The sequence below is a fragment of the Vigna umbellata genome, chromosome 9 (genome assembly GCF_029865625.1).
Source record: "Vigna umbellata cultivar VRB3 chromosome 9, Vumbellata_1.0, whole genome shotgun sequence".
NCBI classification, from domain to species: domain Eukaryota; kingdom Viridiplantae; phylum Streptophyta; class Magnoliopsida; order Fabales; family Fabaceae; genus Vigna; species Vigna umbellata.
The window spans coordinates 16,441,734-16,513,822 of NC_142173.1; the positions used below are offsets into that span (position 1 = coordinate 16,441,734).

The window sequence follows — 72,089 nt, forward strand, 5'->3', positions numbered from 1 at the left end:
ATGATTGAAAAGTCAAGAATATTATCACATTATACACTTAAGCTTTACTATTTTTTATGTTTAACAATGTTGGAGCGCCAATAAATCTACGCTTGCTAGTGAAAAAATTTGAAAAAATCTTAAAGAAGAGAAACAAAAACAATAATTCATTCCATGAGAAGTACAATGACAAAAATAATATTTTAATCTCTTAGTTTCACTTACTTTAGTTTTTGAAAAAAAAAATGGCATATACGGATTACGTATTTTTGCATGTAGAACACTCTGAGAATTATTCAGAGTTTCTTCTAGGGTCACCGTTACGTGTAGAAGTTATCTAGAACCACTAGAACAAAGGCTGGACAAAAATAACTGATCTATACTGTATTATAGTTAACTATACTATATTATACTTAAAAAAATTGATCCACTTTTACTAAAAGTTCAGGATACTTATTTTATGGTTTAGTTTTTAAAAACTGCACTCATAACAGTTTCGGTTCAGTTAACTCTGAGAACTGTATCTACTCTCTTCTCTTCTCTAGTTCTCGTTCAATTGCTCCGCTAAAAAAACGTTATTTAATAATAAAATATTAATAAAAAAACCGTTCAAATAAAAAATTAATAATGAATTTTTTAAGACAAAATTTTTTTATCACAAATTTTTATATTTTTTCATCAATAAACATATATTACTTTTTAAATAATATTATTTTAAGTAATAAAAGTAAAATATATTTTTTTTAATTTAATTTTATTAAATGATAAAGGAATATAAATCATAAAAAAAAGACTATATAAAAAAAATAATACTTTAAATATATTATATTCTTTAACATATTATTAAATATGTAAAAATATGTTAAAAAAACTTTTAATGATATTAAAATGTGTGTAAGCGCACACACTAAAATAACTATTTATTTTAAAAATCAAGTTACTTTAAAATAAATATCAATATTATTACTTTTAAATGATAGTATTTTACATACTAAAACTAAAATATATTTTTTAACGTTAAATTTTATTAAAGGTTTAAACCCTCCCTTGGTCCTCAAGTTTGTATGAAAATCTCATTTGGGTCCTCAAGTTTTTTTCTGTCTCAATTGGGTCATATTTTTTGTAAAAGTGAGTACATTGTACCATAACCGTTAAGTAGTGTGAGACGGCATTAAATTCATGTGAGCTGGATTTTTCCATTTACGGAGGTGGCATTGTGCACTAAAATTGACTGTTTGTTGTGTTTTATCCAAATGAAACTTGCGCATTCCCGTTTTACCCTTCAAACCAGGCTCAAATTTCAAATCCTACCCCTTTCTCTCATAGTATTCTTTTCTTCTTCTTCCTTGAGGTTACACCGAACCAGTCCATGGAGCCACCCGCAGCGAAACACGGCTCCTTGCGGAACATTCTGGTTCATCTATTCTCCTTCGCCGTTCTCATCCTCGCCACGCGATTCGCCATCATCGTCACCGTCCGCGGCGGCTCCTGCGAATCCGCCGATTTCTGCTTCTTCTCCGAAAACCTCACTCTGTCCTCCCCCTCCCCATCCTCTGACGCCGGAGATCCGTTTACCGGCAAGAACTGGCGTCGTTCCGTCGAGTACTACGCCGCCATTTTCCAGGACCTCATTGCAGACGGCTTCCTGTCCCCTAACTCCCGTGCCCTCTGCATCGACACGCCCGCGGGCGAGGACGTCCTCGCTCTAAAAGAGGTCGGCATCGTTGACTCCGTCGGAATCTTTAAGAAACCGTCGCCGCCGCTGATCCTCCACGGTGACGGTCGCTGGCATCCGTTCTCAGGTGACTCATTCGACTTCGAGTTCTCCGGCAACGGCGGCTTGGAACGTTCGCGCCCGGCGGAGTTTGCCGCGGAGATCTGCCGCACGCTCCGTCCCGGCGGTTTCACAGCAGTGCACGCGGCAGTGAGAGACGCTTACAGCTTCGATTCTTTGGTTGAATTGTTTAAATGCTGTGAATTGATCAGAACTCGAGAAATCAACGGTGTTGAATCCTCTCTGGTTCTTGAAATCTTGTTGAAGAAGAAAAAGGAAAACCTTAATTTCGAAATGGAAAGTGTAAATAGTAGCAATTTCGGGAATAAGTGCTCTGTTCCTGGGTATAAACGTGAAATGGTTAAAAATGCAAAGGCATTGATTGAGGAAGAGCCATTGAAACCTTGGACTTTATTAAAGAAAAATGTGAAGAACGTAAAGTACTTAACTTCTTTGTTGAAGGCATGCAACGATCCTCTCCAACACGAAAATATACTTTGGATGAGATGGGATGCCCTTAAATGTTAGGGCTTCGTAGCCTACGTGGATAAAACACAACAAACAGTCAATTTTAATGCACAATGCCACGTCCGTAAATGGAAAAATCCAGCTCACATCAATTTAACGCCGTCTCACACCACTTAACGGTTATGGTACAATGTGCTCACTTTTACAAAAAATATGACCCAATTGAGACAGAAAAAAACTTGAGGACCCAAATGAGATTTTCATACAAACTTGAGGACCAACGAAGGGTTTAAACCTTTATTAAATGAATATATAATGAAATATCATAAAAAAAATAGTAATGTAGCAAAAATAGTTAATATTATAGAAATATCAAATGAGAAAAAAATAAACAAACGTTTAAGAGTAATTTTTCTAGTATCATCTTTTATTATATTATAATAATTAATAAATATTAGTTTAATTTTTACATAATAAAATATAAATAATAAATAATTGATTAATAAAACAATTTTACGAGGAAACAAAATAAATATAAATAAAAAATTATTTTAAAATAAAATAAGTAGATAAAAAGATAAAATAAATTATATACACATATAAAACAAAAAAATATAAATAAAAAAATAAAAAAATAAATATAAAAGTAAAATAATATTCATGACAAAATAAATATAAATAAAAAATAAAAAATAAATAAAAAATAAAAAATAAAATAAAATAAAATAAATAATAAAATAATTTCCATACACATATAATAATAAAAGAAATATAAATAAAATAGAAAATAATAATATCAAAAAATTAAAAAGTTAATTTGTAAGACACTTATGAATAAAATAAAATAAATATTAAAATAAATTTCAATTAAAAAGAACATTTATTGTTATACTATTCAGTTTAAAAACTACTACAATTCAGTTTAAAAACTAGTACAATTCAGTTTAAAATTAGTATAGTTACTAGTTCAGTTTAGTTTATATTGTAGTTTAGTACAATTTAGTATAGTTCAGTTCAGTCCAGTTTGATAAAACAAAAAACAGTTCATCTGAACTGTTTTACAGCTCAGTTCAGTTTATACAAATTAGTTTTTAGTTCAGTACAGATTTTAGTAGTACAGTGCAGTTCAGTTCTATTTGCCCACCCCTAACTAGAACTTGTTGGTATTAACAAAACCGCCGAGATTGGAAATCATTTTTTTTATTACATAAATTATTTGATTACCATAAAAAATGCTTAATAAAAAACACAATCAAATAATTTCAAACTAAAATTAAATATTATTACATAAAATATGTTGTAAACATTGTCCAATAAAACTAATTGCTTAACATAAAAATAAGAGTATTCAACAATACAAATTAAAAAAAAAATCACGGCACCCAATAAAAAGAAGTTGTGAGAGAAGAAGAATATTCTGGAAATGTTTTCATGAAGCCATAGTCTTTGTCAAATCGTACAAGTTCAAATTTTATTTAAAGCTATGAGAAAAAACATTAGACCCTAATAAGTAAACTAAAGTCAAACATCACATCGAAAACCTATAAACTATTCAAAAGTTAACTTCTTGGTCTAATGGTCATTTTACAAGAGAAGCTATATATAGAAGAAAGCTTGAAGAGAAGATGTTATTGATGAGAAAGCGCATATTAACATAAGAAGAGTAGCAACAAGAAAAGAGAGAAAAGCTTAAAGTGTTCTTACACTGTCTAACGCTCAATATCTTTTGAGAGAAAAATCTTTATACAGAGATAAGCACTTTCAAATTTTGTATTGTATTTGAACACATATCCTCTCGCTAAGAATTGTTCATTTGTACCTTGTAGAAAATCCATTTGTGGATTTGTTGTAAGTTTTGGAGAGAACTCAAATACTTGATTGTTTAACTCAGGTTGAGTTGAATGTCTAGACAGTTGTTTTGTGTTAGATCCTAGAGAAACTAAACTCAGTCTAGTCAAGTTGACTAGGAAACCAGAAGTGGTGAGAATACTCGATGAGATCCTGGAGAGGAAAAACTCATGTAATCTTGGAAAAGATTAGTAGAACCCCTTAAGAGTTCTTAAGGGAGAATTGGGCGTAGCTTAGGTTGAGTGAATCAGTATAAAAATGTGATTTATTACTTCTTTGTTTAGAACGTTTTCAAATTACTCATAATATTAAAACCTGGTGTATAGTCATCTTAAAACTCTTACACATTATATTTACAAACTACTAGACACTGATTTACGAAAATATTTTTAAAAACACTATTCAACTCTCATCTCTTAAGAGTTTTTAAGAGAGAATTGGACCTAACTCGGGTTTTGTATAATTGTCATTACATGAAAAATTTATTAAAAAAATAAATAAAAAAGAAAAAAGAAAAAAAAGATCACATTAAACCTATGATAAAATTGCATCACACTTATACGAAACTATTTCGAACTCCATATATATATAAAAAAAAAGGTAAAATCTTCATCATTTTATCATTAGTCAATGCTCTAATAACTTTTAACTTTTAGAAGTTTTTATTTTAGTAGATTTAGTATTAACTTTTTTGTCTATTCCTATTATGATTTCTTATAATTTGAACTGACTCATTAAAATCTTCTTTCAAGACATATTAGCTCATTTAGAAGTTATTAAGAATTTTATAGGTGAAAAGATTAATAATTACCTTATAAGCTATTTAATGTAAATTGTCACTTTAAAAAAAAACTAACCAACTTAATTGAATTTAAAATTATACCTTAACTGTAATTGTTCTATTAATCAATTTGCTAAATTTATATATTTAGCCTTGACCATTAACTAAACATGTTAAAAACCATATACAGTAACCAAAATATCTGCATTCATCTACAGTTTTAATTTCAAGCAACATGAATGATAACAAAATTTAATCAATATATTAACAAATAATTATGTAAAAACACCTAAAAATTTGAAATTGAAAGAAAGATCTTTTTCGTTCACGTACTATTGGGAAGCATGTTAAAGTTTACCAGGTTTAAAATAATCTACAAATAACCTTCAATAAAATATTTTAATACCGACAAGAAAATCTCAACGTCAAACAAGTATATATATGAAAGAATAAAAATAACATATAAAGAGAGAAAAAATCACGAACACAAGCCAAAAGGCCTATCATATCCTTTAAAACATTTTGGATATTTTTGTAGCCAAAATTCTCTGTATAATCCCCTCATACAAATGTAAAATTAAAACACTTATTGTTTCTGTATAGGATCGAGTCACTTAAGTCCTATACAATTTCCTCCAAACATCGTCCGGTTCATGTTTCCTCCGGTCTCCGTCTGGTCAAGTTTCGTCCAATCTCCTGTGCACCAGCCGGAGGTGTACCTGCTAAAGATGCTCCGATGCCAAAGTTAGTGATAGTCCGATCGGTAAGTTAGTGCTATAATAAATGCGTAATTAATGAATCTACCTGTTTTTTACTTTGACTTGTATTTATAATTTTGGTTATGGACCTTGATTAACGAAGCCTTAATCACGACCCAAATAGGACTTAATGATCCTTAATCAGTGTTTTACCTTAATTATGTCGGAAAATATCTTCCTCGACCGGTCGGCCATTTGTGCCTCGGTCGTATGGGACGTCCAGTATTATCAGTTTTGGAGGCATCTTCCCGACCAGTCGACCTTGCCGCTTGTGCCTCGGTCGTCTGGGACGTCCGGTATCCCTAGTACACTTATGTATCAAATTACTTAGGAAACCTCACTCCAATATTTATTCCTAATTATGAAATCAAACAACTGAGCCTTAAATATTTCCATCACTTGCTGCATATCGCCAGAGGCTCTCCATTTATTAACATCACATTAAACACAATTAACTATGACAAAGTTATTTATGCTAACTTTTCACTTGAGCAATTAACCACTTTCACTTAAACAATTAACAAACACAACAAATCTACCTCTTAATAAAATAACTACTGCCAAAAATATAATTAAATACATGATAGATATAACCATATATCTTCTAAGACAAAAAGTAACAAGTAAAACTTAACCAAGAAAACTAACCACAATTTGTATAACTATTGATAGATATATTTGTTTTTAGTGATAAGCTTACTCAAGTGTCTATAATTCATATATAATCTCTAACTATCATTCTTCTTTAGTTAATAACTACAAATAAAAAAAAGTATATAATTCATAACTACCATAACTAAAGGGGCTTCCCCTACGCATCCATAAAAAGTAAATGCATGAACGAACGCTCCTACAAAAGAGTAGGCCAACAACTGACCGAACGTCCTAAGGTTCGACCTTCACGTTCGTCTCTTCCAATGCTTCTTCCAGCAACTCTTCTCCTTCTACTCCCACCCACAGGGTGATCATCGCAATGCAAGGACGAACGAACAGGAACACATGACAAGACAGAAATAGGGTAAGCTTATGTAATTTAATTCAAGTATCAAATATATTTCACACAATCAACTAAACAAGATAAATCATTAATTCTTTCATGCAAAGCCTAATACTAGACTCTGACTGTCCGGACTGTATGAATTCTGTGTAGCTACGACGTTCGTGCACCCGGGTGATGTAGTAACTGGGATACCCTCAACAGCTGTCACCCGAGGTTAGTCCTATCTGTCCAAATTAACCATAAGGACTAGGACCTCCTGTCATTCCCACACATGACTTACCCTTCTCTACGTGAGAAACGAGTAATCACGGAATATCAGGATGAACCGCCAGCTTAGCTTTATCCACATTCATACTTTACCAATTTCCAATATACATTCATGAGATATTCCTCCCCGGAATACTCTTTCATAATCAAAGTCATTTCATCCATATCATATTCCATCATCTTTCATCATTAAAACTTCAACTTAACCAATTTGAATAAAGATCCCGTAGGATACCAAACGTTAGTTTTTAACCCAAAACGAGACTGAAAACTTGGAGTGAGACCGAGATGTCTCCAACTCAAAACTAATCAAATCGAGAGAGTTACTCACTTGTTGTGAAAGGGACCGAATACAATAATACTTCTCAGAAACCAATAGAATTGAACGTTATTTTCCAAGTGAGCCAATTTAATGAACTGACTCTTGAGATTTCAAACCGAACACCGTAAAGCCTAGGCTGAGTACTAAGACTATAGGCCGAAACCAATTAAGACAGATACTGTAGGACATCAAATAATAGCACTTGACGGAATCATATGAAGAAACCAAATGCCAATAAATACTTAGCTTCTTAATGAGTTAAACATCAAGGAAACCGAATGTCAGTCGAAGACCGGGCACTGTAGAGAGCAAATGCTATTGAGTTTGGACGAACGCTCTTATTATAAAGATAGATTACGGAAATGAGAACTAGTGCCTGGTGTAAGACCGAGCACTTACTTAGTACGAGCGCTTGGTGTAAGACCGAGCACTACTTAGTACGAGCACTTGGTGTAAGAGCGAGCACTACTTAACTTATAGAATAAATGCTTGATAAATATAAGATATCATTTAACTAATGTTCAAGAACGAACGAAATATACAAATACATATAGATATACTGAAGTTTATAATCAAATACCAAGGAACGAATATCCTTGGTTGAATGCTTAAGTACAAATATTACAAAACGAAACGAAGACGCTAGTCTTCAACTAGAATTCTCTCCAAATGAAAGAATCCAGTTCCAACCGAATCCACAAGAAAACCGAACATTATATTGAACGAGCGCTGGTCTAATACCAAACACTTATTAAGAACGAACGCTATTGAGAACGAACGTTGGAATAATTGAATGATCAATACTGACTCTCGACAACATGGTCTAATACCAAACACTTATTAAGAACAAACGCTACTGAGAACGAACACTTGTATAATTGAATGGTCAATACTGACTCTCGACAACATGGTCTAATACCAAACACTTATTAAGAACGAACGCTACTGAGAACGAATGCTTGTATAATTGAATGGTCAATATTGTCTCTAGACAACATGGTCTAATACCAAACACTTATTAAGAACGAACGCTACTGAGAACGAACCCTTGTATAATTGAATGGTCAATACTGACTCTAGACAACATCCCTACCCATTTCATGGCTTTCATTAATCATCAATACTTTTAAACAACATACCATATTTCATCATCAACCAAATAATCAAACACAATATCATTCCAGTTTCTCATCGCTTAGATTCATATACTCATACAGCCAACAATGCAGTAACAACCATATTTCGTATTCATTCAGCAATCAACGAACATGCATCTATTCAAAGCAACAAAATAAATCAAATTATATAAGCTTCCCTTACCTCTAAGCTAGCCGAAATCAAATTATACCACACGGCTGAGGGAAGAGAGAACATACCAACTCAGAACCCAAAATCGATCGGCTCAAACGGAAGCCCTTGACACCGGAGGAGTAAAAGCGGTGCCTGAATGGTGATCGGAGGAAGAAAATGTGAGAATTTCTTAGAGAGAAGATGAAGGAGATGTAGAGAGAAGGAGGAGAAAATGGATTTTCAGTAGGTGGAAAACGATGGTTGCATGCAGAGGGAAGAGAGAACATACCAACTCAGAACCCAAAACTGATCGGCTCAAACAAAAGCCCTTGACACCGGAGGAGTAGAAACGATGCCTGAATGGTGATCGAAGGAAGAAAATGTGAGAATTTCTTAGAGAGAAGATGAAGGAGATGTAGAGAGAAGGAGGAGAAAATGGATTTTCAGTAGGTGGAAAACGATCGTTGCATGCAGAGAGTGGCGTAAATTTTGAAACTTTGAGTTTTACTTCTACCTTCCACACACCTATCTTCCACTATCTGATTTTCAGACATCCCTTCCTTGACATTTGTAATCCACTATGTAGGAGTTTTTAGTGGTTTTAAATGGATTCTGACAAACTCTAAAACTCACAGTAATTTTAAAATTCGATAAATTTAATTAAAAAATTCACCTAAGTTTCAAAATCTAATATTTGTTTATCTCAAATTTTGAAATCCAATATATATTACTCTTCAATTTTAAAATCCAATATTTATTTCCTTCCAATTTTGAAATCCAATATTTTAAAATCCAATATTTATTTCTCTCGATAAATCTACAATTTTTTATATATTCATTTAAATTAACATAAATTAAATATGTTGAATAATTTTAATTTAATAAAAATTCAAATAAAATTTATTAAACATTATAATTAGTTTAATTTAATAGTTTAATATAATTTATGTTAATATTTTAATATTTTAACATATAGTTTATTAAAAGAAGTAAAACACATTTAAAAAATAAATAAAAACAAAAATATTTTAAAATAAAAATAAACAAAAAATAATAAAATCAATACTAAATTTCAAAATTCAAAATGTTCATTAGATTATTTTGAAATTTAAGAAAGTAAAAAGAATGAAAGTAAATGTATGAAATCATTAAAAGAGAGAAAAAAAATATCCTTATCATAAAGAATAATTTAGATATTAAAAGGAAGTTTAGAAGTTTAAGGAGAAACTTAAAAGCACAATTATTGTTAAACAAGCTAAAACCCAATAAAAACACTTTGGGCGTTACTCCTTCCACCACCACATTTTCTCCCTCCACCTCCCCAATTTTATTACATATTTTTTGAATTACAAAACTAACCTTTTATAATTACAAAAATAACCTTTTTACTTTTTAATCCTAATTATTTATTTTAATCCTAAAATGTATCTTTCTACCCCTTCTCACCAACCTCCCAACCCTTTCAGATTCTCACCCAAACTCCATGACATCTGTTTCTCATCTTTCATCATTCCTCCATATCCATTATTCAAAAATAATATATCAAAAAATATAAATTATATTATTTAAATATCTTCAAAATTAATATAAAAAAAACTGTAAAATATAAACCATATAATCTTTAAACGGATGTGAGCATCCGTCAACGGATGTCAACATCCGTTTAAGGGAAAACGGATGTCGACATCCGTTTTCATTTTTTTACCTTCTCTACGTTACTTTTCACACCTACCATTTTTCCTCTCCACTTACAAAATACCACGTGTGATTTTCTCTCCCCTAACAAACTTTGTTTCTTTTCTCTAGCACTCAAATGGTTTCATCGTCTAATCTTCACATTCAAGCGTCACTGGAGCTCCATCACTGTTCCATTATCACTATCGTCTTCTTCTCCAAAATTCTTCCTGCCCACGCCCATGGTACTTTCAAATACACTCAGTGACTCCATCAAATCACACACACAGGGGCACTACTTCACCTTTGTGCTTCACCCTCCATTATCACTCCATAAGCATTTTACCCAGGAACAGGGACAATCACACGGCACCCGTTCAACCCTCAAACAGAGAAACCCAATCACGCGTGACCTTCTTCCATTTTCATCAACCAACGACATCCTTTCATCACCTGCAATTCCAACACAATAAACACAATCCATCAACATTTTCACCCAATTTCCAACAGCTTCCATCTTCCATATTCAACACAGGGGTCACACGGATCACAACCCAGGTCCACGTTCTTCGACTCTACCATTCAACTCCATCCTAAATCCTCTGCTCTTCCGCTCCTATCTCAAATATTCCAACAGTACAGGGTAATCAATTAATAAAAAAAACAAGTAACGAGAGGGGGCAATGTCTTGCGGTGGCTCGCCGGAGGAGGGGAATCAGTGTTGGCTCCGTTTTGGATGTCTTGGGTAAAAGATTGTGGGCTCTGTCGGCGCCGGTTTTGGCGGCGCGTCTCCGGTAGAGGGTATTGCAATGGCGGCCGCCGGCGGTGAATGAATAGACGGAGCGGTGGCTGGATCCGTGATTTCAAAATATAGAGGAGAGGAGTCCCTACGCGTTCGGAAAAGAGAGGGGAGGAAAGGTGCCGCCACACCGTCGCATACCACCCACCGCTGAAGGAGAAAGAAAACTTGTATAGAGGAAAAATGGAAGATGAGAATGATGGTGTTTGGGTGAGAATCTGATAAGGTTGGGATATAGATTTTAGGGTTAAAATAAATAATTAAAATTAAAAAGTATAGAGGTTATTTTTGTAATTATAAAAGGTTAGTTTTGTAATTCAAAAAATATATAACAGAATTAGAGAGGTGTAGGGAGAAAATGTGGTGGTGGAGGGAGTAACCCGAACACTTTCTTTTCGTTCTTCCCATTGTTTCTCTTTTCAAAAACTCCAAATTTCCCCTTTTTCTTCATTCTCATTTTATTGTCTTTTAGTGACTTATGACTCCACAAATATTAATAAAAAGGGTATTGCATTTTTTACCAGGTATTTAGTTTTCAATTTTATTTAAAAAATGACAAGAATTATACTAAAAATTTTTTTATGATTTTAACTAGAAATCATGGACTACTTGATTTAAAGCCGGAACATAATATTTCTCACTGACATCTCGAATTTTACATACTAAAATAGAATCACTCACCTTATTTTCTAAATAGTATTTTTAATATTCAATCTTTCACGCCTTCTCAACCAAAACTTTCTTCAATCAATTTAATATTTTTAATTCATCTACGCTTCAAATCCACGTATCTATCCTCTTTTACATTCCCCTCGAATACAAAATTAATTAATATTTGGAAAGTAAATTGGTAAAAAGAAAAAGTCGTATTTACGTTTGCACTTATAAATGCAAAGCTTTCTTAAGCAGCAATAACACTACAGAAATCCCAGTAGTAAAATTCTAGAGCAAGAAAAATTAAACCAGTTGTTTTAGATATTTAAAGGTGAAAACAAAGTAGTTTTGAAAAATCATTTAATTGCCAAGTATGTGTTAAAAATTCAAAAATTAAAATTACCCTTTTCAGATTGAAAACAAATATATCTGATTCATTTTCAAAGATTCACTTCATTAACCATTCAAACAAAGGCAACTTCAAACACATATCAGACATGTATCACATAGAACATCTACCATTTTCAAAGAACTACACTTAGATATTCCATAATTCAAACTTGAAAAATACGCATCTAACATAGCCAAATGAACAAAACCGGAGGATAAGAGAATTGCAAAATTCGGTGGTTCTTAATGTCATCCATTCTAACAATTAAGATATCATAACCAAAACAAGAGAAGGCATTTCTGAAACTCTCCACTCAAACAAGAAAAAAGATAACAGCTTTCAATCACCCTTCTTCCTAAAAGAGCATCCCTCAGTTAGTCTTGCCCGTCCACCAGTTGGCTGGCACAAGACAGTCTGGCAGTTCCCACATACAACAACAGTCTGAGAGTGGCTAAACACAGTCGTTCTGCAGTAAAAATTCCATACCAATCAAAAAACACAATCAAACTGACCTAGTTCCCAATTAAAATCAATCAAAAATACACAACCCAAACGACCTAGTTCCTAATTAAAATTAATCAAAACTATACAATCCAAATGACATAGTTCCCAATTAAAATAAATACAATAAATACAATCCAACTGACATAGTCCCAATTAAATCAAATAAAAAAGAATACAACTAACCTACCTCAGTTCCCAAATAAATTCAATAAAAGCAAAGAAACAACTTACATGTTAAAGCAACCCTGACACTTAACATCCTGCAAAAGAAGAAAAAGATCAACAAACCCAGTTGGACAATAACTAAAAATTCATCAGAGCAATATCCCTTTCAAGAACAGCAAACATTAATTTGGGCAAAATTTTCGTTTCAATCAAAGGAAAATTAAAACAGAGTTGGAGCATATATGTGACAATACCATGAAGAAAGAGTTTGGGGACTGAACAAGACGCTTAAGTTTGTGCTTCCTCTTCTCAATCTCAGCGGGAGGATTCAGCAAATCAATATCATTTTGAAGAACCTATTTAACACACAAAGAAACAGTTATTCATCAAGACCAAAAAATTAAAACACAGTTCAGAAAATCCGCCAACAACACATAACGTGAAAAGGGAAAACGGAAGAATGAATAAATGTTAACATATTCCGCTATCTTTCAAGCATATCTTCTCCAGCTAATATGAAAACAAGGGCAAAACAAAGTTAGATCTAATGCGATGAAAAGGGTACTCACCATGTTGGGCAAAGAATTTGGAGGAATTAAAAACCCTAGAGAATGTGTGAGTTGCGGCTGAAGAAGAACAAGGTTTAGGGTTAATATCAAATGGTTCTTATATAAAGAAGGATGTGTCCAATATATCTTTCTCAACAGGCCCGGCCCAAAAGTATGGTTTCTTCTTACCAAAGAAAAGCAAATTACTTCTAAAACAAATTATAAAAGAAATAAAATTATTTATATCAAAGCTGTTATTTTAAATTAAAAGATATAATTTTAATTTAGGCATAATTTAAATATGAAATTAACATTAAAATATTTAAAAAATGTATTTTTCATATTTGTTTCCTATAAATACTATTTCAATAGATATTTTATCATCACGGTCATTTTTTTTTATTATAAAAATTAAATATTTTAACTTTAATTATAATATTTTTAACAATAATATATATTTTGTTTACACCATAGCTATTTTTTAAAATGAAATTATATTAATATTAATATTTAAATTTTCTAATACTCTGTTGATTACAATTTGATGAGATCTACATTCGTTTTTTCAAAAACCTTATCTTTGTATAAACAATGTAATTAATTTTTTATATGCATTGTAATACATAATACCATACATCATAATACAGAGGACTTGTAATAGTATCACAATAATACAAGACATAAAAATATTAAGTTATTTATAATATGTGTAATAATTTTTAAATTAAATAATATATAGATATATAAAAGATTTTTTATTTTTCAAGTAAAGCTATATATATATATATATATATATATATATATGGAAAAATAATTTATCTATAAATGAGACTTTTGTACCAAACTAGGCAAATTTTCCTGTCATATTACGAAAATAGGCAAATTTTGACCGAAAGAGAAGTCGTGGGGGCTGAACGACTTCTAATGAAGAAGTTGTGCCCCCTACACGACTTCACACTGTTCATTTGACCAGTGTTGAAGTCGTGCATCCCAAAAACGACTTCATGGTGTTGTAATCGATTACCGAGCACTGTAATTGATTACAACGTGTTGAAGTTGTGCCCCCTGCACGACTTCACCTTTGTAGGCAAAATTGACAGTGGTAATCGATTACACCTTTCTTGTAATCGATTACCAGGAGGTTCAGTGTGGATAAACTTCTTGGTAATCGATTACAACAAGAGTGTTCAGTGGGCAAAAACTCTCTGGTAAGCGATTACAACCTTGTTGTAATCGATTACCAGAGTGTTTGGGTGTTGAATGACATTTTTATTTTGTTGTAAAGCATCATTAGAGGTTATTTATGTCTAATTATTTTAATATTTGCAAGCACACATGGTTCTTGATGACATTGTGATGTATTGTTATGTGTAGGAAGAGTAATGTTTTTAATGTAAATACAACAAAGTAAAAGCATAAGGAAAACTCATAAATGAAATTTGAACTATTTTATTGAATTCAAAATGCATTACAAAAGCAAAAAGCTAAAAATAAAAAAAATGAAAGTACAATAAAATTGAAATGTATCTAGGAAGATGATTCACCATGTGGACCAAAATGACAACGCAGATAGTCAATGTCGTGCTCTACATGCTCAACTCGAGCATCAATTGTATCAAAGCGATCACCCATGTTCAGCTCCAGTTGTTGAAATCTTGCATTCATGCTTTCATTCATAGTATTGAAGTTGTCCCCAACAAATGTTCGGAGATCATTGATCCCCCTCATGACGTCATCAAATGAAGTAGCTTGTTGTTGAAGAAGGGGTGGTGGTGGTTGTTGTTAAGGACGAGCTTGATTATGGCGTTGAGGAGGAGGAGGAGAATATTTGTGAACCCATTTGTTGTCAGCATTTTGGGTCAATCCAAAGGAGTCTATCACTTGCCCTGATATTGTGATATGCCTATTACGTGGGGCAGATATTTCATCATTCAATTCAATTTGAAAATGTTGTAGGATCCGGGTGACCAAAAATGGATATGGTAAAGGAGCATCTGGCCTCAAAGCCTTCTTCTTCCTATGTCGGATGAGATGGCTCCAGTTTATCTGCTTTGTCGTCATTATAATCCACATTAAGAGTATATCTTCCTCGGTAGCCTGTGCAAAGTTAGAAACACATGGAAACAAAACACGGCATATAACATAATGTAATATTCTAGCCTCAGCTGTCATAGAGCTGGCTAGAATTCTACTCATACGAGGTTTGTATGGCAAACAAATCAAGTCTCTTGCTACGTCCATATTGTATTGATCCTCCCATACCTAAACTAATTTACCTTCAAATTTCAAGCCAACAGAGGGCAGGTTGGCTATGGTAGCTAATAAGCTGGGTTTGCTAATCATTTTCACATTTTTTACCTTAGTCTTCATGGTTCCATTATCAGAAAATTTGAGGTTGCTATAAAAGACACGTACTAAATCAGGATAATAGGGTGTAACATCACAGACAAAAGTCATTCAAACCCAGATTTTTCAGTATGTCAAAAAATTCAAAACCGTGACTGTTGAAATATTCTTCATCTAGCTGTTTTGGGTCAATGACTTGACGGTCACTAAAAAGTGAGAAATACCTTTCCGATAGTGCAAGGGTCGAAAACTGAAGATTTTGGTGTGCTGAAGTTGGTGATGGTGGTGGTGAGGGTGAGGGTGAGCTTTCAATCGGTGAAGGTTGACGGCGGCGACGTCCCGCAACTGTAGAAGATGAGCCCCTAACCCTTTGCCTCTTTGAAGATTTCGCCATTTGAGATTGCAATCGGTGGAAATTAAAGAGAATTGAAAGGAGAGTGGGAAAATGTTGTTTAGAAGTGAAAAGAGTAGAAGAATGTGTGATTTTTGAGGTTCGAGAGGTGCTGTAATGGTGGAGAGGCGTTGCAGATCGTAGGGGAAAGAGTGAGTGTTCGTGAGGAGAGAGAAAAAGTTGAATTTATAGGGTAAGGTTTCGCTGGTAATCGATTACAGGGTTTCTGTAATCGATTACTAGAAGATCTGGTAATGGATTACGGAAAAACTTGTAATCGTTTACCAGAGGCACTAACTAGAAATATATTAAAGGGGAACTTCATTACAAACTTAAAAATTATTACAAAACATAACATATTATTATTACAATCATCCAAGTTGTAGTCTTAAAGAGTTGTAAAGAGTTGTAAACAATTTAAAACAATATAAAGAGGGTTAAACAATACAAATTATTATGACATTGGAAATATGAATCTTCTTCTTGTTTGTCCGTGTTCGTCTTTGTAAGTCCAATCTTTGAGATCCTCGTAGTGCTCAACGTCAGTTGGAGGACAGATATTTATTGTTTGGACGAAGAGTTCAATATACTGAGATGTGTTTGGACGTTTAACAGATCTGTCAATAGTTTGTGCATTTTGCCAATGTCCAATCATCTGTGCAATGTCATTATCACATTGAATGGAAGTTGTATCATGAATAAGGTGGTTGTTACGTACCTTTATTGGACAACGATAATCAATATACGTGACAACTTTTTTGTCTCCACACTGGACAATTTCACTTATTTGAGTTAGGAGTTCATTGAATGTTGAATTTGATTGATTGAGGTGTTGACTTTTGCATCTGATCGAAATTCTAACCCGTACCCAGACCGACTTTCTATGATTCCAGCACCTTTTAGTTGACCTCCGAAATAGATTATTGTAGGTGAGTTCAGAGTGTCAGTTGTGGGTGTCACAGATGAACATGATGCATTTGTTGGATTCATAAGACTCATGATTTGGTCCGGAGATCTTACCCATGTAACATAAATTTCTATGACTGCGTTAATGGGAAATTGAGACTTACATGTTATCATTTGTCTGACATCTTCGTCTGATCGTAGCTTAAATGCTTCATATGAGATATTTTGATCAGCATTAATTGTGGGTCGGCGGAAGTACAACTTGTTGATGGTTGTGTTAGTTGGTTTGTCAGACGTTATGCAAACTTTTTCCTTAAGGAGTTTGTGGGTGCAATCGTATGGGATGCGAAACAATTTTGGATGCTGACATATAAATTCGACCCCATGATCGAAATTCCTAATTTCGTCGTCTTGAAATAAGGCAACAAGGTATGAATTATATAGGTTTTCTCTGTCAGTGGCATCCATGCCAAAAATTCCATTCTCGTACGAGTTCATTTTTTGTAGGGGATGAACTTTGGAATGAGTTGAACTTGAATGGGAATTTGGATATGACTACAGAGGAAATAAGAAGTAGGAGAAAGTTATGTTTTAAGGTTGTGTGCAAAACTACAAGATGTTTGCATGTATTTATAGTGGCAAAATGTCAAGTGTTGTCCAATCACAAAAAATGAGTTGAAAAGGACAAAACAATTTTATGACATAATTTTTTTTTCATAATTAAAAAAAAATATACAAAGTACATAATTATACAGAAATTAAGTTCATATCTATCTATGTCCTCTAGTCCCACAAGTGGGTCTTCTTCGTTGTTGTTGTCATCGCCTTTGTTATTATGGTGCGGGAGTCTGCGTGTCTTCGTATTCAACACTGTGTTGAGTTTCAATCGACTGTTCTTGGTATTGGAAATCTATGGTCGGTCGATAAACGTTTTCTGATGAAGAAGCGTGTTGATATGAAGACGACGAAGTCATTGTCGAGGTTCCAAAATAATTCGAAGGACCTGCACTAAAAGTTGAAGGACCTGCAGTGAAGGTTGAAGGACCTGCACTACACGGTGTTGATGGTGGAAAATATCTGTAAGAGCTTCCAATCTGAGGATATGATGATGTCGGTGGGATGTGTTGTTGGAAGGTTGGATACGGAGATGAATATGGATAGTACAGGTGGTCAGAAGAAGACCTTTGTGGTTGAAAATGTTGTTCAGGATCCATGTCATACTGTTGAATACAATGTTTAGGTTAGGTTGGCAGCAAAAAGAAAGCCTTGAATAAATTAAAATATGAAGATATTGTTGTACCTCTTCGTCTGTTGACTCTTCAATAGGAGAAACATAGCGGATTGTATGACTTATATACCATTGCATGTACTCGAATTCATCGCGCAAGTGACCATTTCTGTTGAATGGAATACCGTTAAATACACGATTGTGACGGTCATTCCATAATGCAATCCACTGTTGATGGTGTTCTTGCCAATTCCAATTTGCGCGTCCTCTCATATCATGTTTATGTTCGTCATCTAGATTCATTGGTGTTTGCGGGACAGTCTATTGAAATCCAAATTGACGCATGACACACTCTGATTGTTGGTATTCTACAACAGAGAAGCATATCAGAGGCACAACTACTCGACAAGTGGGGGGCAGTTCCACTGGAATGATCTGACGAATATCATCACGTTTGTACGGTGTCCATATGAGCTGAAATATTGAAATTATTGTTTAGAATACAATTTATACATTTATTGCAAAAGACAACACGTACATATGTAAGAGGTGTTAAATACCTATTTAGGTGAGAGGTCGTCCAATTTTTGACAAAATTGTTGTACAGTTGTGGTGTCGTGGAATATTGACTACGTTGTTCGACACCATCTTTTCGCCAACGGAAAAACAACACCGGTAGAAATGTCTTCCTGAGTGACTTCATGTATTTGTGGAGAGATACATGTTATTCTTTCCCATGCCCAGCATTGCAACAATATCATGCAGCCTCCGATATTGTTTTGATCCACCCTTGTACCATGATCGAGGGCACGGTACAAGCAGGAAAGCATTGCAAATGCCCAACTATAGTTTGAGACGTTCTGCAAGTCAGCTAAAAGGGGCAGATACATCAAATGAACCATACTTGCAGATGTATCTGAAATGATTATGCTGTTAATTATCATCAACATATACGCTCTAGCGTATTGTTGAATAACCTCTTGTGTGGCATCATGAGGCAATTAGCGAAATGTATTATTCAGCCAAGACAATTTAATTATGTTGCCTCTGACATTGTTCTCCAAAGGAAAATCTCCTAGTAGTTGTTGACAAAAAAATGTTAGAGGACCACTACTGATGCCAGTGACAACATGACCTTCAATCGGAAGCCCAAGTTGCAATGCAACGTCTTCCAATGTTATAGTAATTTCCCCAAGAAGCAAGTGGAAAGTATGAGTCTCCATTCTTCACCTCTCAACCAAAGCAGTCACTAGCAAGTGATTTATTTCCATATTTGAAACTTTCAAAATAAGGTTAAACCCTCCTACTTCTAGTATATTCATGACTCTTTGATCGAGTTGGTCGACATGTTTTGATATCTATATTGCATGCCTTCTTGGTCGAAGTACTCTTTCAGTGTCTTCCCAAATTGCCTTCACAATATGTTTGTCTTGAAGACGTAGAAGGAACATATCGACGGGAAGTTGACGTGCGAAAGTCATTACGAATATTTTTTTCCCACTTCGATTGAAAACAAATGAATATAACTAAGCATTGATGCCCATACCTACTTTCACGTCTTGTGATGGCACAAAGAAAACAGAATGTGAATACAATGCTTCTGAGGTTCCCTTCACCAATTTATTAACGAAGCATTAATGCTCATACCTACTTTCACGTGGTTGAAAAGATGGGATGCACAACAGGAATCAAAAATAAGTGGTGCAGGTTGAAGGAATCAATAATGGTGGCTACCACGAAGAGAGACATGCAGAGTGAATAGGAAGGCATGCATAGTGAATAGGAAACGTAAAAAGAAAAGTCAATGCCTATTTTGAAGTACATATAGAATACTTTAATTAATATTGGAAGTAGTATATTATTTTTATTAAAATGTTTATAATAGGTTATACATGTTCTAATAAATTTTTTTATTGAAATGAAATTTTTATAATTTTTTGATATTTTTTTGGATTTTTTTCGAATTATATTAAATAAAAAAATAATTTATGTAAATAAAAATAATTTAAATAAAATAAAAGATGAAAAAAGTGAAATTGTGGGGTAGACGACTTTAATTAGTGAAGTCGTACACCCCTGCAACTTCACTTTTTTCATTTTTTTATTTTATTTAAATCATTTTAAATTACTAAAATTAGTTTTTAAATTCTAAAAAAATTCAATAAATTAAGTTTATAAATAGGAAATAAATATAAAATATATACAACTATTTACATACATCTAAATATACATAAATAATTTTTTTACATATTTTTTACAAAGAAATCAACCAAAATTATATTTTTAATATTTTTATACATCAAATAAGGTTGTTAAAAAAACACATAAGTTAGTTCACATTTTTTACATATTTTTTACAAAGAAATCAACCAAAATTATATTTTTAATATTTTTATACATCAAATAAGGTTGTTAAAAAAAACACATAAATTACTTCACATATGTCATTTAAAAATGGTATTTAATTTTTTTTATTCAAATGATTTTTTTATAATTTTTTTTGATCTTTTTTGGTATTTTTTTCGAATTATATTAAATAAAAATCTAATTTATGTAAATAAAAATGATTTAAATAAAATAAAAAATGGAAAAAAGTGAAATTGTAGGGGTAGACGACTTTAATTGGTGAAGTCGTGCACCCCTACAATTTCACTTTTTCCATTTTTTATTTTATTTAAATCATTTTAAATTACTAAAATTAGTTTTTAAATTCTAAAAAAATTCAATAAATTAAGTTTATAAATAGGAAATAAATATAAAAATATATACAACTATTTACATACATCTAAATATACATTGTCAACACCCAATTTCGTCCAGGTGACTAAATAATATAGATTTTTTATTTATTTTTATTTTGTTCTCTTTTATGTTAGTTTATGTTACTGTATTTTATTTAGTTATTTTTAAGGAAAAAAAAGAAAATAAAAGAAAAATGAAAAAAAAGCAGGTTTGAGATAGTTAACTAAGCCTTTTGATATGTCATGCGACAATGCTTCAACACACAGTAAACACCTCTACACGAAATCAACTTCTTTCCGTTTTCTGGAAAGAGCCCTTTGTGCACCATGGGTTCTGCTATTAATTATACACCAAAGGGGAATGACGTTTGGACAAGAGTGGCGGCTTTGGCAGATGGCTCTTGATTCTCAATTGATCCTTATGGGCTAAATGACAAGGGAGCGGATCCCTTCATCAGGATTCAATTTTGATTCTTCCATCGAACATACCCCCACTAGCAGAGCCTAGCCACACAACGTTTGACCCTTCCTCACCTCCACCTTCAACCATAATCCACTCTCGTTACCACAACCTAACCAGAAACTCTTGACTCCCCTCACCTCCAATACCATTCATCACTCATCAGCTAACTTCACCTACAACAAAGAAATAATATAGGCCATGTTCAGAAAGGAGGATAAGTAAGGAGATTGACCGACGACTACAAGCCATAGCACAAATGCGAAATCAGTCCATAGAGTCAACATGAATCACACCATCACCACCTTCAACAATTAAAGAGTAGCGCTCCCTTTGCATAACCCAAACCTGCAAACTGATATCCCACATCGTAGCCCAAATTCCAGAAGTCCACCTTTGTTGATCCATCATCTTCCTATCTTTTCTGTTAGAGAAAATCCTAGTAACCTCTACCTAAGCCGAATTTCACTGGTGGTGAGGAAGTTACAGCACCGCAAACGGAGGAATCCATGAATGTGGAGATAGGCGAGCCCAAATCGAAAGAAAGAAAAATGGGGTAGTGTCAATGGTGGCATGCTAGGCTGTTGGTGGTGGAGCCGAGGTGGTTGCCGACGTTAGTTGCGTGTATCAGCGGTGAGTCTGGGCCGTGTGTGAAGAAGAGAAGGAGAGAAAGGGGAAACCCCTGCCTTCGGGCTGTGCCAAATGGAGGGTGACAAAGGAGATCGTTCTCCCTTATGTTGTTTATGGAGTAGAAGATGGAGTGGCTGGATGCGGAAGAAGGCATGTCTCCTGTGGTTATAGCAAGCGGCAGTCGGCGATGAATGGGAGCGCTTCTCTCTCACGCGCGAAGAGAAGAAGAAGAAGGGGAGCCTAGTGTTGTGGCCAGTGATAGCTCCGGTGGCGAGTGTCGTCGCTAATGCGCCGCGAACCGCGGCAAGTGGTGGTCGGTTGTGTGAAGGTTGAGTCGTGACCGTCGTGTGGCAGAGGTGAGTGTCCATGGGTTCTTTTGTTCAGAGGAGAAGACCCTGGGTCTTGACGCTGCTTACGCAAATGAAATGAGGCTGGTAGAACCCCTAATGGGTTTCTGGTTGGGAATGAGAGGCTTTGGGCTGAAACTCATTCCGTTTCTGCAAACAAAAAAAAAGAGGACCGGGCATTGGGCCCATTTCGGGATGCACCTCCAATTTCATCTTTACACTCCCAGCCAGATATAAAGTTGGAGAAAAAGGGCTTTGGCCCAAACTAAAGAGCCTCAATTTTACTCCGCACCTTTGGTTTTCATCTCTACATCCCTATTCTTATTGGAATTTTATGTTGCTTTTATTTTGTTTTTTTGCTTTTACTATTTGTTTGATTATTAGGTTTTATTGTATGTAACCCCTTGTATGATGACCCCATCCCTTTGTCTTATTTTTGTCTTATTTTTATCTATTGAACTTGTTTGTTTTACATAAAAATTATAAAGTAAAACAAAAAGATGCAATTTTAAAACTACAAAAAAATGATTTTCTAATTTTTTTTTTAAAAAAGAGAAGGATATGAGTGCTCGTGCGATCGTCTGCATCAGCCTAGTACTCGATACTTTCAAGTCTTTCTAAATAATCAAATAACGGTATGAGCAATCGTGTGATCGGTCACATCGTCCTAGTGCTTAATATCGTTCTTTCTCCTTTTAAAAAAATAATCAAAAAATATTTAAATATCGTTTTAAAGTTTAAGCACATGTGTGATCGTTCGCATCGTCCTTGTGCTAAAAACCTTTTCTCTTTCTTTTATAAAAAATACCAAAAAAATATTTTAAAGGTTAAACACATGTGTGATCGCTCACATTGTCCTTGTGCTAAAAACTTTTTCTCTTTCTTTCATAAAAAAATAACAAAAAATATTTTAAAGGTTAAGCACACGTGTGATCGCTCGCATCGTCCTTGTGCTGAAAATCTTTTCTCTTTCTTTCATAAAAAATAACAAAATCTCATTTTCGTAGACCATGCCTTATCATTTTATGGTTTTTCCGTAGTTTTTCAGAATAAACTATGGTGGCAACTCCAAGTCTCTTTTTTTCAAACCCATTCTTTTTTGGATCGTCGTCCCGTCGCGATTCCGGTTGCGACATACATAAATAATTTTTTTACATCTATTAAAACATCTCTCAACATCTTTAACTCTTACAAAAAAAGATTACTCAATAAAAAAGAAAATCATGACAGTGTATCCTGTATCCGTAATACTTTATACTAATCAATCAAATGTACTAACTCACTGCATGCATCCAATCCTATACATAGCTGATAACTCATGCATGCATGCAATCCTATACATAGCTCATGCTGGCAATGAAAAGTAGTACTTGCCTACTTCAAACCGTAACAACTTCCATGTCCAAACTGAACTTCAAACTTCAAATTTCATTATATATATCATTCCTTCACCAATCCATCTTCACAGCCAAATTTGACACTCAAGAAATCTCATCTTACTCCAATCTTTCTTTTTCTCGTGAACATTTTCGTGGAACTTTGGAACATCTTCATCATCGCAAATCATCGACGAACAGCCTTTGATATTAGATAATGTTGATGAATTCATCAAAGATGATGAATTGGATAACATACTTGACGATGAACACAATGACGACGACCACATGACACAATCATCTCAACATGTCATCCCAGAGCTGCATGACAATATGCAATTGCAGTTAAAGGAGGAAACTATTGCGCAATCAAACAATATCACATCACCAACGGTTACAAATACAACATTGTTGAATCGAAGCCTAACATTTATGTTATTCGATGTCTGGAATACCACAACGACTGTCAATGGTGTTTGAGGGCAACCTATAGCAAAGTTCGTAAATATTGAGAAATCAAGAATATCGACGGACAACATACGTGTTTCTCAAACATACTATCTCAAGATCATACAAATCTTGATAGTACTCACATTGTCGCAATCGTATCAAATTTTGTCTGCACAAACCCCTCCATTCCCATCAAGAGTTTGATTGCAGATATTAAAGCTCGATTCAGATATTATGTGTCATACAGAAAAGCTTGGATCGCAAAACAGAAGGCTCTTGCTATGGAGTTTGGGGACTGGGAAGAGTCTTATAACCATCTGCCGAGGTGGTTGCATGCCGTGAAGGATGCAAATCCTGGTACAATTTTACAATGCACTACTTCTCTTGTGGAGATTGATGGAGAAACTGACCATAATTGCTACATTATGGAAAGAGTTTTCTGGTCTTTCGGTCCTTGCATAGAAGGATTCAAATATTGTAAACACATTCTCCAAGTTTATGGAACATTTCTATCAGGCAAATATCATGGAACTTTGCTCACTGCCATAACTCAGGATGGCAATATAAATCTTTTTCCATTGACATTTGCCATTGTAGAAGGTGAGACAAAGGAGGCCATGATATGGTTCTTTCAACTACTGCGAGAACATGTTTGCCCTCAACAAAATATTTGCATCATCACTAACAGAGGAAAGGGTATCCTATCGGCCTTAAGATCAGAAGAAGTTGGTTGGGAAGAAGATGGTTTCAACTCTGTTTATTGCATACGTCATCTAGCCTCCAACTTCAACAATAAATTCAAAAATCAGGACCTCAAAAAACAATTCATCAATTTAGGTACTACTACAAACTTTTTTACTACCAATTTACTGTTTATATTTTGATAACATAATTGTACAAATTTTTTATTTATTACGTCCTTAGAGCTTACGAGGTCAAGCAACCCATTGTCACGACAAAGTTTACTGCACTAAGAGACCAATACCCACAACAAGTTGATTGGATAGATAAAATTCTATGAAAAAAATGGTCGTAATTTTGTTATTAATAAATAACTATTACTATTTCTTATTAATATTTCATATAAATTTTGTTTTATTCTTTTATTAAGTTTTTCTCCATTCATTAAATTATAATGACAATTTCTTTCTTTTCTCTAACACAAACAACAAAAGAAAAATGTATACAAAATAAAAATTTCATTCAACACCCAAACACTCTGGTAATCGATTACAACAATGTTGCAATCGCTTACCAGGGAGTTTTTGCTCGCTGAACACTCTGGTAATCGATTACAACCCAGGAAGTTTATCCACACTGAAAAGTGTAATCGATTACCACTATCAATTTTGCCTACAAAGGTGAAGTCGTGCAAGGGACACGACTTTAGCACGTTGTAATCGATTACAGTACTCGGTAATCGATTACAACACTATGAAGTCATTTTTGGGATGCACGACTTCAACACTGGTCAAATAAACAATATGAAGTCGTGCAGGGGGACACGACTTCTTCATTAGAAGTCGTTCAGGCCCCCTACGACTCCTCATTTTCGTATTTTGAAAAGAATTTGCCTATTTTCGTATAGGATGCAAATTTGTCTAGTTTGATACATTTACCTATAAATGACAATTTTAATAACAAATAAGTGTATATTTAATACTTAATAATATTTACAATATAAAAAAAAATTATAATTACTTTTTATTTATAAGCACAAATTATATAAACTTATATATCTAAATAAATATGAAAATGAATGTTTTTTCTTTAAGAAATGGTTCAGATTTCCTATTAAATACTAATTTCTAAAGGTGATAAACTAGTATAACTATAATCTCCCATATTTAATAAGATTATTTCAGTCAAGAAAAAACTTAAACAATACGAAAATTAAATAATATTAGGAAGATATTTTTAAATAATCATTTTATTCAACTATATCAAAAAATATCAAATTATAATATTTATTAATTTGTTTTAATAAAAAAATTAAATACTTTTAGATTTCGACAACAATTAATAACAAATATTCAATTTTAAAATACAAATATTATCTATATTTAGTAGTATGTAAAAACTAAATTGAAAATACTCAATTTTGTAAAGAATTTATAATTTAATGAAGTTATTTTTATTTTTCATATAAAAAAATAAGTAATTACAATGCAAAAATATAAATTATGTCATCCAATTTAACAATAGTACAAATTTAATTGAAAAATATAAATTTTCTAAATATATAATTAAAAATACCCAAATTTATATACATTTTAAATCTTAATTAAACAAACTCACGTTGGGTCTTTCTAATAAAATATCTTATTACTTATAGGTACACTTTCTATATCTAAAACATTCCGTTGCCTTCCACTGCAGACCTGTTAAGGATTATAGATTAGTAAAAATATGGTTTAATTGCTTCCTTTGTCCCCAGTTTGGTTGAATTGTGTCAAATTCATCCTCATTTTTAAAAAAGTTTCATTGTCGTCCTCACGTGGTATAAAAGTGTCAATTGAATCCAAACATAGAAAAAATTTGTGTCAAAGTAGTCATTTTTCCTATATTTCTGTGTCTTCCTTTCATATGTCACTTCTCTGGAGTTATGAAAAGCCTTAAATTGGATAAGGTAAAATGAATATCTGTACTTGATTGTATGAAAGGAAGACACAGATATATAGGAAAAATGACTACTTTGACACAAATTTTTTCTATCTTTGGATTCAATTGACACTTTTACACCACGTGAGGACGACAATGAAACTTTTACACCACGTGAGGATGACAATGAAACTTTTTTAAAAATGAGGATGAATTTGACACAATTCAACCAAACTGGGGACAAAGGAAGCAATTAAACCTAAAAATATTAACCCTAGCCTTTAGATGTCCAAAGTAACATTACAAAATTATTAACCGAAACGATACAAAGACAAAAGTTTATAAGAACTTCTTAATGTTGAATTCAAATTTTCAGTACTCCCCATAACACCCTCAAGACCACAAAACCTCAGGAACAGAATAACACTAAACCTTTAAAATAGAAACCAAGCAGATTTAAAATAACGTTATAGAATGCAGAACAGAAGTGACACACAAATAGGTACGATATTGATATATATAAACCCTAAAAAATCGAACAAATAAAGGGGACACGACAAGTTTAACAAATGGAACAATCAATATGATCAATATGAGCCACTAAATAATTACAATTACAAAATTACAATTACAAAATTGGATCCTAACTGAGTACAGTGTGCTTCTCTATCATACAAAAATGAGCTAATAGATATATGAAACTTCATTTTAGTTTAATGAAGAACCAAGCCGGACAAACCAATTTTGTCCTCCTAAGAATTTTGAAGGATTTACTGCTATTTAAAAAATAATGGATATAGACAATTGTCACAATAAGCAATTGTTGATTTTATTCTTGTAATCAATATCTTCACTGCAAAACCATTCCTAATGTATAGTTGCCAACGGTCAGCCATGTCAATAAGATTAATTACCATGCAAGAAATTTCTTCACTCCAAATGCAAACTTTTTTTCGTACTCTCATAAACCAAGTAGGTGAAACTTGCTGAGGGTACAACCTTGAGTAAGGTAGGAAATATTCCTTTGTAGAATCCCTTAAAGCCTTCATTTTTATAGGTTTTCCTGAATACATCACCCATTCCCTTATAAGAGCGTTGAGCCTGCATTCTGAAATCGACATGGGTTTCATTTTTAATTTCCGTAGAAAGCAATAAGTGTTGAAGTCACTACATATTTAAGCAACAATTTACATAGAAAGCAACAACACATAACCGCCAAGATTACCTTGTTCTAACCACCTGTAGTGGGTAAACGCACGTTGCTCCAACAGCCCCGGATACAGTCCCACATCCCAATTGCACTAGAGGGCCAGGTTCTACAGAATGCCATAAAATCTAAATACAAAAATTGAAGGCAATAACTGATACGGAACATCACAGGTGAATCAGTTTTTTATTTTACCTCCATCACGAATAATATACTGCTTGGACATATCCTTCAAGGTTTCATACGCAGCGAGATCTATACCAGCATAAGGGATAATCCCAAGAAGAGAAGGAACCAATCCCCTGTAAAATGCTCGGGGTCCCTCCTGAAGCCAAATTTCTTTTGAAAGGGTTCCAAGACTAGGAATTCGTCTGCTTTCACAAGCATAGGTTTGCAGTCGCGTTTTAACAAGATCCATGGGATATATTACAGTTTGAGCTATAGCACCAGCAATACCACCAGCTAATAGCCGCCCCATAGGTCCAATATTAGCCTGTGTCTCTTCCCCTTTGGCCCTTACAATAAAGGTCTTCAACATCTCATAGCTATAAAATCTAATGGCACTCTCAGGGGCAACCTTTAGAACATTTAAGCCATTCCCTCGAAAAAATCCTAATAAACCACCTTCTCTCCATATAGCTTTTATCGCAGGCATTATCTGAGCTCGTGTTGTTTGGACTTGCATTACAACCTTTAGACGATCAAGTGGTGCAGTTGCTGTGCGTGATGTAGCACCTGCTACTCCTCCTGCAATCAGATACCTACTGGCATGAATGTGCTTACTAATGCCTGCTGGAATAACAGACTGTTCCCCAATATCAACCATACATAGCCGCTCCAAATAATGGTAAATGTTCTCGATAGTTGCCTCGTGAGGGTAAAGCAGCAGAAAATCCCTCCATTCTTCAAATGTTATAACACCATTATTATCCTTATCAACATGCTCAACAAAACGGGCAAGTTCCTCATCATCAATCTTTATCCCTACAATAGAATGACCAGCGTAACTTATTGAATGAAATACATCACAGAATTAATAACATCTTAGTCACACAACAATAGTGCACTAAATAATTACAGACCAGCAATCCAAATTCAACTTACGCAATCAGATACCGAGGGCTTATATTGTGTTAATTTGTCGGTAAAATAACAAGGGAAAATTTAGTTTGGAATGAAGTTGAACTTCGATTTATGTTACTGTACTCAGTTATAACTATCGATCAAAACAACCTAAAATCAGATAAATCAGTAGTCAATAAGGCTACATGCAAGGGAAAGGTTGTTTTAATAGGTGATTTTCATTTTCCTTTTCCATTCAACTTTCTACAAGGCAACCAAAGCCTAGGCGAGCAAACCTTGCAGTTAAATTGCATTCATTACGAAGAGATGTTCCAAAATGTTCAACAATCTCCTCACTACAATAAAAATGTAATTAGGGTCTGGTAAAGACTGAGACTTGAGATTAACAATACTTGTGACCACTAATTTAAACCGTCAAACAAGTCAAACCATGGCAATCAAACTTTTCATAAGGAGCACGTAATATCCTCTATCAGATTTTTATTATTATTTTAATGTCACTATTCTTTTAAGGTATCAGATTTTTATTTATTTAAAAAATAACAAATATTAGATTTTTCTTTTTGTTTTCAATATAATGAATGTTTTCCCCTTCAGTAAATACCATACCTTTGTTAAAATCCTCCTTCGTTTGATAAACTTATAAATCATTATACTGACCTCCACTAAAGTATACTAATTTGATCATATTACTAATTAATAAGGAATCTCCAACGCAAGACCCTCGTACTTCGAACAAATCACTAATAAACTCTGGTATTATCTTAGTATTTGAGTTTAAGTCCAACTAAAACTCAAGCTAGCACGTAAACTAGTGAGAATAACCTGTACTTTTTACATTATTTTTTTTTTGGTCATGTCAGTGGTGGACATGGATTTCAACAAAAAATTACACAACACAATTCTATGTCAAACTAACCTACAAACAAAATCAAACACAAGACAACCGAAACACTCAAACATCAACAAAATCACGAGTTAATTTGCAATAAAATGAAACAAAGAAACATGCCTGCTTTTACGAGAGCCTCCCAGAGCTCCTCCGGCAAAATGCAGCCATTGTGTGCTACATCGATGGCCTGAAAAATGCTGTAAATCTCCAACTCCTTGTCGTCCATGTACCTCCTGAACTCTTGGAAATCCACTCTCCCATCATTGTTCGCATCGCAAGCGTTCAACAAATCCTTCGCGTACTTGTACTCCGACGGAATCTGAAGCGCCGAGAGACCCGCCTCGATGAGCGCGTAGTCCAAGAACCCGCGATTCTCTCTGTCGAAGAATTCGAAGAGGTTCCGAATCCGCACCTCACGCGCCTCCTTCGTCTCCTGCGACGCCAGAAGCACGTGATCCAACGTCACAGGTGACGCCTTCTTCATCCCAATTCTGAAGTGAGAAAGAGAAAAAACACGACAATGAGTGATTTTGAATGTGGAAAACGGAAAGGAGGGAATTTGATTTAATAGGGATCGAATGAACGAGAGAATAAGAGCATGCGTGCGTTTTGCTTTAACCTTGGAAAGGGATTAACGCGGAAACGACCGTGGAGGACGTAAACGACGGACAGAGACTCTTCTCGTTTCAGAAATTACGTTTTCATGAGTGATATTGCAACCGGCGGCAATGAGTCGGGTCGCCGGCGATGTTGCCCGATACGTGGAAAAACACGCGCATCGTCATCGCCAAAAGTGCTTATGCTTCTTCGTGAATAGTTATTAAACACAAATAAAAAACAATAAATAAGTTAATAGTTTTTAGGATGTGATTCCGGAATCGGACAGGGTGAGATGCAGAAAAATTTGGAGTGCGGAGGGTTTCTTTTTTTATTATTATTATTATTATTATTGTTATTTTTCTATGTTTCCAGATTTTTCTTATTTACATTTTAATTTTATTTAACTTTGTCTTTGGTTTTGGCACGTTTGGTGGTTGCGCGTTGTACACATGGTCGGTGGCGATTTTTGCAGCCTAACATAATCATGGTACTTTTTGTTATGTATTTAAAATTTTGAGTTAAACATATTTTATGAAAATTTGATATAAGTTGAATTTAAATTTTAAAAATAATTTTTTTAATTAAATTGCGTCACGTTTTCGTGTGTGTCAAATATTACATTTTTTATAAGTTTCCCTTTTAGTATTAATTGAAAAACATGTTTAATACAAATAAAAATTAATATAATTAAAGTAAAAATATTATATTCATCTATTTTTAAAATTTTGAAAATTAAAATATATTAAAATTTTGAATAAAAAATAAATTCTAATTGTGTACCAAAATTTATAAACTAAAAACATACACTTGTAAAAAGTATTTAAAAATAACCTATTATTTATTTTAATTTCTCATCCGTGTCATTGTAATTTTAGAAGTTAAAAGTAAAAATATAAATTACACTTGTTTCTTTTTATTTGTTTTATTTATTTCCATATTCCTGCCAAAAAAAAACTCTTTAACTGTTTTAAAATATTAAATTCACATTTTTTTACTTATTTAGAAAACATTAGATCATATAACCGTGTAATAAAAAGATCATAATGTCTGTAGTTAACTAAAATACCGATAAATAATTATTTTAAAATTTTCATTTTCAAAGACATATCATTCTTTATTTTGAAGATTAAAATGGGGTTTCCTTATGAAAAGAACTATCATGCGATTTTTTCTGTAATAGTACTGTTCCGCATTTTATTTACCCGGATAGGAGGCTTATATTTACAAAGTAGCACGGTTTTCAAAATAAGTAAGAATTTAATCTATAAAAAGATGAATTCTTTAAGGTAGTTTTTAAGATGAATTCTTTAAGGTAGTTTTGCCATGCGTTGGAATATCGAGAGTTACTTACCATCACATACTTCTACCCGTAATTTTTCATTCATCTTTTTGTTATGTAAAATATTTAATTCTTGATAGTTAAAATATATTTACTTTAAATGGATATGATATCCATTGAACACTTAAACGTATATCAAAATTAGTCAACAAATATCTTATGGAATTTTTCACATTCGTGAAGCCTTTCAACATTTTATTTTATTTTTTAACAAATTTGTTATACATCAATAATAATACAAAAATTATTAAATTGCAAACAATCTACAGAAATTAACATTTACGATGTTCAAATAATAAAATCTATAAAAAAATAAATTAATAAACTAAAAACCAAACAAAAAAAAATTAAAATAGTTGATATGCGAAGGCTTCAACGGATGTGAGAAATTCGTTCAGCCTTCAACAGATCTCAACATCCATCGACGGATCTCGAGATCCGTTGAAGACTGAACGGATTTCCAACATTCGTTCAAGGGTTCGCGATTCTCTTCTTCCTCTTACACAACACAACACACACATCCATTAAATTTATACACAACATAGAGAGTATATATATTCAAATCAACAACCAATCAACCAAAATTCCAAACGAACCACTAACTTGGATAGAAGACCAAATGAAACCAAGCACCAAAAAAATGAAGCTTTAATAACAAAAATGTGGAACGGAAGAAGAAAGGAAGAGAGACAGGGAGGGGGTGGGGCTGTAGATGAATGCATTAAGGTTTTAAAAAAGGTAAATGGTAAAGGTTAAAAAATTAACCTAGGATATTTTTTGAATAAAAAAAATTGGGGAGAAGTTAGGGTGGTGGAGGAAGTAACCATTTGGAATATTAGTCAAAAATGGGTTGGGCTTCACATATACATCATACCATACATGTTTCAAGTAAAGGTAAATTATGTACATAACAAGAATCAAACACATGAACATCAGTTTATAATAAAGAGCTCTAACCATTTGTAATACATTTTGCTTCTATAATACTTATCTTTTATTACTTTAAATAACAAAATTGATAACTATCACTTTTTCTAGATATTTATTGTTCCTCTTTATGAGTTGTGGTGTAAGTCATTTATTCCATTGCTCTTTGTATGGATGTGTAGGATATGTGCATATTTATTTTGTATGGGATGCAGGTTTTTTCCTTCATTAATGGTGTATATTTTTCCTTGTTATATGAGGTACAAATTTCAGTTTATTTATCTCTCATCATGTCTTTATTATGTGCAGTGCAACCATTGATTTCCTTTAAACTGTCCATGTGGTGTAGTGATTTCGTAATGTTTGCTTCCATTCCACGGTATCCACTGCTTTTCTTTTAGGCAACTAGCAATTATCTAGGTTGTGCGGTGCATGTCTTTTGTCTCACGTTAGGGCCTCTCTTAATTCATCATGATGTGTGCTTTTCTTTTTTTTAAGACACGTACGTATTAACATCTATGATGCTGAAGTCGAACGTTGTTTGCCATGTAGGATAAAATTTAACGTCATTGAAAAAAAAGACCAAAACCAATGCTTTTGAAAGTACAACGACCAAATGTTATCAAATTTTGCCTAGGGACCATTTCCAATTTTATGTATTACTTTAGGGACCAAAAACATATTCACTAATGCAAAAAATACTTTTTATAACGACTGTTTATACTAGTTATAATTCATCAGGTATAAAAAGTGTCACAGTGGCATAATTATAAAAATGATAACATTTTTTATATCGATTGTAGTTATAACAGTTATAGAAAGTGAAAACACATGAAAACACTAGAGACTGTGAATAATATTCTTGAAATTATTTCACAAAGCAACGTCTAATGGTTTGTAAAGGAGATATATAATTTATTAAGATGTTTAGGTGTTGGTTTTTATAAGATGAATAGATGAAAAACGTTTTAAATAGAAAAGCAATAAACCACAAATTTTATACTAGTTCACTTAAGCTAAACTACATCTAGTTCTCCCTTAAGAATTCTTAAGGGGTTTCATTAATCTTTAACAAGATTACACAAGTTTTACCTCTCCAGGTTTGTAACGATTATTCTCACCACTCCTGGTTCACTTAGTCAACAAGACTAGTCTGAGAGTTTAACCACTCATAGTTTATAAGTATTTTAACCACTTCTGGTCTTAATCCTAGACAACTCGTTTAGATAAGTGTTTTAATTATCTTCAGAATTTATAGCAAAAACAATGTTATGAGCAAAGGTACAAATGATAACTCTCAAAGAGAAGATATAAACAATATAAATAATTTTGTGATTTGCTAAGGTTTTTCTCTTTAAAGAAATATATCTTTAGACGATATATGAGCACAGTAAGCTTGTCTTAGCGTTCATGAGTTCACTATCTTATTCTTCTTATACTCTTCTTCTTGTGTTATCATTCTTGTCTTCTCTTCAAGCTTTTGTCTACATATAGCTTTTCTTGAAAGATGACCGTTAGATAAGGAAGTTGACTTCAGGAAAGCAGGTGGCTTTTAGATAGGAAGTCAGACTTTAGTCTACTTTGTAGCGGTTTAGATCTTTATCATAGCCTTTAGCAAAAATGAGCTTGTACGATGTGAAAAAGTAAAAGGCTTCAAGAGAAACATTCCAAGAATGTTCTTCATCTCTCACAACGTCTTTTTCTCAAGTGTAGTGATTTTGATCATACCTTTTTACTTTAGTGATCTGTACAAATATCAAGAACAAAGTATACAAGCATCAAAACACTTTATCGTACATGCATTAAATATTTTGAATGATGATAAGTGTTAAACTATATTACGTGTTCAAAACATTTTATCATTTGTCATGTCATTCATAAATTCATTGTTTGGTAAAAGCATATAACATGTATAATCATTAGATGATATATATATATATGCTTCTACAAAGGATATAGTGTTTAGTGCCATACATTAAACGATGTAAATCATAAGACGCTTTGCTTTAGTTAACACTATATTTAATAAAAAAAAGTTAGCCTTAGTGTTATAAAGGAGATAAACTTTCTCTTTCATAAGACGCTAGATTGTTACTCATATAATCTATTAGATGATTTCAGAAAGAGATGTTTTCTTTTTCTTAGATGTTGTTCATAATATAAGTTCATCAAACAGTTCTTTCTAGAAAACGTTATTCATAAGTTTCATTTCATTTAGAACAGATGTTACAAAATATTTTTTCTTAGACATTATTTCTTTTAAACAACTGTTCATACATAACAATATTTCATTTGATGCTTTTTGTTAAACTTCAAAACCTGAGTTGTTTAAACAGTCTATTCTCTAGAGGATTTTGTCTTAACAAAAAGTGGGTGCGGAGACATTTTTGAAATAAAGAAGAAAACATTTTATCCAATTCTAGTTATAACCAGTATAGAAAGTGGATATAGTGACATTTTTGTAATACATGAAAAAACATTCTATACAGGTTCTAATTATAACCAATATAGAAAGTGGAAGCGGTGATATTTTTGTAATAAATAAGAAAATTTTTTATACTAGTTCTAATTATAACCGGTATAAAAGATGGTGACTGATTCACATGGCTTCTATTGGTGTTGTGTCAACTTGTGATGGTGGATTTAGGGTTTTGCGTTTTGAATTGTGACTGCGGTGTTGTATGTAGCTTTAATGTAGTGGTTGTGGTTTTTGTTCTTGCAGGTTGCAAAGGCAAATTTGCGGTGGTTCTGTAATTTTGTGCAACAAATTTTGCGTTATTAATGACTTGGATCTAATTCATGGTGGTGGGTTTGATTTTTCGCGATTAGTGTTTTTCATGGATCTTTGTTTTGCTATTGCATGTAAGACAACCATAGTTTGTGAGGTTACTAGTGCTTGGTTACGCCCTCTGGTTGTTTGTGGCACGCGTGATGGTTGTCGTCTCTATAGTGTAGATTTTGTGGTGCTATTTCTAGTGGTAATATTGAGATTTTTGTAGGGAGGAACTTGCGATGTGCAAATTTGTGAAAGGATGAAGCATCTTAGTTTTGTTTCGATTTGTGCTAGGTAGTTGCGATGGTGCGAGGTGATGAAAGAAAGAAGTTGCTTTGGTGGTGATGACATACCCCTAACCATGGCTAAACACATTAAAGAAGAGTTGGAGTCATCTATGGAAGATGGGCCTAGACTCTCTCTCTCTCTTGGGTCATCTTGAGCCATCATGCAGCTTCTAGTAGAAGAATAATTTTGAACCAAGTAGTCTAGGATTTAATTGAACTTTGTATTATGGACATAGTAGTGTAGAATTTAATTTGAGCCTTGTATTTTGGATCAAGTAGAATAGGGTTTTGACCACCCAAGTCAATAAAGGGCCAATGCCCAATGTTGACCAAGGTGGGATGTCCATCACATGTGTTGACCAAAGGAGTCAACATTTTTAGCTAGCTTAGTGGACAAGATAGAGTGGACGACCTTGACAAGTGTCCCTCTCCTATTGATTTCCTCCTAGTTAGTGGTCACTTTAGGAATGGAGAGGTTTTTCCATAGGTAGTGACCACATGTCACCCTCTCACCACTTGTTTCCCTCCTATTAGAGGATTTCTCCTTACTTTCCAAGCTAACCAAGGTGGCTTTTTAGGTTAAAGTTTCTGCCTATTTTGAGATACCTTAGCCATAGAGAGGTGTCTTTCCTTCATATAATTACCTTTGATTTAGAGTATTGTTATGCTTTCCTTCATATAATTACCTTTGATTTAGAGTATTCTTATGCTGCCAATTTTATGTCATAATATTCTTATTAGGTCACCCTAGGCTAGGGCAGCTCAAGTGGTCTCCTCTAGTCACCTTCCTCTAAGAATTGGCTCAATCTCTCTTAGAACATCACTAAACACCACCTCCATCACCCATAAACCATACAAAATCATGAGCTTAACTCTCATTTCCACTAACTTCCACAAACACTCACCCTTCATGCTTCACCGTGACTTTCTCTTCTAACTTTGGCCTAATCTAGTTAAGGAGATTGTCATTAAGTGGTTTGACTCACAATAGAGAGGTGTTTGAGTAGTGGTGGGGTGTTAAATATTAGTGTCATGAAGTGGTTGAATGATGGATTTGATGTTTTAAATATTTTTTTATATCGATTGTACATTTAACTGGTATAAAAGTAATATTTTTTATACCAATTCCAGAACTAATATAGAAAGTAGAAACTTTCTATATCCTTTGATATAATTCTAGAATCGATATAAATTTAACCCATAACAATTTTTTTCTTCATTAATAATTTATGCCAAATAATAATAATGTTTACTAATTTAGTTATATTAGATCATGACTATATATAATTAGTCTTCTCCAATACGATCTTGACAACTACGGATTTATGAGATATATAATAACACTACTTGTGATATATATTTTATAAATAGTAACGTAATTAAAAAAATATAAAATCTTACTAGCATCACGTTTTAAGTTTGTACCTTTACATACTAAATTTAAACTTCAAATTTGTAACAATAACTTATATTCACTTTATCACTGTTTTATTATTTATATTTCTTATAATAAACGCATTCTTCATTATAACAACTATACAGATAATTATACTCATGATAGTTATTTCATTTCAAAAACATTTAATTTCTAATTACAAGAAATATTCATTTCAGTTATTCCTTTATCTATCCATTACCTAAAACAATTCCTTAAACATATAATCATACACCAATTTAGTTATTATTATATATTTTAATATTTAAAAGATCTACATATAAAGATATTTTAATATATGTTATGATATAATAGTATAATTATTTAATTATTTTTTTAAAATTATTAAACTTTTCATTTCAATATTATATCTAATTATTATGTACATCTATAACAATTAAATATACATATTTAAAATTTAATTATTTAAATATGATAATAAGTATACTATTTTGTTACAAAAGAGAGAGAGAGATCTGTGCGTATACTACGACAATATCTACATTGATCCAACAGGGACAGTGACCGATTGATCGACAAATTGATCCATATTGAGTATTAACAAAAATTTATTTATAAATATATATAAATTTGAAGAAGTAAATCTATTAAAATTAAAAAACTATTTTATTAATAAATTTGAAGCATGAAGATTCTTCAAGTGTTAATAAAGTATCGTTAATCATATTGGAATTAAACCAAAGAATTGCCATGAAATCTTAACACAAGTTTTCTAAGTGTATCGAAATTCTCCTTACAGCTCTTCTAAAACTACTCCTTATATGACGTGATGCACTCTTGTTCATCAAAATTAATTAGCAATTTGTAAGAATAACAAGGCAAGTGAAGTATTGACTAAACAAATTGAAATTTGATGTTGAATGAATTAAATAATTTTAATGAAGATAGAATTATTGCTTTAAAAAATATTATTGAAAAGAAAAACATATTACTCAAATTTATTATTAAAAATAAAATCGTTTGATGAGTGTGACTTAGTATAGAAAGTTAGACTGCCATAAAACACCTAAGAGATTTAGAAAGCATCTCGTAATTACCTTATGAATCATGCAAGAACAAGTTACAAGTATAAAAGACATAACAAATTAAGAAAAAATAAGCCTAATCATACACTTCAATTCTGAGTTAGGAATTTTCCAATTCAAGTTTTGCCTTCTGCAGCGCTTCCTGAGCTGCAATTTGCTTTTCCTGCCTTTCTTCACATGGTTTCTTTTCCACTTTTGTTTGCTCAGCTCTTTTCTTCAGCGTTATGTCAGTCTCCAATATATTTCTTTCCAAATCACCAAGGCGTGTTTCAATCTTTAAGGTCTCTAATTCACAAAACTTTAATTGATTTTGTTTTTTATTGAGCATGGCCTCGAGATCAGAGACCTCTTCACATAGCAATTGCCTATCTCTTTTTGATGCTTCAAGCAAAGCTTTGGTCTTGACATGGTCATCTTGGAGTTGAGCTAATCTCTTTTTCTCCTCCTCAAAGAGTTTGTTGAGATCTTCCATAGTATGGAAATTTTCCATGGATTTATCTATTTCTGCAATAGATGACGAAAAATTGATATAGTCCAAGACATGATCAGAGAACTTTTTGTAGTCAACCTGTAAAACATTTAATATTGCAAAAGTGGTTTCTGCTGCCTCTTTCATGGACTCATGCTCATGAGGAGCCAAGGTTTCAAGACCAGCTAGAAGTTGTTGCTGTGTGAACAAGATCATTTCTCTATGCCATGATGCCTTTGACTTTCTTTCACCATATTGTAATTTGCTGGGACTAATTAAACCAGTTGAAAGTTGGGTATGTTGTTGACTAACATTTGTTATAGCAAGCTTGTTGCAAGGACCATCAGAAACATTCCTCTGTTTAGGGACAATTATTGGATTAAAGGATGGGAAAGTGCCTGTAATGATGAGACACAATCAATCACAATTCTAAATCAAAGTGGACACAAACATATAAAACTAATGAAGTCATACAACAGAAAAAAGGCTTAGGTGTGGGGGGATTTAAACTTTGAGCTGGATGGAAGAAAAGAAGACGGCCAAGCCAACCCATTCTACAAGAACCTGCAATATATCAAGATAGTTTCAAAGGTTTTCTCTCTCAAATATAGTTTCAAGACTAAATATGATCAAACTACTTTCAAATAATGACACAATCCAATTTTTTTAAGTTCAAACTTAAACTGATAGTAACAACAGTGACCTGTGGTTAAATTTGTAAAGAATCAAGTACAAATAATCAAAATAACGTAACGTTGCTCCAAAAGTGGCAGCAGAAACATAAAGGAAACATGAAAGAAAGAAACAGATTTCCGAGAACAAAGAAAAAAAATATTACCAAATGAATCATCAGAGGAAATGCGCCTCTCATACATAATTTGTCGCCAACGGAACCTTGAAGGTGTTGATAGTTGAGATAATGATAGAAATGCTTCTTCCTCAACAGTCTCCCACGATAACGAGTTTATAAACTCGAAATCATCACCATCAACCATAAAATCTTCTTTGTCTGCAATGTCAGCCACAGCCGAGGGATCCTCAGAACAGTGTCCAACTCTCATCCTTTTACTGCGTTCACTACCCAGCTCATCATCAGTTTCATCATTTTTGCATCCCTCCCAAAAATCATGAAGAGTCCTTTGCCTGCTTCGCTGGGTAGGAACAATGCTTTTTCCATCAAGCAGTTGAATCTCATCCTCCCACACACGGTATCCACAAGATCCATGACCCTATTGAACAATAATTACTTCAATGATATAACCCAAAAGGATACTTGCCATATACATCAAGCAGCTTATAGGCACCAAAAATCCAATCTCATCCCTCTACTGGTACAAAACATAAATATTTCCCCAAAACCCAATAACACACGTACACAAAAGAGAACCATAACATCAATCAGAAAATAAAGGTCATGAGCCATACCTTCTTAACAGGACAAGTAAAACAGTACTTAAAAACCCCATCTGCCTCTTTACTCTTAACCCTTCTACAAACTCCAGCCTTACACGCACACTCAGGATACTTGATCGCTGGAGGCTGCAAATTACTCTCAGCAACAGGTTCATCGCACCACTTAACAAAGTCCTTACATTTTACCCCCTTAAACAGTACAACCAGCAACATCGTCTTTAAAATCATAATCACAAAAGAAAGATACAAAATTGCAAGTGTTAGAAGCTTACACTTTTGATGGGGCAGGTATAGAAGTTCCTCCCACTGCGTGCGGTTTTGATTTCGCATGCGCCATGGCCACAGCGGCACTGTACAGCGTTGGAGGAAAGTGGGGAAGCTTGATTGGGTGAGGGCGAAACGGATTTAGAATTGGGGGATTTGGAAGGACAGTACCGACACCAATGTCCAATTTGGCCACAAGTGAAGCAGTTTCCTTGCTGCATTAGTTTGACAAGATGTGGAGGACAGTCTGAAGGAATTACTACATCAGTGCCTTGAGAACTCTGAGCTTGAGACTTTGAAGGTGAACCCAAGAAATACATGGCTTTATTGCTCATGGTGAAACACGACCAAATGAAAGTCACGATAGGAACAGAGAAAAAAGAGATTCTGAAGAGTGAAGATGCAGTGTAGTGGTGGAGAGTGTTCCTTCATGCACCAGAACACCAACGTCAACGTTTTAAAGATTCTCACGCGACTACAATTCATTTTACATTACTTTTCATTATTTTCTTTTCTAGTTTTTTACAAATAAAAAAATTATTTTTTTATAATCATTTTATTTAAAAATACAAGCATAAAAACATCATAACTAAAATAGACATCAATTATTATATAATATCTCACTTAAATCTTACATAATCATATATATTAAGATGATAACGGGTCGGGTTAGACACGAAAAGTGTCTATCCACAATCTGACCTACATGTAAAAAATTGTACCCGTTATTCGTCCCGTTACCCGCTATTGCATAAAAAACTTCGCAGATTTTTTCTAATCTGCGAATACCCGTTTTCCAACAATTTGTGCATTACCAAGCCAAAATTCTGACTCAAACTTTATTCTCCTTTCTTATTCAGAACTCATAAACCCTAGGGTTTTTAGTTCAAAGAGAGCAGTCGTCTCTTCCTCCACTCGCGGGCTGTCCTCCATCCACCTAGAAGCGTCGCGTTCTCCTCCATCCACCTAGAAGCGTCGCGTTCTCCTCCAACCGGCCCAGAACATCGCTAATATCGCCATCTGCGCCGGTCGTAGCAGGTCACTCCTTCATTTGCGCGTGTGAGAGAAGCTTCGCTGCTCATGGGATGTCCTTCCACCGGCACGATCCATGGCTAACGCATTTAATTTTAAGTTTTCTTTTGACCGAGAGAAGCATGCGAGAGTTAAGGGGAGGAAAACAAACCCTAGTCATTTTTCTTTTCATTTTATTTTTTTCTTCATTTCGAAAATCGCAAACCCTAAGATGTTGGGAGGGTTGTGCGACGTGAGTAAGAGAATGGAAGGAGGAGATGTTGACTTGTTCGCGAGGGTGAGAGAGGACGAATCCTAGAGGATTTTAAAGCGAAACTTTGGGGGTTTTATGGTTTTGGGAAGAAGAAAGACAACATCTTTGAGAGCGAGACAGATTTCTTGCATTTTTGGGAAAACATGGGGGAAAATCTAATTAGTGAGGAAGACGAAGAAGAAAGAACGGGCAGTTCCTTAGAGTTTGATAGCAACCTGCGGCTGAGAAGGAATGGAGACAACACATTTTCCTTATTTTGATTTGAAGAGAAAACCCTAAAAAAGGATTTGAGCTTTGGCCCATTTTTACAGAAAATTAAACACTTAGAGAAAAAAATTAATGAATAAAATTGTAATTTCATTATTCAAACGGGTGGCGGGTACGCCCCGAGTACGAATAGTGTGATATCCGAACCCGACCCGTTAACAAGTGAGTATTAAAATACTTGCTACTCGCGGATACCTCTTACCCGCGAGTACTAAATACTTGTAGTGAATTTTACCTACGGATATCCACGAGTACAGATTTTTTTGTCATCTCTAATCATAATGTCATACAATTATACCGATTATTTCACATAATCACATAAGACATGTTATCACTGTAAATAATACAACCAACCGTGAACTTAGTGTCAAAAGCCAATTTATAATTCTCACTCACAACTTAGTGTGTGTTAGGACCAAGGAAAGAACTAAAGACAATATTTTTTATGATGAATTCAACATATTATAATTCATGTTAGAAGAATCTATTGTTTACTTTGAAACTTTTATGATAAGGCATTTATAGTTGTACATTGAACTTACTTTAAAAATATACACAATAGGTTATATAGAGCACTCAGGAAAAAAACTTATATTTCAGAAACATTATAGAATAATTAATGATAATTGATTGTCCTAGTTAATTCGAGATTTTTCAAAAAAGTCTTTGAATAATCGATTATTAGTTGCGATAATCGATTATCATAAAGTGAAATTATTTTCTGAAAAATCTTTAAAAAAATTTATTATCACTTATTATAATTATTATACGAAGCAATTGTGATATGATTATTTAGTTTTCTAACTTAACTTTCCTATTTTGAACTTATATGTGCTTTGCCCCACAAAATTCTATCAGAAAAGTTTAGTGTTGTTGCAAAGAAACTCTCCATACTTTAAGAAAAGTGCTTCTAAGATGTTGGTAAAAGTAAGTGTTTTTACTATATGTTATTTATCTTTTGTATTTTTAAGAAAAGTATTTTCTAACATTTATTCTTTGTTGTTATAGTAGTTGGTTAATTTTTTTTAAAATATTAAAGACTAGACTTATAATATTTTTGACCTAAACCAATGCAAAATTTTCTATATAATTTTTTTTTCTTATACTTTTTATCTTTAAAGTTTCTGTTTAAAGTAATCTTTACACTCTTTATTTTTAAATTATTAAAATTGTTTAAAAGGAAATCCTTCACACAACAAAAGTAATATATTTCTTAGTACCTAAGTAACTTCTTCAATAGCCATCTCTGATATTAAATTTGTTAATATATATGTTAATATAACGAAAGATGTTAATATAATAATAGTTTATCGTTCATAACATATAATTAAAAATGTTATTATATTTTTATTTAACTTGGTTTCTTTAGTGCGAATATTACTAACCAAACGAAAATCTTTAAAGTTCAAATTAGTTTCCTGTAATAAAATACAAAATAAATTAAACAAAAATATATTAATATTTAAAAGTATGCTGGTGAGATAATAATTTCCAATCACTATATTAAATATTTCAATTTAATTTATTCATCCCATCGTCATTTTTTAATATTTTATTTGTTGGCTTCATCGTACCATTAATATATAACTTAATAAAAAATAAGATGTATATAATTTTAAAATTAGATGATAATTCGAAAAATTGAAAGTTTATTGTTAAAATTTGTGAAATAAAAAATTTAATGATAAAACTCACAAAATTAAGATTTTAATAATAAAATTTACAGAATAAAAAAATAATTTAAAATATATTACATATTTCATTTTGGATTTAACGTCATTTCATTATTTAATAATCACGTTGTTTGTAATTTGAGAAACCATACTTTAGAAAAGTAAAATATGTATGATTTTGGCATTCAAATAATAAAATTCACAAAGTTAAAAAATTAATGATAAAATTAATAAAAATGTAAAATATTATTGATAAAATATGTCATTAAGCATAGAAAGTTTAAAGGATTTAAAACGAGGATTAAAATATGAGCAGTCTGATTTTGGCCCAATGATTTCAATTTGGTGATTGAATAAACGGTGATCTGTGAAACAGTAGGAGACATGTGACAATTCCATTTTTCTATTACATTTAGCTTCCAATTTCATAAATTATCATTTTATTATAATATTTTATTTATATTTATTATTATTATGTTAATATAGCGTTTTATTGTAAAACGCAATTCTGGAATGAACCTAAAAATAAAAGATGTGTCAAATTATACTTTTCTAAAAAGAAAGACAGCAACAAGTGGCTGACTACTTTACGTCTTTAACAGCTTTATAATAACAATAATTACATTATACTTTATAATTATTTTAATTATAAGGATAAATTTCTAATCTAACAATTTCATCTATTAAAGAATTTTTATTTATTACATTTTTTACATATTTTACCTTTAAATATTTTTACTTTTACCTCTCCATCTCTTAAAACAAACAATATCACAATCTCCAAATTCATCCATTAACTTTCTCTCATATTCATCCTTTGAAGCAAACACATCGAATAGATCCTTACATATTGTTTCATAATTATCATCTTAAGAGAGAATAAAATTGAGTTACTAAGCATACCCATATGATGGGGTGCTACATTATGTTTTGACAACAAAGTGGAATATTGTTTTGAGTAACAAATCTTGACCAATAATTTCACACGAGTGAAATTAATACATTTAACTTAAGCATGTTTTTAATGTTTAATTTTCATACAAATTACTAAAATTCATTTTCTACAAATCACAAGGTATGTCATCAAGTTTCTCAATTATTTTTTTTTATTGAAATGGTGTTTTTTAAACAAATTATCACAATGAACAAGTTTTAAAAAAATTGCATAGTCTAGAATAAGTGGTTCTTAGGCACACAACTTCATCATTCACTTTGTAGAAATTGTGGACTAGTAAGATGACTTTAAATTTTAATTCTCAAAATCAAATGTGCAGAGAACACTCCATCACCAACTATAGTCATGAGCTGCGAATACGACTTTTAATTTTTTTTTTTCAATACAAAAATTGCTTACCTATACTAACAAATATTATTTAATTCATTTAACATCATTCTTATTATATTTTTTGTATTATCACAACTTACCAGCAGAAGCAATCCCTTTTGAAAGCAAAGTTAACCGTTATGAGATCTAAATTTCTCCAAGTGGTTTCTTTGATAAAAAAAATTTCCTTGCAAAAGTGGACTCAAACTTATGATAGAAAAAAATTGAGTAATTTCATTGTGGTTTTTTTCCTATATTTACATTTGGATAAAAAAATGAACAACACTATATATAAATCAAGTTATCTTGCATACATAAATGGAGACATGTTTTAAAAGAGTTTATATCAGGATTACATTGAAATAGATTTAATTAAATACACAAATAATATAATAATATAATTGATTGGATGTTAATAGTAAATCAAAACATGTAAAAGTATGATCATTATAAAATTATAATTAACTTAGCTTGAAAACAGTACTTAATTGATTACATAATCAGTATAATCGGTTAAGTCCTACTGATCGACAACATCTTGAGAGATTCCACACGTAAAGAAGCCAGTAGCTGAATTTTCAAATGAAGAAGTATGGACATGCACATGCGGATAGCAGACAAAGCTTCAAAGGAGTGGCAGCACCCACGTGAAAGGAAGGAATGATTCATTTCTTTATTTTTGGGAGGCTTACGGACATGAAAATTTCAGCAAAGAATAGGCACATGTTGGGTCCCAACCGCCACCCACAATGACACCTTTTGCTTTACAAGATGGGTTATCACATGGACATTTGAAACGGCAAGAAGAAGAGGTAGGGTGCACCAAGCATGAGAGGTGCAACGTGAATGGAGGTGCAGCTGGTCCAGAAAAGCAAGAGGAGGTGCAGCTGGTCCAGAAAAACGAGAGCTTCACTCCAATGAATCCAGCCGTGAGCTTCACTTCTGCTTGTGCACCTCCTCTTGCTTTTCTGGACAGCATCAGTGTGTGCCGCTTCTGTTCTTTTCCGTCCAGGCCGTGTGCTGGTTGTGGGTTGCTGGACGGTGAGGAATTTCACTGCTGGAACGTGATGTGTTGGTTGTGGCAGCTGGTGTGTTTCGTTCCAGACCAATGAAGTCAGCGTGCTACAGTTTAAATGTAAGCACTTTTGTTCTCCAACAAATGAAATAAAAAAAATGATGATATCCCCTTTCTTGATCAGCACACTCACTATGGACCCTACCTCATTTAATTTATAACAAATAGTTTGTTAGATTTGGCAAAAAAATTAACAGTCATCTTACTAATGCTTTTTTCAGCAAAATTATCAACAAACTTAAAAAGAATTCAATTACGAATCTACTAATAAATTTTAAAAAATTTAATTGATAAATTTATTGACAAAGTTCCAAAAAATTCAATTACTGACAGAATTTTAAAAATTCATTTTACCAATAGATTTATTGATAGACTTTAATCACGATAAAATCTGAAGTGAATACTTTAGCATCCATTATTATCCATTACCGATTAAATATATCGTTAATAATAAAAATTCTGAATTACTAACCAATTTAATTTTATTGACAAATCTTTTATTGATCACTAGTGTAGAACAGGCTATAGACGTCCGTTCTGTGGGTCTTTTGATGTCCAGGGGAGGACGGACGTCTATGCGGGTGACATCTATGTAGACGTCCGTTGTGCCAGGACGGACGTTTATATAAACGTCCGTTGTGTCAGGCCGGACGTTTATATAGACGTCCGCTATGTCAGGCCGGACGTTTATATAGACGTCCGCTATGTCAGGCCGGACGTTTATATAAACGTCCGCTATGTCAGGCCAGACGTTTATATAAACGTCCGTTATGTCAGGTTGGACGTTTATATAGACGTCCGCTGTGAACCCTCGGACGTTCATATAAACGTCCGGCGCCTTGCCCCCCGGACGTCCACTTGGCTGAATTGTTAGTGGTAGGGTCTGGGGACACTACAAGAAAGTTGGGCATTACCGAAGGCCAGAAGCCCTCGGAAAGTGCCATAAGCCGTCGATAAAGGGTGTTTACCGAAGGCTTATCGACGGCCAAAAATCCTTCGGTAAATCCCTTGTCGCTAACAATTACCGAGGGCTTCTGCCCTTCGGTAATTACCGAGGGCCAAAAGCCTTCGGTAATTACCGAAGGCCAAAAGCCTTCGGTAATGACCATACGAGGGTATTTACCGAAGGGCAAAAGCCTTCGGTAAATTGCAGAGAAGGTTTCAGAGCAATTGTATTTCTTGTGCAACCCAGACCTGTATATCAAATTTCAATTACAAACAGACCTGCATATCAGTTTTCAAGCACATACAAACATGCATAATGTGCATCTCAAAGATGCAATCAATTATCAATATCCATTGAACATCAATTAATCCAACGAACATCCATTAATGTATAGATAATGTAATTATAGTGCAAATATAAAATAATGTTAGAACATTCAATTAGAGTCCTAATTGTTGTTTTAAACTTGTTAGAACATTCAAATTGAAGCCTCATTCATCTATGGGCAATTTGCATATTCAAACCTGATTTTTGAGTGAAATTGGGAACTAAAAGGGTGAATCTGCTATACAGTTTGGTTTTGAACCCAATTAGAGTTCAAACAAGTTTAAATTGATGAATTAAATAGTTTAAGGTACTTTTATCCTTCTACATCAATAGTTTCAACAACTTGCTCAATCTAACACTTTGCTAATCATTTCAAACTATACATATCTTTTGATCAAATAATTCCATTTGGAAACATCAAACCCAGCTTTTGCCAATCCAGAAATGAAATTAAAAGATTGGAAATATCAAACAGCATTCAAATAAGCAAACTGCACCAGAAAATGACACTAAAAGTGGTTCTTGCAGTGGCAAAAATGAATGGCAGGGTGTCTAAGGCTTAATTGAGACCTCAAGGAAGTTTGTATCATCAATTTGGATGTGTGCAAACACTTAAACAGCAAAGGAAAAGACTACACCAGAAAATCAATTTGGCACTGAAAAATTCATTTTCTCAAATTAAATTGTGCTATCAAGGTGGTTTCTATAGTTTCTAATTTGATAAACATTTTACATGATCAAAAGGATTTCGAAAACTTGTTAATTGAACTAGTTTCTATAGTTGAAGGTGCAGATTTCAACTTCTCAAAATGGGAGGGGCCATTGCAAAGGGGCCACGGTTTTGGACAATTGTGAAAGCATTAAGCACATGAAGAAGCACATAATGGGAGGGGCCACCACTTTGAAAGTTTACGTGAAAGTGGAGGAACTACAAAATGCAAAGCTTTTGGTTTTTCAAACACATGGCCCCATGTTGGACAATTCATTTTGGAATGATATGGAATAAAAGAGAAGGGGCCACGTTGGAAGTTGGAAGCTAACGTCCACACATGGGAGGAGTTGCAAAATGAAGTGCTGAATTTGATTTAATTAATGTTATTAAGGGAAGTGGTTTCACGGCCCACATGTGCAAAAGATGTGCAGATTTTTGTTTTGACCATGCTCTTCCACTCCCCATAAGCATTTGGTCTTGGACCTTAATTGGAAAACAAGCTCACGACCACCACTCATTTTCTGAAGTATCAGGGATGGAAAATAGAAAAGCACACGGCCCTTTCATTTTAGCAAGCATCCAGCACATGTTTTGGAATAAAAAAAGGGGTCACACTTGTTGAAAGCTGACGGACAGGGCAGTAGAAGAGGGAGCTCACGGTGCAGCACCTTGATGAAGAAGAAGTCCAGCAGTTTGGAGCAGCCACCATCCATGGTTTTCTTTGAAGAACATCCAGCTCCACACGGCCCATTCATTCTTCATTCACACGTCCAAGAAGAATCCAGCAGCTAGTCAAAGCAAAGAAGAAGGAGAAGCTAACGTTGAAAGAAGGAAGAGGGGTGGTGTGCACGGTCTTATTTCAGCTGGAAGAAGCAACACGCCCACGAGAAGCTTGGGAGCTGCAAAGTGCAGAGTTCACGGCCTGCATAATCTACCAAAGGAGTAAAGGGCAGCTGGTCCAATAGAGAAGACCTTCACAGTCCAGCAAAGAGAAGCCAACACATGACCTTGGAAGAAGAAGAAGCATCCATAAAGAGAACCATCCAGCAGCAAGAAGAAGTGAAACGTTGGAATGGAGAATGGAGAAGGACGAACATGTCTCGGCCAGCAACTTGGAGGAGCAAAAGCCGTGATGGGCTGGAATGGTGTGCAAGAGGACAAGATTGAGGGCCCTCACCTATTTTCATACGTGTCCAAGGTTGGAGTTACACGCTGCAGTAGTTTGGAGGGAGCAACACTTCATCTTTGTTCAGTTTTTAGAGAGTCACGGCCCCACCCAAAAGAAAATGCAGCAGCTGCCACCTAAAGAGGAAACCATCTTTCACACTTCCAGCAAGTGGAGTTCACGGTTTTGGAATTAATTTTGGTCCAGCCTAGAAAGGTGCACACGTGAAAGGCTATACTTCCACGGACCAGCAAGGCAAAAGAGAAGAGTGAAGGCTGATTATTTTGTTGGAAGAAGGTGCATCACGACAGCAGCAGTGAAGAGGGTGTCTTGGCCTTGCTGGAAGAGAAGAGAAGAGAATAGGGACGTGTTGGAGCAGCTGAGTTTGAAGAAGAAAAAGTTCAGCAGCAGGAAGAAGAACATAACGTCCAACTTGAAGCCACCTTCACGGTGCATTGAAGGTTCACTTTGCTAGAGAATAGGAGTGGCACACATGTTGTTGAGGAAGTGGAGTCCAGCAAGTGCAGCAAGCATAAGAGGTGCACAGAGAATGGATGGTTCACGGCAAATGAAACAGGTCCAGCAGCTTGGTTGAGCACTTCACGGTGAGTGCTGGAAAAGAAGAAGAAAAGCGTCCAAGGGCAGCATGATATCCAGCACGTTCAGAGGAAGAAACACACACGAAAAAGCATCACCATCCAGCATGCACAACAGAGGAAGCTACAACAGTTTGAAGTGGGAGCCCACCTATTTTCTTGGCACATCTAGGAGTGAAGAAAGTCTTCAAGCTATGCAGACAAAAGACAAAACCTTGCTGGAGACAAGGAAGGCTTACGGGAGTAGGTTCTGAAGCTATTCAATCCTAAGTTCAGTAATGTGAGACTTCACTCACACTCATGCACTCCATCTGAAGCTATTCAAGTTCCCAGCATCAACAACAAAAAAAGTCATTTGAGTTTGCAGTACTCAAATTATGAGCCAGAGAGTTGGAAATCATGGTTTCAATTTTGGTGATTCCTAAATTGTACATCACAGGATTGGAAAAGCTAGCAATAAAGTTTCCCTTAAACATACATTTTCCAATAACCAAATCAAAGGGATCTGATGGAGGGTTCCAAAGCAAAGCTACTGGAAATCTACCATAGTATTTAACTTGTCTATAACTATATCATCAACTTCAACTCAACACAATCAAACACACATTGGATTACAGAGACGGTATGAAAACACAGAATAACCAACTATTAAAACCAGAAAGATGATAAAATTATCATTACAACGTTGCAACAATCACAATTTACAACTTACCTCCACGGCAGCCCCCTCCAATAGCCTCCCTAGAGATAATGGAACACCTCCTCACGTAGCAGCAGGCGCGGAGTCACGTAGCAGCAGGCACAGAGTCACGCAACGATAATGGATGCCCTCGTCACACACCGACAGCCGCTTGGTCTCGCGATAATGGCGATAGGGGCAACCACCTCCAATACTCTCGCCACAATAGCTCACCTGAACCACCAGATTGCTCACGAGCCCGCAATGCGACTACCATGGAGGACCGCGACTGAAGAGCAACGATAATGGAGGATTGGAGAATAAGGGTTTGAAAAGAAACCGTACACTGAAGATTGGGGAACGGCGGTATGCAATGGTGGATTAGGGAACAACGCCGGTCACGATTGGGGTTAGGGTAGGGGTAGTACAGAGTGAGATTAGCAATGAGAGCTCTGCTGTTTTGGGGAAGAAGTGTTTTCGCGAAATGCAATTACAGTAGAGAAAACCCAAATGTTATTTCATATACCTGAACCACTTACTGAGGGGCATAGGCCTTCGGTAATTAACCGCTTACCGAAGGCCTTTAAGCCTTCGGTAATGTACCGTCGGTAATAACAACTTTTCTTGTGGGAGTTGGACGTCCGTTAGTACACTGCCGGTCGTCTATAGACGTCCGACTATGCACTAACGGACGTCTACTGGGCGTTTTTTTTTTTAAAATTGATTTATTTTTCAATAAAACCACACCTGAAAAACAGAAAAATGTCCCAGAACAATTTTGCAATAATATAAATATGCGTTTCATATAAACAAAGTTCTACATAATGTGGAGTTCAATCCACTACCAAAACTATCAACATAAAACTTAAACTAAAACTAAACAATGTTCAACAAGAAATAAAACTATTCCTAACTCCATCTTTACAGAAGATAAGCGGTCCACTCCTGCCTTATCTGTTTAATTGTGTCCTCTGGAATAGGCGATGTACTCTTGAAGCGCTGCAAAATTCAAGAAAGATTCATTATGGTTTCATATATGTTGAAGATGAATTTGATTTGTAATGTATTGAAAGTATACATCATTACCTCATTCCAGTCATCTGTAATGACAGCTCGAATGATGGTCTTAATCCAACACATCACATAGAAGCCACATTCCCATGAATCTAGCTGCTGGTTACACTAAAATCACAAACTAAATAGTTAAGAATTTAGATCATTCAATAACATAGAAAATGAATTAGAACTATAAATGACTTACAACCTTTGGATATAAAATTTGAACCAGTTGACCACGAGATTTACCAATAACTCTGTACAGATTGAAAACACAAAGTATAATTAATATGACTATATTTATCATAAAAGTTGAAGGTGAACATCAAATTCAAAGTCATTTTTGGAGAAACACTTACCCTTGAAGCATGGTTCTCAAGTCATTTTTCATCCTCCTATGCAACGAACAAAACCATATAATTTTACATTGTTTCGGAATGATGACCATCAGCTGCCAGTGCGACCTATCACGAAGGACAAATAGTTATTCAACTAATTAAGGAAACTATAATAATAAACTGACCACATATAACAACACCTACCCCTCAATGTATGGCACAAGGTATACGTCTCTTTTTGACTCATCCATCCATGTTTGCAAATAATCTTGTCTGTTTTGAAGTGTGTTACCAGACGGTTGAATGGTCTGAGGTTCAACAAATCCGTACATGGAAGACCGACCTTGGTCTACAACGATTGTGTCCATGTACCTAATAAAACAACAAAGTTAAGTTGTTAGAAACTATAACAATGTAATTAAAAGTAATATGAAAGACCAAATTGACTATCTTACATGCACCACAGCTGAATGATGGAAATATTCAACATCCTGTCTCCCCCAATCACCTCCAATGCATCAGAAATGTGATATAAACTGGCACATGTGGGGAAGACCAAATACCTCAAATCCCAGTATAGTTCTAATGATGCTTTCTTCAATCTGGGTAATTTTGTCATTAACTTTGATAGAGGATCATCCTCCGCTTCAGCCATCTCATCATCTTCATGTATGACTGTATCATGAATTGGCTGCTTCTGAGGACGTGTGAACTGAAGATAAGAATTTACGTCAAAGCTTTATCAACAATTATTGAAGAATAAACATAGAAATACTAAAAGACATTATACCTGTGGAGTAGCGATGTGGGACATGATCAATGCTCTAGGCCAGGCAATAAATGATCCTATGGCCTCCCCCACAAAGTTAATTTCTGGAGTGGGTACAGGCACCTGAGCCTGGGGATCCCGAACCTCGTCAATGGTCACACGCACGTGCTGGGGTAATATGGCAACACCATGAATGGTCTCCCCTCCCTCAAGCACTCGTCCGACAGCCACAATGCGTGGGGGATCCCCATCAACCAACAGCTCATATTGACCGCTATACTGAGTGGGGTCTACAGCAGAGCATGATCCTCTAGTGCTGACACGAGGTGGTGTGGGAGTTTCATCGGCCCCCATGTTGCCTTGCGTCATGGAATGCAGCTTTTCTTCAAGCGCTCTTTGTATTTTTTTTGTTCTTGTAGCTGCTCCATGAATCGTTGCTCCATTGATCTCATGCTTTGGTTGAGTCTTTCCTCCCACTGAAGATCCATCTTCAGTGTCTCCTGACTCATTGATTGGGGGGTTTTCTGTGTAGGGCCAAAGTAGTCACGAAGACCAATCGCCCCAGGAACTCCACGTACACGTCCTGGGTGCTCGGGCCTTCCAATGGCCGTTGTAGAATGTCGTCCCTACCTTGGCCAGCAAATGTGCCCTGAGTCTGCTGCTCAACCAACTCATCCTGCACATAAAAAAACCAAGTTACTTAGAAGACATGCTGTGATAGATACACAATCAAATAACTGCTTATAATTTGAACTTACAATTCTCTGTGAGATCAAGGCAGCTGAGGAAGATGTCATGTTCCCATCAGATTTAGTCCGAGCAGCCTTCCACAGCTCGTACCTAGCAGGTGCAGGTGCTAGGTCCGGCGACTCAAGTCCCAAGGCATCGCTCTAGACTTTCTCAGTTTCTTCTCCAGTTTTGCATATCCACCTCGTGATAACAAGTGGGGTGCGTCGTTTAGCCTTTGTCTTTCTTGGGCGGCTAACCTTTTATCCTGTGAAACCATGTATATAATAAGTGTAAATCATAAAAACTCAATGAAAGACGATCTTAAGAAACATACCTTCCATTCCTCAGACTCTCTAGATGCACGAAACTGCATCCAATCCTCCTCTGTGAAGGTATATGCTGATGGATTTTCATGTTGTCTATCTCCAAAGACATATAGTCGTGTCAGCCTTGTCTTGAAATCCCTCCATCTTATCGCTATATGCGATAACACTTTCTTTCTGATTTGCATTGTGTTTGGAATATCAAAATGTTGCTGTTTAAAACAAAAAACTTGTTCCAAAAGAAAACATAAAGATAAGTATATCACAAATTGCATGAAGTATAAACATACCTGAACATCTTGCCATAAGAGGTTCTTGTCGACCTCTGGAACGTCATCCCAACATGCATGAAGGATGGAGACATGACTTTTTGCTAACTTGCCCAGATAACTCCTAAACCTATCAGCATTTGGCCCTAATGGATGACCTGATCTGGGGTCGATGTCAACATGCCTCCTCTGAGCATCCACGCGTCCGGATGTCACATCTGCCACTCGGGTGACGCCTCGTCCACGTCTGCTCTTTCCCGATCCTGAGTCTGAGGCCGACATACCTGAAAAATTATACAACGTTAGTAATAATTCAATTATGATGAACATACATATAAAGTCAATAAAAGTGAAAATAAACCTATTAATTAATTGTTTTTTCCCAAATGCCTTCGTTGTGATCACTACGAATTGCCTGCATACATCGGCAACGTCATCAACTGGGTCTTCAGTGGGTCTACATGCAACAGATGTTGTCTCAAGTATATCAAGAGAATCGTCATCATCATGTCCATGCATGTTTTTTCTTCTAAAACCACTGACCATTTGTTATTCGATGGATCATTTACGTAGAATATTTGTCTTGCTTGACTAGCCATGATAAATGGTTCATCAGTGTAATTCATCTTGTTCAAGTCTACCAATGTGAAACCAAGGTCATCCATCATGACACCAGAATTTATATCAACCCATTTACACTTGAAAACTGGACTCTAAAAGTGACGTAATCAACTTCCCATATTTCTTGTATTATTCCAAAATAACATGGATGCTGTGATTGGATTTTTGTCTTTAGAACTAGCAAAGTGCACAGCCTCAGCTTGTAGTGTGACGCCACTATTTTGAACTCTGCTTTTGTCATCTTCTACCTTTGTCTGAAAGAAATATTGTTTATATAGTACCCACCATATGTAATGACATCTGTGTTCGGCCCACGAGATAACCTCAATAAAGTTTCAGAAACATGTGGAGTCGCATAATCTTTTTCTTAAACCATTGCAAGAAGGTTTTCACATGTTCATTAAGATGCCATTTTTCACTCATTTTTGGGTTTGCTGCCTTTATTTCATTAACGTGGTCAGAAATGTAAGGAATCACATCAACAGTGTTGTTTAAGACGTACAAATGAGCTTGGTCAATTTCTTTTCTGCTAACACTTTGAATTCTCACACCTCGAACACCCTTACCTTCACATTTTCCTTCATTTGCTCTTGGGAAGACCGACGGGTTCACAAGATGGCATATAACTTGAACAAAATTCAATGGCTTCTTCTGCAACGTATCGCTCTATGATTGAAGCTTCTGGTCTATACTGATTCTTGACATATCCCTTTAAGATCTTCATGTATCTTTCAACTGGGTACATCCACCTTAAGAAGACCGGCCCACATATTCGAATTTCTCTGACTAGATGAACAATCAAATGTACCATGATGTCAAAAAAGGAAGGTGGAAAATACATCTCCAATTGACATAGTAGTCTTATTCCCTCATTTTCCAATTCATCTAAACCTCGAGGGTCAACAACTTTCTTGCAAATGGCATTAAAGAAAAAACTCAGACGTGTCAGAATACCCCTAACAGAAGGAGGTAATATGCCTCGAATAACAACAGGTAACAATTGTTGCATCAATACATGACAATCGTGAGACTTTAAACCAACTAGCTTTAAGTCTTGCATAGACACAAGGTTACTAATATTTGAAGAATAACCTTGCGGAACCTTCACACTTCTTAAACAGTTACAAAAACTTTGTTTTTCTTTTTTGGAAAGTGTGTGACAGGCTGGGGGCAGATAGGTGCGTCTTCCTATTATCTGTGGATGTAACTCAGATCGGATTCCCATGTCAGCCAAATCTTGTCTTGCTTTTATTCCGTCTTTGCTCTTCCCTTTGACGTTTAATAAAGTTCCGATGACACTGTCACAAACATTTTTTTCAACGTGCATCACATCAATACAATGTCTAACATCAAGTTCACACCAATATGGAAGCTTAAAAAATATCGATCGTTTCTTCCAAATGTTCTTTGCAAGGTACTTTTATGATGTTTTCCAAACACAATGTCAATGTTTTTGACTTCGTTGTACACCTCTTCACCATTCCGGGGTCTGCACACAACCTCATCCTCAGCACTTCCATTAAATGCTTTTTTCAATCTACGATAAGGATGATTACGAGGAAGAAATTTTCGATGTCTTGTATATCGTCTTCTGACCATGCTTCAACTGAAGGTAACTAGTGTTTTCTTCACATATGGGACATGCAAAATGACCTTTAACACTATAACCGCTCAAGTTTCCATACGCTGGGAAATCATTTATAGTGCAAAACAACATTGCACGCAAACGAAACTGTTCCTGAACATGTGAATCAAACACGTCGATGCCTTCTTCCCACAACAATTTCAAATCATCAATTAAAGGTGCTAAGTAAACATCAATGTCATTTCCAGGTTGTCTAGGACCCGATATCATCATGGACAACATCACATATTTTCTCTTCATGCACAACGAAGGAGAAAGATTGTAAATCATCAACATAACTGGCCACGAACTGTGTTTGCTACTTAAGTTTCCATAAGGATTCATACCATCAGTTGCAAGTGCAAGCCTTAAGTTTCTTGGATCTGCACCAAATTCAGGGAATTTGTCATCAATCTTTTTCCATTGTGGAGAATCAGCAGGGTGTCGAAGAAGATTATCGCACTTTCTTTCGTCAGAGTGCCATTTAAGGTTCTTTGCATCTTCTTTAACAGAGAACATACGTTTGAACCTAGGTATTATAGGCAAATACCACATCACCTTAGCAGGTGCACCATCATTACCTTCATTGCCAGTGACTCTGTCAGATTTCTTTTTAAAACGGGATAAACCACATGTTGGACAATACTTTAACGAAGCAAACTCTTTGTGTACAAAACACAATCATTAGGACAAGCATGTATCTTTTGATATTCAAGACCCATTGGACATAAAAAATTTTTGGCCTCGTAATTACGAATAGGTAGAGTATTATTTTCTGGAAGCATCTCCTTCAACAACTCCAACAACTCGGTGAAACTTTTATCGGTCCATCCATTCCTTGCTTTTAAACTAAACAACTTTAAAGTTGAAGACAGACGTGTAAAGTTCGAGCATCCTGGAACAACGGTTGCTCTGAATCATTAATAAGAGAATCATACAAATTAGCCCTTCCAAAATTATCTTCACCGACATCACGTATCATGTCCTCTAAATGGTCACTCATCCATTCTTCCACATAATCCGTTCCTCGTGACGTGGTAGGCTGCTCCAGTACTTCTCCATGCCAAGTCCAAACGTATAAGTCCTCATTATGCCGTACATGAATAGATGGTCACGCACATTGCCTAAGTCTTGTCGTATTTGATTAAGACAACGCACACAAGGACAAAAATATGTCCCGTTGACAGACTTAGCATTTTGTCAACGTATTGCAAGAACTTCGAAACCCCTTCTCATATTCTTCACTGATGCGACGTTCGTTCATCCAGCTTCGATCCATACTATGTTCGTAAAATCATCAGTTCAAGTGCTTTAACTCTCATAAGGTTAGGCCCTACCCATTCAAAAAAATTAATTTTCATAATTTTGCTCAGACACGTGCATTGAAGTCTACATCATAAAATTGATAAGATTTCGGCAGCATTTCGCATTGGTCTCTGAAATACACGAAATAAGAGTAGTCAACGATGACCACAATCAAATATGCATCCAAAGAACAACACAAGTACTGAACCGAAATTTTATCAATCTTATCCTTAAACTTCAATTGACATGTTATTGCAAATTATGAAAATTAATTTTCTCAAACTGTCCAATCGGACAATTCAAAATTTAACACAAACGATTAAAAGATTAATCGTTTGTCTTAAATTTCAAACGGGAACTAAGTGTCACTCAATGATTTGATACTTATAATAACACAACTAATACACATATATGCAAAAGCCAATAACACAGTCACATTTTAGAGTAAAAAACGTGCATACACAAAACCCAATTACATGCATACAAAAAATTTTCAACCAACAAGCTAATCTGAAAAGTAGATTCGAAATGAAAGGGAGGGAAATTGAGGAGGGAACGGCCTAAAACGCAGCCCAAAAACAGTCAAAGAAGCCGCCCAAGAACACGCAAGAGACTGCAAAAAAACGGACCGAAAACGATTTTTAATCGGTTCAAATCAAAGGTATTTCATCACAGAGCAATGTAATCGGATTGAAAATCAATTTAAACGGTCCAAAAGAGAGAAAACGCACCTGGAAAATCAGTGGCGCAGCAACGTTCGCGGAGGAAGACGATGAACAGTGTTTCGCGTTTTCCAAAACTCAACTGGTCACGGGTTCGCGGGAGCAATATTAATAGACGTAGACGTTCGGTTCGCTGGGGCACGGACGTCTATAATATTATAGACGTCCGTGTCGTCACTAATATGACGTCTTTGGGTATTTAAAAATGATATTCGCGGGTGGGTTTAGACGTCCGTCCTGGGTCGAGCCGGACGTCTATATGATTTTAAACGTCAGTGCGGAGGACGGACATCTAAGAGGCTGAATAACTGAACGTTTCAACTCCCCATGTAGGAACCTTAAACGTCCGTCCTGGGAGGGCTCGGACGTCTATAATATTATAAACGTCCGACCCCCCATATTGGACGTTTAAGGGGCTGAAGACAATTAAATCTTCAACCACCCTCTCAGCACATTAAACGTCCAATATGGGGGGCCAGACGTGTATAATATTATAGAGGTCCAAGCCCTCCCAGGACGGACGTTTAAGTTTCCTACATGGGGAGTTGAAACGTTCAGTTATTCAGCCTCGTAGACGTCCGTCCCCCACACTGACGTTTATAATCATATAGACGTCCGTCCCCCTCACACGGACGTTTAAGGGTACATGGGTACTTGAAAACGTTCACTTTGTTCAGCCTCTTAAACGTCCGTCCCCCTCACACGGACGGACATTCATAACATTATAAACGTCCGTCTCGACCAAGGACGGATGTTTAAGGCCTGAACAAGTGAACGTGAAAACGTTCACTTGTTCAAGCCTTAAACGTCCGTCCCCCTGACACGAACGGACGTTCATAACATTATAAACGTCCATCTCGACCAAGGAGGAACGTTTAAGGCCTGAACAAGTGAACGTGAAAACGTTCACTTGTTCAGCCTCTTAAACGTCCGTCCCCCTGACACGGACGGACGTTCATAACATTATAAACGTCCGTCTCAACCAAGGACGGACGTTTAAGGCCTGAACAAGTGAACATGAAAACGTTCACTTGTTCAGCCTCTTAAACGTCCGTCCCCCTGACACGGACGGACGTTCATAACATTATAAACGTCCATCTCGACCAAGGACGGACGTTTAAGGCCTGAACAAGTGAACGTGAAAACGTTCACTTTGTTCAGCCTCTTAAACGTCCGTCCCCCTGACACGAACGGACGTTCATAACATTATAAACGTCCGTCTCAACCAAGGACGGACATTTAAGGCCTGAACAAGTGAACGTTTTCACGTTCACTTGTTGAGCCTCTTAAACGTCCGTCCCCCTGACACGGACGGACGTTCATAACATTATAAACGTCTGTCTCGACCAAGGACGGACGTTTAAGGCCTGAACAAGTGAACGTGAAAACGTTCACTTTGTTCAGCCTCTTAAACGGCCGTCCCCCTGACACGGATGGACGTTCATAACATTATAAACGTCCGTCTCGACCAAGGACGGACGTTTAAGGCCTGAACAAGTGAACGTGAAAACGTTCACTTGTTCAGCCTCTAAACGTCCGTCACCCTCACACGGACGTTCATAACATTATAAACGTCCTTCTCGGCCAAGGACGGACGTTTAAGGGCTGGCATGGTACTTGAAAACGTTCACTTGTTCAGCCTCTTAAACGTCCGTCACCCTACAATGGACGTCTATAATATTATAAACGTCCGTCTCGGCCAAGGACGGACGTTTAAGGGCTGACATGGTACTTGAAAAAGTTTACTTGTTCAGCCTCTTAAATGTCTGTCCCCCTACGACGGACGTCTATAATATTATAAACGTCCGTCTCGGCCATGGACGGACGTCTCGAGTTCCACTTATTTACGAATATGTCACCGGTCAATTATATACGTTGGGGTTTTTGTGGACGAACGTCTGTTGGGTGACGTTAAAAGCCAATTCTGCACTAGTGGATGGATATTACCATTGACAATTAAAAATCATAAAATTCATAAATAAAATCTATCGGTAAATTTTATTTCACTGTCAGTTTTTTGATGGATAATATAATATTTTCGTCAAGTGATTAATTAAATTTTTTGGGCGGTTTGATTAAAAATTAAGCCCTTTTATTGGTACATCAAGTATTGATCTCGTTTTAAATTCTTAATTAAGTCCTTTGTCTCACTCATACCTACAGTGTAACTTATCTAGAAAACAGTTTCTACATTGGTTTAAATTTATGTAGGTTATCTTAATGTCAACGTAAATAATAAATTATAGAACCTATATTCTGTAGCAATGAAAAAATATTTGGGAAAACTCTAGCTAGCTTTGCCATCTATCGTTATATTGGGGAAAGGAGAATCACTCATAAAAACCTTTGGCTGACGTCATGGCTTACGATTAGGAACGTTCAGAGTCAAAATCGTTCACTCGATCTCATCAAGCTTATGAAAAAGAAAAAGAAAAAGAAAACCAAGGAACACATTCACCAAGCTGTCGGCAGGTTAACTCTTAATAAAATACAAATTAAACAGATATGGAATATCAATTATCGTCATCAATATGCAATTACATCTCAATTCTCAATATGAGTAGGAGATTAGAGCCATGCTAATTTGTGGTTGGTTTGATTTATTATTAAAACATTTAAAAATTCACGTGTAAGCTGAAGTAAATTCGAAGGAATTAATACCTTATAATTGGATGAAAGCAAAAGGCTTTAGCACATATATATATATATATATATATATATATATATATATACATACATATATAGAGGCTCACATTCTAAGTTCTATCAAACAGTTTGAAGATTCTTTTGTTCCAATCCATGTTCCAATGTTGGTTCCCCTGATCATGGAGCCTCTTGCATTATTTCTTTTCTCCATCATCTCCCTTAACACTTTCTCATCTCATGCTTCTCAACTCACTTACACAGATCATTGTGCTTCTGTGGTTCCAAACTCAACCCCCAATGAGTCCAAATTCAAAGACTTCCCACACGGCCCATTCCAAGTTGCTTACTACCTTGGTGGTGACACAATTGTTGGTGCTGACACTTTCCAGAAACTGAGACAGAAACAAGCTACCCTTCGATTCAAGAATGTGTATGAAACCGATGTCTTTGGCTTACACAAAGTTGGACTTACCTTGATAGTGAGAAGTGCCAGCTCTTATTACCGTGTGGGAAACTTCACGCGTGGAAAAAGATTGAAGAATCGGAAGCGTTTTCCAAGCTCAGTAACGTTTACTCTTGATGGGTTTTGGTCAGAATCTTCTGGGATGATTTGCATGGTTGGAGCAGGAACTGGCTATAGCATGAAACGATTGGAGGTTGTTCTCAAGCTTTACAATGTTGTTAATTCGAGAAGTAATATTTCTACTTTGGTTACTGGAAGCTTGGAGAGTTTGAGTCCTCAGCATGAGGTGAGTTATTTCGAACCCATCTCTTTGTTTATTTTTCCAAGAATGGATTATGACTTTAGTTTGGATACAAAAGAAGCAAAAAATGAGTATTCTGATGAAGGTGAAGTAGTACCAGGTTTATCTATTAATCCGGTTAGTTTTTGCTCAAACATTTCTCCAATGATTAATGGAAAATTTGATTTGCAATACCAAAGCGAGTGCAGCTCTGCAAAGAATTGCAGTCCTGTTGTGTGGGGATGCAAACCAATTGCCCTATATTATGTCTCTGAAAGAATTGGTTTGTTTAGATGTTAAGCATAGGGTGAGAGTATTGATTGGGTTTCGTAGTAGTGGTGGTGCTAGATGGTCTTTCAATCCTAATGCTACCTTAGTTGGAGAAGGGTGGTGGGATGAGGAAATGAACCAACTTTACATAGTTGGTTGCCATTTCTTGGGAATGGAAGAATCAATGGCTAGTGTTCATGTGGGTAATTGCTCAACTAGAATAAGCTTGAGGTTTCCAAAGATTTGGTCGATGAATGATGCAAGTAGCATTGTGGGCCAGATTTGGAGCAACAAAACTGTGGGGGATTCAGGTTATTTCAAGAGGATTGTTTTCAGAAGTTTTCACAACAGTAGAGTTGAAGTTTCTGGCACAAAGTATGAATATTTGCTACTTGACAGAGTGAGAAAGATGTGCCCAAGACAAGAACCTCATAAGAACAAGGGAGTGAGGTATCCAGATGTTTATTCTTCGGACATGAGATTTGACATGTCAGTTAGAATCTCTAAGAGGAGAGTGGCATGGGGTTATTCTGCTCCGTTGGTTGTCAATGATCAGATCCAAGAGTTGAATTCAGAGGGAACCTTTTCGTCTAATTCCAGCCATACAACCCCATCTAATTCTTCAAATTCACACAGCAATGGCTTGTACAATGTTAGCTACAGAATCAGCATGAATCTACTACCTAATGCCAGGTTAGGTGCACAAAAGTCTATGTTGAATACAACAACAAATGTAACTGAGGCAATGAATGTTTCAGCTGAGGGAATTTATGATGCTGAATCTGGAAGCTTATGTATGGTAGGTTGCAGAAGTCTTGGCTCAAAGAACGAAATACTATCAACAAATTCTCTGGATTGTGAAGTTATGGTCAAGTTTCAGTTCCCACCACTTGATACAAACAAAAATGGAGATTACATTAAAGGAAGTATAGTAAGCACACGAGAAAATTCAGATCCTCTTTACTTCAAACAACTGGATTTGACTTCAGCTGCATTTTACACGGCAGAAGCATCAAGAACCTTAAAGAAAGTAGATATGGAGGTTATAATGATTCTAGTTTGCACAACACTAGCATGTGTTTTTCTGGGTTTGCAACTCTGCCATGTGAAAAGAAATCCTGATATGGTTTCCTCAATCTCCTTTGTCATGTTATTGATTCTTACTTTGGGAAATATGGTACCCCTTGTTCTGAACTTTGAAGCACTCTTTGCACAAAATCATGACAATAAAAGCATTTTGCTTGGAAATGAATTGCTTGAAGTAAAGGAAATTTCTGTAAGGCTAATTGTAATGGTGGGTTTCTTGTTGCAACTCCGTCTCTTGCAGCTAATATGGTCAGCAAGAAAGAATGATACAAAACAAATGGAGCTTTGGATTGCTGAGAAGAGGGTTTTCTATGTGATTTTTACCTTACATGCAGCAGGGTTCTTGATTGCATTTCTTGTACACCAAAACAATACCCTGCATGGTGATGTAGTGTCTTCTTCTAGCCTTTCACAACTTCAATCCTTTTGGGAGAACTTGAAATCTTATACAGGATTGGTACTAGATGGCTTTCTCTTGCCTCAAATTTTGCTAAATTTGTTGAGGAATTCCAAGGGAAATGCTCTTTCTTGTTCATTTTACTATGGAATCAGTTTGGTCAAAGTAATTCCCCATGCATATGATCTCTTTGAGGCTCTTGTGTATGTGGATGGCTCATCCTTATATGAGGATGAAATTGCAGACTATTACTCCACTGCTTGGGATATAATCATTCCTTTGGTGAGCCTTTTGTTTGCTGTAATCATCCATTTGCAGCAACGGTTTGGTGGTTGCACCATTATTTCTTGGAGAATAAAGGGCAAAGAAGAATATGAAAAGGTGCCTGTGGTGACTGAAAGATAGATCCAAAGAAATGTAGTAAATAAACAGAATGACTCATCCTTTGACCAGTCTTTTTCCATCTCTATGAGCTGCTAAATTTGTAACATGTTTGAGGTTTTATCATTGATTTCCACTCTATTAAATAGCCATGTTACTCCAATCACTGATGCGTGCACTCAGTCATAAATGTTGAATTCCAGATTCAAACGCTCACTGATTTGATTGATGAGTCTCTCAATGCTGAAGTTTCTCTCTGATTATTTATGGTTTCAACAGCAATGCAGCATCTAATATTTGGAAATTTTTGTAGCCAAGATCTCCCACAAATTGCTATTGATCAAAATAGCAAAATCAAAATGGTTTTGTTAATGGGTTTTTATTAATTTTGAGATTTACTATTAAAGTCCATCCCAATAGCTTTTTAAAAAACATATACCTTAATTTCTTAACCATTAATCTGAATTAGCACCACCAGAAAATGCTCCTTCTCTTGTAACTTTAAGTAATCTTGTAGAACATTTGGTTTGCACAATTCACATGTACGTATCCTGCTTGAAACCAAATTGAAGTAAAGGTTACGTGGAAAAGTACTTAAAGAAATAAAGAAATAGTGGTTGCGATAAAAGTAGGGATGAATAAATGGTCCAACATAAACCGAATGAACAGAGGCGGGTTGGATTAGGTTTTTGAACCCACGGCCTAGCCTTTCAACTCATGGGTATTAGCTAGAAACGATAACGGCTAAGATTGGATATGTATGGTAACTTGACCTACGAATAAAAACTTAACTCATAATCTGTTTGTTACCTGTGTAGATATATGTATTAGAAAAATCCATAAATATTTTAAAACTTGTCAAATAAAATTACAAAAAAATATAAATTAAAATTTTAATTTTATTTTGAATTAAAATATAAATTAAATTTTTATTTTATTTTTTTATAACGATAATATAATATTTACATCTAATTCATCTATCTAATCCGTTTATCTAATCATTTATAAAAAGGTGTTAAAATACTTACAAATAATAAATATCTGGAGGTATTAATTATCTATAGCAGACTCGGATTTTTTTTCTAACATATCGACTTGTTCAGTATACTAAATATGTAATTTTGATTAAATATTTAAAAGAGTTGTATTTAAGTTTAATTATTTATATTATCTTTTTCTATAGAGTCTTGTGATGTATAAAGTTATTAAAATGTTTAAATTATTAAAAATATACTTAAAAGAAACCTCGTAAATGGAGTGCATGTGGAGGTTAGCAAACTCTTGTCTTGTGGATAGAGATGTGAGAACCATTTAGCCACAAAAAAAAATTGCATAAAAATATTAACAGATCCATTTATCATCTTGTGATTTGACAATTTTCAAATCCACATCTTTTTTGTGCGTGGAAAAGTAAAGAATTGTTTTTTATAAGAAAAAAAAAGTTGGAAATTAAGTAACATCTTTTGACGGATGAATGATAGGAATACATTTTCTAACCTACTTTTTATTATTGATCAAAACTCCATGGTCGTTAAGAGTAGTTTTTAATTAAATTGATTAACTATTTTATCAATTTCAATAAAAACTTATGCATGTATCAAGGAGTGAAACTATATCCGAAAAAGTGGTAATTTATGGTTCTTAATATATATGAAAAATATTTAACCGCGTTTACAATAAAATGGGTACATTAGTTAAGCTTCGTGATCTATCAAACTTTTGTGATTTTGAATAAATTTTAATCAACAGAAAATTGTATGTAAACTAATGTATTATATTGGAGTGTATGTGTTATTTATAACTAACTTATTTATCCGACTTAAAATATATTATTATTTTCAGAAGTTTAAATTTGTATTATATATTAATATCTCTAAAATCAAATAAAAATGATATTAATGACAATATAAACAAAATTCATATTGTAATAAACTAATTCAATTATTTTATTTGTTAATACGTTGTTATATCTTGAGTTTCTCTTATTGTTATTACTCTACGTATTAATATATTATAAAACCTATAAATATCACATTTCACATAGTACACCTAATAGTCTCAATTGCTTAGGAGTCAAGGCTAATGATAATTTAAACATTCATTTCTCCTTCTATCATCTAAGACATATTTTAAGAACAAAAATCATGAGAGAGTTACAAATTCTAAAGTGGATAATACCTCAAATACGGTGGTGGACCCTAACAACACAATCTCATCGAACTTGGAATTAGAACATGGACATCATATATGAGAATGAAAACTCCCTTAACTCTCGATTGGGGTTGTTCCAATACATAAGGGTTTATTAGGTCAAGCGTCTAAGTGTTTATTAGAAAAACTCAAAACTTAACAATGTGCTATATTAGAAAGGTTGTGAAAAAAGTTTTTCATCAACATTACTCAACCCCCTTCTAGTGTTTTTCAAGTACTTCACGAGCATATGTCATGTTCTAATGCATCAAAAGAGAATAATTATGACGATGGCATGCTTATGACACATTGTTGGGTCGATGTCATTGGTGGAAAGAAAAAAGGACAAGTCTATAGTATAGGACAACTTGCTGTAATTTACACGGCGATAAAAGGTAGTCTCAAGCATTAACCATCTTCTTCCACCAATGCTAACGACGTCATTGTCCAACTCACACAACGATTAGAAAGACATGACCAAGAATACATATATTTGAGGTAAGAGTTTGTCGGTTTCAAACAACTGGTCATGAGGTTGTTGTTTGAGTCTTAACAAACTCACTCCACCATCCCACGAACCCAACTACGACCCTCTCTATCACACTCTGTCCCATATCACCCCACATCAGTCTAACCCACACCAGTCCAACAACCTTCAAAGTAGTAGAATAATGAACAAGAACAAGAGCATGTAGATGATGACTATTTAGATTATTGGCTATTTATGATTATGAATATATACTTGTTTTATACCTATAATGGTTGTACTAGAAGAGCCGACCGACTAAGATGTTACCCTACAAAGCAAACACGTTTGACTCAAGTCAATGACGTATACAACATCTTAACCATACAATCACATGAATGCACTTTGGTGTCAAGACGGACCGAACGTCCCACGCAAACAGGTATACACTAGAGCAATTGGATTAAGACAAGCGCATAACGGACGACCATATTTAGGACGGTCGGCTTACTACATGAATTAAGGTAATTAGTGATTAGCGATATTGGGCCGTGATTAAGATTTCGCTAATCTCAAGCCCATACAAAAAACTATAAATACAGGTCAAAGGTAAGACATAGGTAATCACATTTACTGTGCATTTATTACTATTACATTGAGCTACCGAACTGATAGCTTATTGACTTTAGCATCGGAGAACCTTTGGCAGGTACACCTTCGGCCGGTAGATTGAAGAGGAGGACTCGAGTTGAAAACCGATTCAAGAGCAGAAATTGTACAAGTGGTGGAAGTGACTTGGCCTCACACCCGAAACAATGGTGTTTACATGATTCTTATGCTTTATAAACATAATTTGTTTATGTATATATAAGAACATGTTTGGTCTGATATTGTTCTTAATATTGAACAAGAACATTGTATTATATTTGGTGGTTGGATATTGTTTATTGCAGGTTTGAAAGTCTCATTGTGAATTGGATATTGTTTATTTTAGGTGTGATTGTCTCATTGTGGGTTGGATATTGTTTATTGCAAACATGATTATGTGAATGTAGGATAAACAACCAATACAAATTGCACTTGAATCTGTCACGACGTTAGTGATAGATTTATCGAAGGATATATTTTTAGTAATTACCAACGCATACATCTTTCGATAATTACTGGTAAATATATTCTTCGATAATTACTGACAGATATTTCTTTGGTAATTTTCGATAAATTTGTTTATTGATAATTACCGAAGACCAACATTCGTCGATAACGGTCATCGACATCAAAATTATTGATAAATTAGGGATTATTGATAATATTTGAAAACATATATTATTGATGATAATTGTTTTGATGAATTTCGTCTATTGTAATTTTTTTTTTCGTCGTAGTGAATCAAGACTTATTATTGTTATAAAAGAGAAAGAACAAAAATATCACTTTGAGAAAATTGGAGAAGCGGGAACTTTTAGAATTGGTGTATTTGTTTTTTAAAGCCTTAAGTTACCTAATATTGTGGATAGAAAGTGGTAAGATGGAATGCTAATAATTATTTTTTATTGTTCTTTTAAAACGAGGGGCTCGTCGATAGAGAAATTTACAGAAAGGGTGTTTAAATACATTCGTGTAGGAGCGTTGTAATTTTTGAATTTTTAAAATTCTAAATCATATCCAAACCAAACCATTAAAAGGGATTAAATTTAAATAAATCCAAATTGTTTAAAAACCCATTTTATATATTATTGTTAAAAAGTGTTTTAATATAACCAATTATTTTGCTTTGTTTTTAAAACGGTTTTGTGTAGAACCACTAGTACAAAAATCGCGTACAACGTCAAATATTATGGGCTTTTAACGCCGAATTTGTGAACAACGTCATATCAGGACACGTTAAATCGACGCCGAATGTCGAATTTTGTCAATCTATTTTTTTTTGTTTTTTTCATTAATTGTGATCATGTTTTACAACTCTACGAGACTTGAAAAAGCAGAAAAACACCTAATTTCAGTTTTTGATATTTTATAAAGTAAGGACTATGAACGTTTAATGTAGTATCAACAACAAATAACAATAACCACCAACAAACAAGTTCAATCAAACAACAACAACAAACAAGTTCAACCAAACAACAATAAACAAGTTCAAACACAAAAAAAAATAAACAAGTTCAACAAATAAGTTCTTGAGAACGAAAACTAACATGGGTTCATCAGAATAAAGTGTCGTTGCTAGTGACAGAGAAAACAGAATGCGCCTATGAAGGACAAGAGCACGAAAATAATCGGTCAAAACAAACAAAAATAATAGATAAAGTAATTAATTAACATGCATTTGTATCAAATGAAAGAAAGATTAAGATAAAGTGAATGAATTTTCAATCTCCCCCTCAAATTTTTATTGCATTTACTAACCTTTTAACGTCTAATGCTGGGGCATTCAACGTTGTATATCATTTTACATCGAATTACAATTCTAAACAACGTTTAATAATTATATTTATTTACAAAAATGTCATCGATCATTTTTAGCATTAGCTATTCAGTAGTTGGACGTTGAATGCGTAACGTTATATATTGTTTTTGTACTACTGAAATTTGATTGTAAAATCAAATTTAAATTAGAAAAGGTTCAATATGATCGTTTTCTAATTTTCAAACACTAAATTGCAGCAATTCAACGACAATTAATACCAAAACATATATTAGATAAAGTTAGATTGACGTTTTTAAAATATGAAGTAGTTGGGTTTTAAACATACCCAATCATGGCTTAAGAAAACCTCTCCAAGGTACAAGTTAACATTCAGATGATTAATTATTATTTTACTAGTAATGAGGATTTTTCATTACCATAAATAATATCTATCATAGTCAATGACTTAGATGGACTTAAGGTACGCTCAAACAAGAAAAATCGATTATGGTTAGGGCTTCCATTTTTCATTGGAGTTTGGGTCATTTTCATGTAGTTTAGAAAATTTTGGTTATGTTATGTAAAAAACTCAAACACCTACTTTCAAATGTAATGATATTGTTGAGAAAGCGAATATTTAAGAGATTCAAATAAGAATAACTTTTGTGCAAGACCTCTCATGACAATATATAAATGTTACGTGTTTTGTAAAACAAAACACTATATACCATTATATTTATATATATTGCACTTATTGTAATTTTAATGTTTAGTTTTCCTTTCAGTAGTTTTGAATACTCTCTTTCTCATAATTAGGGATAAAAACGAGATATATAATGGATATGATTTTCATTGTCTCATAATTATCTTTACAGAAAAAAATAATCTTTATCCCTATATTCATATCCAACAATCAAACAAGTATAATATTTTTATTTCATCTCACCCATATTTTTATCTTATATCCAATTTTTTACCATTTTAATATTTATTTATTAGTTTTTATAATAAAAAAAAATCATTGTAAATTAAATATGATATTATCAAATATTCAATATTAAAATATTTATTTTTATTTTTTTAATATAAAATATTTAGAAATAAATTATAATGGTATACATTTTAAATTAGCAAATAAAATTTTAGGAGAACAAAAAAGTTATTAAGTTTATAAACAAAGTTGATAAAATTAAAAAATAATTTTAAAAAATTACAAAAAGAAAAGAGTATCTAGGTTTAGAAATGTTTTAAATATATATCTCTTAGTTTTTTTCTCTAAATTCTTATGAATTTTCTTTTTAATACATCAATAAAAATTATAATACTTGAATGAAATTACACCAATAACAAAGATTAAACTTATATATAATAATTTAAATTTAGCATAATCTTTCATCTTTTAAACTTCGATCTATGTTGGATGGTCTTAAACAAAATTAAAGATATTAAATTATTATATTATAGTAAATAAAATTTCTTTATATAATCACAATAAAATTATACTTATGAAAAAGTAAAAATATCCAAATGTGAGATATAAATACTGTTTGATTAACTATAGTTATATATATATATATATATATATATATATATATATAAATTCTTTAGGTTACCTAATAAATTGTGTGTATTTTAGTAATTTAAACGGGACGAGATGAGTATTAGGAAAAATATGAAAACGGTATCAACAAGTATTAAAAAGTGGATTTTTAAGCCTAACTCAATCTCACAAAACTGCGTGATAGTAGAAATTGGATGGTCCGATAACGGCCCAATAGCGGGTGGAATAGAAGAATAAAATGTCCACTTAGAACTCGCTAGGATAGACTTTAACCATGGCTCTGATACCATGTTAGTAGTGGACTTTAAACCTAACGCAACCCACAAATCGGCTTGTAAGGTGAGGTTTGCACCTCACTTATATATTATAATTTGGCCTTATCTCTAGTCGATGTAGGACTTCCAACAACAAGACTGGTATGTACATACCCATTCGTCCTCATAGCCAATTGAAAAAATCGGGTATTAGCCATACCCATATGCATATTAAGTCAATGTAGAGATTTCTTCTCAAAACTAAGAGAGAGTTCAGAAAATATTCCCATGAACGAATTCAGACAATACCTTCCAAAACAAATTTAATTGCCATCCTTACTCATAACTAATATGAAAAGTGATTTAGTATTCAATATCTTTTGGAAATAAATTTTATCCATTTATTACTTCTTAAAATATAGTATTCATATAAAAGCTAAGTCTGATATCCTATTGTATTAAGCACTCATTTCTTATCATTCTTTTTTTCCGATAAGTAGTTGATTTAATACGATAAGTATTGACATATTTATTTGAACACAAAATTAGAATTCATCCATATTCTATACTTTTACACATTTTAGTGCATAAACTTTAAAAATGAATAAATATAGTTTTTTTAACATAACTACATTAACTTTTTTGGGCTTGCTAAATGATATTTTAGACTAATATTTGAGTTGAAATGTGTCAAACAATGTAAACAACTCAAACACTAACCTGAAATGTTTTCAAAATACGTCTAAAAAAATTAATACAATTGAATTAAAATGACTATATCAATTCACTTTTAAAGTTTAGAACATAATATATCAAAGTTTAGGAGAGAGAGAAATTTTAATTTTGTATTCAAGTTTAGAAACTAAAAGCATATTTAACTCAATTTTATATTATATAATAGAAAAATTATACACTAAATACAATAATTGTATTTTTGTTTAAACTTTATTAATTGAGTTTACTTTTGAGATGTAGTAATTGTCTTTGTTAAAGGAAAAACTAACTGGAATATATAATTAATCTTGAAAAACCAATAAGAATTTTAAATTTACAAAACAAAATGTAATGAACTTCAATGTTAATGTTAATATTTTTCTTTAATAAACACACATGGCAATTACTCAACATTAAACATTAGTAGAATTTAAATAAAATTAACAAAATTAGAGTTTTTGTATTTAATTATAATTCATTTTTTTATTGTGATAAACACAAATTGAACCAGCTAATTACCTTATCGTATTGTTTTAGTTGGTTTTCTTCTACATGATATCATATTGAATATTTTTTAGAACGGCCACAATATAAAATTGCAATTTAGAACTCAATGGCAGAGGTTAATGATAAACCATATTTTTCACCCTGATGCATATAAAAACCATATTTTACAAATTAGAACTCAAAGTGGAAGTTACCTGTTTTCTCATAGGTTATATATAGGGTTTGTTAG

At 34.1% G+C, this 72,089-nt stretch overlaps 6 protein-coding genes and 1 long non-coding RNA gene across 9 annotated transcripts; 3 read left to right on the forward strand and 4 right to left on the reverse strand.

Annotated features, from left to right (window-relative positions):
- Nucleotides 1–1,252: 1,252 nt before the first annotated feature.
- Nucleotides 1,253–2,281, forward strand: LOC148192713 (uncharacterized). Its single transcript, XM_088099271.1, has one exon. It carries the CDS (start codon nucleotides 1,349–1,351, stop codon nucleotides 2,279–2,281), a length of 933 nt encoding a protein of 310 aa, XP_087955397.1. The 5' UTR covers nucleotides 1,253–1,348.
- A 9,922-nt stretch (nucleotides 2,282–12,203) lies between these two features.
- On the reverse strand, nucleotides 12,204–13,386 carry LOC124833436 (small ribosomal subunit protein eS27y-like). Its single transcript, XM_088098064.1, has 4 exons — nucleotides 13,244–13,386; nucleotides 12,929–13,030; nucleotides 12,741–12,769; nucleotides 12,204–12,471 (listed from the first exon to the last, which is right to left on the reverse strand). Exons 1-4 carry the CDS (start codon nucleotides 13,244–13,246, stop codon nucleotides 12,345–12,347), a joined length of 261 nt encoding a protein of 86 aa, XP_087954190.1. The 5' UTR covers nucleotides 13,247–13,386; the 3' UTR covers nucleotides 12,204–12,344.
- A 10,703-nt stretch (nucleotides 13,387–24,089) lies between these two features.
- LOC148192714 (uncharacterized) lies at nucleotides 24,090–24,981 on the forward strand. The gene is made up of 2 exons (XM_088099273.1): nucleotides 24,090–24,121; nucleotides 24,234–24,981. Exons 1-2 carry the CDS (start codon nucleotides 24,090–24,092, stop codon nucleotides 24,979–24,981), a joined length of 780 nt encoding a protein of 259 aa, XP_087955399.1.
- Nucleotides 24,982–27,259: 2,278 nt separating this feature from the next.
- Nucleotides 27,260–30,791, reverse strand: LOC124847084 (calcium-dependent mitochondrial ATP-magnesium/phosphate carrier protein 2-like). Its single transcript, XM_047324476.2, has 5 exons — nucleotides 30,500–30,791; nucleotides 30,001–30,371; nucleotides 28,101–28,889; nucleotides 27,924–28,014; nucleotides 27,260–27,806 (listed from the first exon to the last, which is right to left on the reverse strand). The coding sequence occupies exons 2-5, from the start codon at nucleotides 30,362–30,364 to the stop codon at nucleotides 27,629–27,631; spliced, it is 1,422 nt and encodes a 473-aa protein (XP_047180432.1). The 5' UTR covers nucleotides 30,365–30,371; nucleotides 30,500–30,791; the 3' UTR covers nucleotides 27,260–27,628.
- A 7,485-nt stretch (nucleotides 30,792–38,276) lies between these two features.
- On the reverse strand, nucleotides 38,277–40,868 carry LOC148192715 (uncharacterized). Of its 3 annotated transcripts, none has more exons than XM_088098027.1 (5): nucleotides 40,442–40,868; nucleotides 40,182–40,358; nucleotides 39,595–39,985; nucleotides 39,267–39,320; nucleotides 38,277–39,154 (listed from the first exon to the last, which is right to left on the reverse strand). In XM_088098027.1, exons 1-5 carry the CDS (start codon nucleotides 40,766–40,768, stop codon nucleotides 38,388–38,390), a joined length of 1,716 nt encoding a protein of 571 aa, XP_087954153.1. In that variant the 5' UTR covers nucleotides 40,769–40,868; the 3' UTR covers nucleotides 38,277–38,387. The 3 variants fall into 3 exon arrangements, with proteins under 3 accessions (XP_087954153.1, XP_087954152.1, XP_087954154.1); XM_088098026.1 differs by having other exon boundaries at nucleotides 39,231–39,320; nucleotides 40,442–40,867; XM_088098028.1 differs by lacking the exon at nucleotides 39,267–39,320 and having other exon boundaries at nucleotides 40,442–40,867.
- Nucleotides 40,869–45,423: 4,555 nt separating this feature from the next.
- On the reverse strand, nucleotides 45,424–51,099 carry LOC148192716 (uncharacterized). The gene is made up of 2 exons (XR_015781899.1): nucleotides 50,516–51,099; nucleotides 45,424–46,198 (listed from the first exon to the last, which is right to left on the reverse strand). It is a non-coding gene; the product is annotated as an uncharacterized LOC148192716 (long non-coding RNA).
- Nucleotides 51,100–61,063: 9,964 nt separating this feature from the next.
- Nucleotides 61,064–63,785, forward strand: LOC148192717 (uncharacterized). The gene is made up of 2 exons (XM_088099274.1): nucleotides 61,064–61,748; nucleotides 61,921–63,785. The coding sequence occupies exons 1-2, from the start codon at nucleotides 61,064–61,066 to the stop codon at nucleotides 63,783–63,785; spliced, it is 2,550 nt and encodes an 849-aa protein (XP_087955400.1).
- The last annotated feature ends 8,304 nt before the right edge of the window (nucleotides 63,786–72,089 follow it).

Coding starts and splice junctions, on each gene's coding strand:
- LOC148192713 (XM_088099271.1), top strand. CDS start 1,349: ATGGAGCCACCCGCAGCGAAACACGGCTCCTTGCGGAACATTCTGGTT.
- LOC124833436 (XM_088098064.1), bottom strand. Junction 12,770..12,928: donor CCCCAAACTCTTTCTTCATG/GTATTGTCACAT, acceptor CTTCTTTTGCAG/GATGTTAAGTGTCAGGGTTG. Junction 12,472..12,740: donor TGTCAGGGTTGCTTTAACAT/GTAAGTTGTTTC, acceptor TTTTTACTGCAG/AACGACTGTGTTTAGCCACT.
- LOC148192714 (XM_088099273.1), top strand. CDS start 24,090: ATGTCTGGAATACCACAACGACTGTCAATGGT. Junction 24,122..24,233: donor CCACAACGACTGTCAATGGT/GTTTGAGGGCAA, acceptor AAATCTTGATAG/TACTCACATTGTCGCAATCG.
- LOC124847084 (XM_047324476.2), bottom strand. CDS start 30,364: ATGAAGAAGGCGTCACCTGTGACGTTGGATCACGTGCTTCTGGCGTCG. Junction 28,890..30,000: donor GGAGGCTCTCGTAAAAGCAG/GCATGTTTCTTT, acceptor ATTCTATTGTAG/GGATAAAGATTGATGATGAG. Junction 28,015..28,100: donor GTATATTATTCGTGATGGAG/GTAAAATAAAAA, acceptor GGCATTCTGTAG/AACCTGGCCCTCTAGTGCAA.
- LOC148192715 (XM_088098026.1), bottom strand. CDS start 40,768: ATGAGCAATAAAGCCATGTATTTCTTGGGTTCACCTTCAAAGTCTCAA. Junction 39,986..40,181: donor TTACTTGTCCTGTTAAGAAG/GTATGGCTCATG, acceptor ATTGTTCAATAG/GGTCATGGATCTTGTGGATA. Junction 39,155..39,230: donor ACCTAAGCCTTTTTTCTGTT/GTATGACTTCAT, acceptor TCATCATTACAG/GCACTTTCCCATCCTTTAAT.
- LOC148192717 (XM_088099274.1), top strand. CDS start 61,064: ATGGAGCCTCTTGCATTATTTCTTTTCTCCATCATCTCCCTTAACACT. Junction 61,749..61,920: donor TGAAGGTGAAGTAGTACCAG/GTTTATCTATTA, acceptor TGGTTTGTTTAG/ATGTTAAGCATAGGGTGAGA.